The 65,957-nt window shown below is 64.3% G+C and overlaps 2 protein-coding genes across 4 annotated transcripts; one reads left to right on the top strand and one right to left on the bottom strand.

Moving 5' to 3' along the window:
• Window positions 1-30,928: 30,928 nt before the first annotated feature.
• Window positions 30,929-32,832, bottom strand: ASCL2 (achaete-scute family bHLH transcription factor 2). Its single transcript, XM_037047806.1, has 2 exons — window positions 31,915-32,832; window positions 30,929-31,345 (listed from the first exon to the last, which is right to left on the bottom strand). Exon 1 carries the CDS (start codon window positions 32,514-32,516, stop codon window positions 31,932-31,934), a length of 585 nt encoding a protein of 194 aa, XP_036903701.1. The 5' UTR covers window positions 32,517-32,832; the 3' UTR covers window positions 30,929-31,345; window positions 31,915-31,931.
• A 14,440-nt stretch (window positions 32,833-47,272) lies between these two features.
• Window positions 47,273-62,154, top strand: TSPAN32 (tetraspanin 32). Of its 3 annotated transcripts, none has more exons than XM_037047803.1 (9): window positions 47,273-47,375; window positions 48,011-48,125; window positions 48,889-48,986; window positions 52,371-52,445; window positions 57,703-57,804; window positions 58,156-58,242; window positions 59,285-59,368; window positions 59,609-59,656; window positions 60,130-62,154. In XM_037047803.1, the coding sequence occupies exons 1-9, from the start codon at window positions 47,310-47,312 to the stop codon at window positions 60,334-60,336; spliced, it is 882 nt and encodes a 293-aa protein (XP_036903698.1). In that variant the 5' UTR covers window positions 47,273-47,309; the 3' UTR covers window positions 60,337-62,154. The 3 variants fall into 3 exon arrangements, with proteins under 3 accessions (XP_036903698.1, XP_036903699.1, XP_036903700.1); XM_037047804.1 differs by having other exon boundaries at window positions 59,565-59,656; XM_037047805.1 differs by lacking the exon at window positions 48,889-48,986 and having other exon boundaries at window positions 59,565-59,656.
• Window positions 62,155-65,957: the final 3,803 nt, after the last annotated feature.

The raw sequence follows: 65,957 nt of genomic DNA, 5'->3' as shown, positions 1-65,957 counted from the left end.
CCCACTCAAGACAGCAGCGAGTGGGTCGTGAGGAGGAGCCCTTCCCACGTGAGGGGCCCCGGCCAAGGCGGCAGCCATGCCGGACGAGACAAAGTGGACGTGTTTGGGGCCTCAACGGGTCCGCGTTTCGTAGTAAGGCAGGAGGCAGACGGGCCTGGCCGCGGGTGTTGGCCTGACCGTCTCTGTGAGTGGGGACAGCAGATCCGTGAGTGCCCCCCACCAGGGAGGGCCCCTTGTTGGGTCCAGTGTGACATCTCAGGGTGTGTGGGACCTGTACCCCCTGGGCAGCCCACTCCAGCTTGGCACCCGACCCCATTCTCCACAGCCCCAGCAACATGAGGCCCCAGCCCAGGCCGGGGCTCCCCTCAGCGGCCCCCATTCCCCACCCAGAGGAGGTGGTTTTATCCTGGGGAGGAGAGGGCGGCCCCGGGGCCCGGGAGCTGTGGCCAGCAGTCAGCAGGGCAGCTGCCCCGCCTCCGGTGCACATGCCCCACCCGCTCCCAGGTAAGACCTCTTCTGGCTGAGGTGTCCCTGCCCGGGAGGCCTGTCCCCTGCTCCCACTGGACTAGGGCCCCTCCCTGCTGCAACGGGAAGGCACCCTGCTACCCGAAGGCAGGGGAGGGGGCCCTGCCAAGCCCCCAGGGCCTGGGCCACTTCTTCAGGGGAGCAGCCTCTGGGGCCCCCCAAGGCCAAGCACCAGGGACCTCAGGACCAGGCAGTTCTGCAAGGAGGTGCCTATGGCTGCTGGCCTGCTGGCCGTCCCCTCCTGCCTTCCTCTGCATGCCCAGCAGGGACAGCAGGCCTCCAGCTCCTGCCGATGCCAGTCACTGCCCAAGCCCTCTGAGGACAAGCCAGGGCCGGGGCTCATGGTGGCCCCACAGCAGGGGGGAGGGACAGCAGTCAGGCTCGGCCAGGCATGGGTGGGGGACCCGATGCCGCTTGGGGCAGAAGGCCCTGCTTGGCCAACCCCGATGGGCCCCGGTGTCCCTGCCTGTACGGGGCCCTGACACCAACCCGGGGGGCTGTGGTGGGGGTCACCAGGCCCCGGCACCAGACTTGCAGGGCCCAGCGTCCCCGCCCCAGGTGGCCAGCCTGCCACTGCGGGCACACTGCGCTCTCTCCAGGGTGCACGTCCCAGTCACAGCCTCAGGCACCTGGAAGCCACTCTGTTCCTTCTGCCTCCCCAGCACAGCGGCCCTGGTTTCTGTCATCCTGACAGGTGACACCCGCTCCTCCACCAGGAGTCAGCCACGTGGGGGTGGGGGGAGTGGGAGCCGGGAGGAAGGGCGCAGTGAGAGGACAGGGTGCGGACTGGGGGTCAGGGGCTGGGAGGACCTGGGGGGGCATCAGGAAGTGGGGGGGCTCCAGCCAGGCCAGCCCTCGGGGCAGAGGCACAGCAGGCCTGGGGGCGCCTGGCACACAGCGGCACAGGGCAGGGCTGAGCCCTGGGCCCAGAGGCCCTGCTCCCCTGGCTGCCTCACACGGGGAGGGCGCCGGGAGTGGTGGGACCAGAGCTCCGAGTCCCCCACCTCAGCTTTCTGCCCAGTGCCCACGCGGGGCCACAGTGGGCGTGCGCCCACCTCACTGCAGGCCCCCCCCCCCAGGGCCCCCAGGGCCAGTGCTCCTCCCCTGGACAAACGACCGGCCCAGCCCAGTGCGTCGTCCAGAGCCTGGCCACCGAGCCTGGGGCCCCGAGACCCAGCGGCGCTCTGGTGGCACACTGCCATTTGTGGCCTGCGTGTGAGTGTGTGCACGTGTGTGCACACAAGGGCTGTACGTGGGTGTGCACGTGTGAGTGCACGTGAGTGAGTGCACGGGTGTGTGACGCAGCCTGCCCTGGGGCGGGGAAGGGGGTCCTGGCCCCCACCATGACGTCGTCACCATCATGGTGGGGCCAGGCCGTGGGTGGGGAGGCCAGGCCGTGGGTGGGGAGGGGACAGAGGCCCATCTTGACTGGAGCTGGTTGGCAGCCCTCCCTGCGCACCCTCCAGTGGGCAGAGGGGTCTGGGTGGAGTGGGTGGGGGGGTGCGGGGTTTCTCTGGGCTCTGCAGGGGTGTGGCACCCACACTGGGAATGGCCATGGGTGGGGCGGGCTCCTTGGACCTTCCCGGCACCCCCACTGCCTGGCCCCTGCTGACCCCCCGCCCCTCAGCCACATCCACGCCCCACTGCCCACCCTGTTACCACCTGCTCCATTCTCCCCCAACACCCTGCCCAGCTCCCAGGGTCTCCCAGGGCAGCGGCAGGCCAGTTGTCTCTGCCAGCTCCCAGACAGTCCCCCAGCCTCCTGGCCCCAGATGCTTTCGGGTGCTCCCTGAGGGTGGGCGCCCCCACGTGGCCATCAGTAGCATCACCTCCTCCCAGCCTGTCCTTTCAGGGGGTCAGCCCTCCTCCCAGGAGGGGTCCAGCAGGTGGCTGCTGGCCCCACAAACCCTGCAGAGCCATCTGTGGGGAGGTGACAGGGTCCCTGAGGGACCCAGGGATGGCCTGTATCTGGGTGAACTTTGGGAAAAGCCATGGGTCCCCATTTCCCAGCTCCCACGGCTAGAAGCAGGGTCTGCCATCCTCTGGGTCCCCAAGACCCTGACGTTGGCAGCCAGTGGGTGGGGTCTTCCAGGGTGGGGTCGTCCAGGGCGGGGCCAGCAGCTCGAGTCAGAGTGCCAGAGGCCTCACCTCAGCCCCAGACATGCAGAGGAAGCAAGGGACCAGGAGGCCTCTCAACCAGGAGAAGGGACATGTGGTGGGTGGAAGTCACCTGCTCTCATGCATGGTCCCCTCACCCTCCCCATCTGCACAGCCTACCACGGTCACCACAGCCCAGCAGTGGCCACTTACGGCTCCTGGCCAAAGGCAGGCCCTGGGGGCCAGCGTCCTCCACTCAGACTCTGGGCTCAGGCTTGGCCCCAAGCAAGGCCACCCCCAGCCCCAAGCCCGGGAGCTTCATCGGGCACATTTTCGGGGTGCCACAGAGGGCCGGGGGTTCTGTTGCCATTGCCTTCCTGGGACAGGTGAGGAAACAGGACCCAGAGGGGCAGGAAGTGGGGACGGGCCCATTGGGGGGCTCTCAGGGGGAGGTGTGCCCCCCCCCCCGGCCNCGGGGGAGGTGGGCCCCCCCCCCCCCCGCCCTGGGTAGTGAATCAGACCTCACATTCAGGTGGGCCACACCTCGGAGGCGGGGCTGGGCCTGGCGCTGGTCTGCGTTCTGGTGGTGGGGCTGCGTCTGGTCTCGTGGAATGGACAGTGGGCCGCCTGCGTCCTGCTGCGGCCCAGTGGCTCCGGGGTGCGGCTACCTGCTCTGGATGTGAGGCGCTCTGCCCGGCGGGGGGCGTGTCAGCATCCCTGTCTCTCCAAGTTTCTGTGCCACAGGAGAGGAGGGAGGAATCTGATCAAAGGCTGCAGACAGGACCGCAGAGCCGCCCTGCAGTGTAGCCAGGTGGCCACACGGTGGGGCCCTCGCCCCGCTCTGGAGCTGGTGTGGACCAGACCACTCAAAAGACCGGTTGGCTTTTCCAGGTGATGGAGAGAAATGGGGGGTCAGAGGTCAAGGGATGCTGGAGAGGGGTGGTTGGGACCCAGTGGCGGGTCTCCATTGGGATGCTCTCAGGGAGCCCAGGCTGGCCCCCAGGGCCAAGACAAGTACAATGGACTGTGACATTTGGGGAGCAAGGTGGTGGTGCCCAGAGCCCCCTCCGCAGTCTGTGGGACTGGCCGAGGGCAGGCCCTTCCACAGAACAGCATTCCTTGCGCCCACAGTGCAGGCACGGAGCAGAGTGGGCCCTCCAGGGGGTCTCACCGCTCACCCCAAGGCAGCGCAGCACCTTGTCTGCTCCCGGCGCCCCACCCCCTGGGGGCCTGTTCACACCCCCCCTCTCTCCCATCCTGCACACACCTGACCACCCTTGGTGCATGCCCAGTGCCAGCCTGGGCCCTCTGCCGGTCCTCCTGCGCCTGCTCTGGCGCCAGCAGCACCCACACAGTGAGCACGACGCCCTCCGTGCAGGACAAACTCAGCATCACAGTTGAGTGACAGCCCAGACTGTCCCACCCTTGGGGACGGTGAGCACAGACGTCAGTGCTCTGGATCAGCATGGGCAGCCCACTGTGGAGAGAGCCTTCGCTCCTCCCACCAGGGCCTCCGGGCCTGGCTCTGCACCCCGCTGTGGTGGGCCTGGGAGACCTGGGGTCCCGGCCTGCCGGGAGTTCATCGTCCAGTAAGAAACAAGTTGCATCTCAACTCATGTCCTACTGCTCATAAAAGTGACCAGTTTTAATGAGCAGATAGATGGGAGAATAGATGGATGAAAAGATGGAAAGAGGGAGGGAGGGAAATGGAGAGGTGGATGGATGGATGGATGGTGGGTGGATGGATGGATGGATGGTGGGTGGATGGTGGGTGGATGGATGGATGGATGGTGGGTGGATGGATGGATGGATGGATGGAGGGTGGATGGTGGGTGGATGGTGGATGGACAGATGATGGTTGGATGCTGGATGCTGGATGGATGGATGGATGGATGTGGGTGGATGGATGGACAGATGGATGGACAGATGTGGGTGGATGGTGGGTGGATACATAGATGGAGAAACTGAGAAGGTAGACTGTTCCCGTCTCCAAACTCCCTTTAAATCTTCACCCCTGGAACCCCCTCTGTGCTCCAGGAGGTGCTTGGGTGGATTCTTTTATGAACATGGGGCCAATTTGTTGAAACCCAAACTCTTCCCAAAACTCAGACCAGTGAGCCGTCAACACAGCCCCCAAAGTCCTGGTGACCTAGGTCCTCACAGCCCAGCGTGGACGCTGACCAGCTGCTGTCTGTGTAACCTTCCAAGTCCTCCACTGAACAACCTCACACCCAGTTAGGAACAAACGGATAGATTGAGGGGTCACAGCCAGACAGACAGATGCACACACCTGCATGAGGGACCCCCCCCCCCGCCGGCACTGAGCCTCAAGGTCCCCTCGGAATGCTAAGAGCTACCTGCTGGTCCATGCTCCTGTCTTCCAGGCCCAGCTGAAAGGGCACCCCCTCCAGGACCCTCTCTGAAACAGAGGGGCTGCCCTGACTGGTGCATTCAAGAGCCCCCTGCACCTTGGGTCGAACCATTCTCCAGGGTCCAATTCTGTCCTGAGCAGGGAGCAGGGCCTGAGAACGCCATGTGGGGGCGGGGTGAGGCTGAGGGCAGACGCCTTCCCCTGGACCTGCATTCTCCTGACAGCCCTGAACAAAGGCCCCTCCTGCCCCCCCCCTGCAGAGCTCCTGGGGGGTGGAGCGTGGCCCTGGGCACAGTGGAGAGGGCAGGGGCCGAGCCTGCCCACCGGACTGTGCCTGCAGGCTCCCTGGGGGAAAAGCTCCTCTATCCTGGTCCTGCACCCAAACCCACGCCCACTGGGGTGCCCAGCACCGGGCAGGTGTAAGGAGGCGAGGGGCCACGGTGGGGGAGCCCAGCTTCCAGGCTGGGGACATCCTCTCAGCTTCTGCCCGAGTCCCCCACAGCATCCCCCACTCGGGAGCTCAGCAATCCGGAGTCATAACCTGCCAATCCTGTTTGGAAGGGAAGGGCGGCCAGATTCTCGCAGAGCACGCGGCTCGGGCGTTGGCCAGAAGGGAGTTGAAGCGTGCAGACGGCAGGCCCACGTGACCGCGTGGCAGCCCCGTGGCGTGCACGTGGGGCCGAGTGCATGGGGGTGTGGCCTCCCCGTGCAGCTCTCACACAGCGCCCCTGGTGGGCGCTCCAGGTCCGCAGGGCGACCCCGAGCTGGGCCTCACTGACGGAGGGGGGGCTCCCCAGGGGGCCGAGGCAGAGGGCACCCGGGCCACTCAGCAGTTTCCACATTGAGCTTCAGGTGCCCACCTAAGAGCTGTATGTGTTCGGCATCTCCCGAGGCCCTGCCCCCCGGAGGGGTCTAGGGGTCCCAGGAAGTGGAGGTGGGGGCCAGAGGGCACAGTCCTCAGACCGAGCGACCCCAGCAGCGCGGGGTGGGCGGGGCCATCACTCTGCAGGCCCCGCCCAGTGCGGCCGTCTCCCCCTGGCTCCAGGGCCGGTGGTCAGCCTCACAGTGTCTGTGGAGGCCCGTGGGGCACTTCGCGCGCCTCTGCTGGCCGTCGGCGGCCCAGGAGGGCATCGGAGCCCTCGTCCGTCCCAGGAGCAGCCACGGGGAAGGCCTCCTGCAGGCTCCCCTGGACCGGTGGCAGGAGCTCCAGGAAAGCCCGCTCGCCCTGGCCGGCCGCCTGCCTGAGCAGCAGTGCCCCCTGCTGGCCGGGAGGTCTCTGTGGCCCCGAACCACGCAGAGGCCACCTGCCTTTCTGACTTCGATTTTATAGCAAAATGAAGAGATAAGTCAGCTTTGATTCTGGCTCGGTTTTATGAGCTTGTGCTTTTACTCCCTCTCTCCTTCGGAGAACAATCGGGTTTACGGCTGGGCTCCCCATCCCTCCGTCGGCTGCAGGTGGGGTGTTGGCAGCCGCTCTGATCCGACCGGCTCCGGCCCCTCCCGCACCTGCCGCGGGGTGGGCTGGAGCCTCGGGGATTGCACGGCGGGGGGCAAGGAATGAGGGGAGCGCGGGGGACTGGCGCCGCCTCCTCCCTCCCCCCCCTCCCCTCCCACCAAGGGTGTGCGGCACGTGGGGGCTGAGAATGGACTCCGCCAAAGCTCGGCCTCCACCCGGCCCCCCAGAGACCCTTGGAGTGACAAACCTCTGACCCAGGACTGGGGCCCCATGCCTCCCCCCAAACCTGGGTGGATCGGATGCCTCTGGTTCTGCCATGTGGGGCCACAGGGCTGAGCCCCAGTTCAAAGAGGCCGAAGGAAGCCTGGGCCCCACCCCTGCCGGTCTGGGACATCAAAGGATGCGCTGAGGGTGGCGGCTGCTGGGACAAGCACAGAGCCGTCGGGGACTCCATCTCCAGAGGGAGTGCCCGGGCGCACCAGGAGGCCCCCTATGGTGACCCTAGGCCACCCCCACCCCTCCCTGGGACCTAAGGGCCTTCTCCCAACTGGTGGCACCTGCAGCCAAGGTGGGGGGAGGGGTGGGCCTTGGGGGCCTGGGATGCACCCCACACCAGGCTTGATGGAGGTCCAGTGGCTTCTGGACACTCAAGGCACTCACAGCTCCACGATGACAGTGCCGGGGACCCCACGGCCCAGGTCCCACCCCCAGGGCCAGCTCAGGTGCCTCCCTGGGCCCTGCAGGTGCCTGAGGGTCAGAGTGGCCCATCGCAGGGTCAGGGGAGGGGCTTCAGTGAGCCCTGAATGCCCACTCAGGACACGCCACCTGAAGGTGGCCTGGGACATCTGCTGGCACGCCATGGGACAGAGTCGGGGGGCCTGCACCCCAGGATGCTACAGGGTTCCAGCACCTGAGGGCAGGGGCCCTGCGTGGGGTGTCCCCACAGGTGTGCCTGCAGGTCTTCCTACCTCCACAGGTGAGGTGGGGCTGGCCCTGGCTGCCTGGGTTCTGGGACAGGGTGACAGATCTGGCATTCGGGGCAGGGATGCCCCGACCTGGGCTGTCCTCAGGCTAGTGGTTCCCAGAGAAGCCGCATTCTGCCTGCTGTCTCTCATCCCCTCTGCTGCCCCCTCTGCCCTCAGCAGGTGCAGTCTGACAGGTGACCCCTCTCCCCAGGGGGCCCCTGGAGTCAGGGCTGGGCTGGTCGTGCCATTAGGACATGCGGCTCTGGCCGGACAGGCCCCAGACCGGCATCACAGAGAGAGAGGGCAAGAGGGGGACTCACGGCGTCAGCCCCCTTCACGGCGGAGGAGACTGGAGACTGAGGCAGCTGGCAGCCAGGCTTCACTGGAAGCCTCTAGGGTCTGCCGGGCAACGGGGTCAGGCCCAGTGACCAGGCTGGGCCTCGTGTGAGGAACAGTCCAGCCGAGGGGCCGCTGGGATAAGGGACCCACACTGGACACAGTTCACTGGCCCAAAGTCTCTTTCTCAAATCTATTGTCTGGAGTCAGGTTTCTCTTACCACGGCCGTTGGCCAGGGTGGTCACGGCGCAGTGGCCGCATCTCCCCAGTTACTGACTTGGCTGTCCCTCTCGGTGGGCGAGCCCCCCAAGGGAGCCCTTGCTGGGAAGACCTGGGCCACGGGGACGCCGGGCTGCAGGGAGCCCATGTGGTCCAGCCCCCGACACCTGAAGCTGCAGAGCAGAGGAAGGAAGGGCTTTGACTTGGAGGTGGCACCCACCATCTTATGGGTGCCTTCTGGCCTCGGTGCTGCGCTGAGTGACTGGGTCCTCAAACCCTGAGCAGCAAGAAGGCACGTTTTGGGGTGAGATCCCGCTTTCCTCTCGGGAGAGGGTGTGCAGAGTCCTGGTGCAAATAACCTTGGTGTTTGAGGCAAGGAGGTGCCGAATGACTGTCCGTCACTCACGCCCTCCTTTCCCCTCGAAACTGCTGGCAGGCAGGCCCTGCCATCACCCCCATTTTCCAGGCCGCAAAACAGGCTGGCTGGGGCATGACCTCTGCAGGGTCATGAGCTGGCAAGCGGGCAGTCAGCACGCCAGATCAGAACGCACCATCGGTCGTCACTGCTGCCCCCACGGTGACTTCTGACAGAGGGTGGTGGCCACATCACCTCCCCCAGCTCCGGCTGTGGGCTCCCCGGGGCCTGCAGGTTTCCCCTGTGGGGTCGATGGTGGCAGAGTGCACTCGTTGCAAGCCTTCCTCGCCTGCAGGCCCGCAGCTGGGGCTGGCTTTGGCTGCCGACTGGCACCCAGACGTGGCTCCGCGTCCTCTGGGCTTCTCCCAGCATGGCGGCGGGGCCCGGGGCCGACAGCGGTCCGCAGATCAAGCACGTGTCCATCTGTGTGTCGAGCGCCTGCCTCGGCCCCAGCCCTGCTCTCGGTGTGGAGACAGTGCCAGGAGCCGGAACGGGCCCTCCGATCCCCGTCACCGGCTGGTGGGGAAGTCAGACAGGAGTGACCGGCACATTTGGAGGGGCCGGGGGCCAGCACCCAGGCAAGCCCGCCGGGCAGGGCACTGCAGGTCTGACAAGACGCTCTCGGTGGACATCCCTGAGAGGCTGTGGGGAGAGTATCTGCATAGAGTGTCTCCCTGCCGAGCGAGGGGCACGTGCAAAGGCCCTGTGGCAGGAATGGCTGGAATGTCCCGTGGCGTTGAAGGATCAGCGGGAAGTCTGGCCGCTGGGGGAGTAAGAGGAGGAGGGCTGGAAGAGCAGGTTGGGGGTGGGGGGCACAGCCGGACCACCGAGGGGAGAGGGATGAGGGTGACCACCTCCCACGGGCAGGAAAGGAAGGCCAGGGTGGCAGCTGGGCTCTGGACCCCCGATCAGTGGCCCTCAGAACAGCCAGCGGGTGGTTAAAATCCAGCCCCGTCCCGACTGAGGGGCCGTGGCCCAGCCCGGCTGTGCCAGCTGATGCTCCCACAGCCTCCCCGGGACCGGCGGCCCTGTGAGCACGGGGCCTGGGGAGCCAGGAAGGTGAGGGGCAGGGGACGGGTCCTCCCAGACTGGAGGGTTTGGAAAGTCAGGGGGAGGGGTTGGGGCTGGGGCCTGGCCTGCAGGTGATCCTGTAGCCCGGCTCCAAGGAGGGGTGGCCGAGGGGGGGAGCCCAGTCGTGAGCTGGTTGCCAGCAGAAATGGGGTCACTCCTCTGCCTGCGAGCTGGCAGCTGCCCACACCTCTCCCCGAGCCAGGCCGGCCCCACATTCCAGAAATAACCGTCCTGGGGCTGCCCACTCGGCGGCAGAGGCCAGACCGCTGCAGGTCTCAGCCTGTCTGCTTGGCGCGGCCTGGCCCTTTGTCCTCCCAGGAAGGAAGTCAGCAGGTCCCCACGGGCAGCAGAGGGGCGGCGGGCCAGACCCTGACAACCCCAGAGGGAGAGGGGCCAGGAGCTGGAGAGAGGCTGATGGGACGACTGAGGGCTGGGACCGGGCCAGTTCCCACTTGGGCCCAGGGTGACCAAGACATGGTAGCTGAGGGGAGGCAGGCTGCTGGCCCCACGTGGCTCCATGTGACCCCCGGTCTGGCCTCCCCTCCCCCATCTGCTGGGGCCTGCAGGCCCCATCTGGCCTTCTCCCTCAGCCCCCTCCCCTCTGTCCCTGGGAGAGATGCTGACAGTCAAGTCCTGCCCTCCCAGTGGGCGGGCTCCGGCCTCTGAGATTACACACTCCCTGGAGCCGGGCACTCACTACCTCCAGAGGCTGCCCTGACTGGCAACATCCTGCAGACAGAGCCCAAGCCAGTGACATCCTGCCAGTGTCCCCAGCACGGCAGGGACAGCCCTGTGGAGACCCAAGGACAGGGCCGCTCCCTCAGACTGACCTACTCTGCCCAGCCTGGCGGCCTGTCCCCAGCACGGCAGGGGGAGGGTCCTGAGTCCAATCAAGGGCCTCCTGCACCTGGAGCAGAGTAGCTAATGTCCAGGCAGGTGCCAGGGGTGCACGGGCCTGGCCCCCACAGCGGCCCCTCCAGCAGGGCAGCAGCCTGCAACCCAGGCACCTGCAGGCAACCTGCCCTGGGCTGCCCCCCCCACACCGGGCTCTCTGCTCACGCAGGTGTCTGGCCCCTGGGGACCCCATGGACGTGTCCCAGGCTGACCCTACTTGGGGTCGTAGCCTCTAAGGGCCACAGGAGCCGCCTCCCATATCCCCATCCTGGAGTGACTGACCCCTGCGATTGTGGGTGGGACTCACTGGCTTCTGACCAATAGAACGCAGCAGAGGCGAGGGCATCACTTCCAAGATGAGATCACCAAAGGGCTGCAGTTGTGTTCCTGGACCCCGGCTGCCTCCTGCCTTACTCTCTGCTGTGTGTGCGGGGGGGGGGGGGGGGCCGGGGTAGGGGGTGGGGACAGAGTTCGTGTCCGGGCGGCCTGGGGCCCTCAGGGGTCAGAGAGAGCGGGCAGCCCAGGGTCCCAGGCCCTGCGCAGGCGGCTGTGGTCTCCCCGGAAACCAATGGAGGCACGGAAATCCTGCTTCTCCATTCCCAGTGAGGGGGTGACTGGTCACCCGGGGTGAGCTGCCCGTGCCGCCCCCATTGCAAGCATGCACACCCTCGCACACACGGGCACACTTGCGTTCCGAACGCACACCGCCCCGGGCTCCTCGCAGAGTCAGCGGTCCCGGTGTGGCCGACTGCCTACTCCAGAGGTGTTTTCGACCCGTCCCCACTGGACTTGGGAGGCCAGGGAAGGCTTCCTGGAGGAGGAGGAGGAGGGAGGCCCAGGTGGGAGGGGAGTTGGGCTGGGCTGGTGCTCTGGGCGAGCTGTGGTCCCAGAGGGCTCTCCAGCCGACCTGGCGAGGATGCTCCTGGGGGGCGGGGGTCACAGGGCCAGACAGGTGGGCCCCTCGCGCAGATTCTGAGATGACCCCTGAGAAGGGACCGAACGGCACGCCCGTGGCGGGGTGCAGGTGCAGGAGCCTGCTGGTGGCCTGGGCTGGGGCCTGGGGGCGTGTCTGGGGGAGGGCCGGGCTCAGGGACAGGTGAGCCAGTGCCCCCCTGGGCCCCGGATGGCAGGAGTAAGAGCAGGGGCAGCGTCCCGGACTCGAGCTGCTGCCCTGCAGTGCATGTACTGCAGAGCCAGGCTGCCTGCCCCAGGCCTGCTTCCTGTCACAGCCTGGGCCTCTGCCACTGTCCCCGGCCCTGCCCGCGTGGGCTCCGCTGGCCACTCTGCCTATTGGACTTGTCCCTGCACGTCCCTCATGCTCCTTGGAAAGACGGTGGGTCCATGTCCAGTTGTCACATGCAGGCGAAGGAGCCGGCCCCACTCAGGTGGGGATGGTCTGTGGGCCCGCCAGGTCAGTGTGGCCACCTGAGAAGCAGGTGGGATGTGGCAGCCACCCACAGGCACAGAGGGTGCCAACTGTGCCCCCTCCAAAGGTGCCTGCCCTGGACGCCCCAGCCACACTGGGCTGTAGCTGAGACCACTGGTCCCCTGACCCCGGACCCTGGATGCCCACTTTGGGGACAGAGCCCCAGTAGCAGGCACCTGACAGGCGATGGAGTCCGCATTTTGTTTAAAGGGACCTCCTGGGTGAGATGGAAAGCCTGCCATACGGGAACTTGGGTGGGAAGCCAGCGGCTCTGAGGGCCCGTTCGCCCTGCAGCCTGCACCCGCCAGGCAGGCCTCAGGGATGGGCAGGGTGACGTCCTCAGGACCCATGCTGGGGACCCCAGCAGCCCAGCCTGGAAAGACAACAGGCCCTGATGGACAGGCCGCTGGCTGGGAAGGCCGGCTGGCCTGGGGGGGTTTATGGCCGCCTCGGTGAGCCCCCTGCCCCGGCAGCTGGCCCGGCCTCTGCACCTGTCTTCTTGTTTGCACAAATCCCTTCCCTAATAGACTGAGTCACCAAGCTTTGATGGCTGTGCCAGGGCCCCACGAGGCCCCCCTGGTCACAGCAAACAAACACACCATTGTCTGCAGCCCCACCGCCGTCCTGTTAATGGGTAAACCTGAGGCCTGTGTGGGGAGCCGCTGGCATGGCCCGGGCACCCCCCATCCCACCAGGGTGCTGCTGCCCTGCCCCGGGGCCCCGAGTGGGCAAAGAGCACCCAGCTCCTCCCAGCACTGGAACCAGCCTCCAGAAGCCTGCAGCTGGGACAGAGGCCCGGGGGACACTGATAGAGTGGGACAGCCACACCGCAGCCCCCGGTGGGGCGGGCGGACCCAGACACCCGGGCCCCCGGAGACACATCAGCAGCCCTCACCGGCTGTGGGCAAGAGGGCAAAATGGTGTGAACCGGGGCAGGTCCTCAAAGCGACGTGCCCACTCATGCCAGGAGCCGGCAGCTCTGCTGCCGCCGAGTCTGGACCAGACGCTCGCTCACGCCTGTCCGCAGCAGCGTGGCTCACGCCAGCCAGGGGTGCGCCGTGCCGCACTGTGAGGCGGCACGCCCAGTGAAGGGCGCCACACGAGTGGCTGTACATACGGAAACTGTCCCGAAGAGACAGGCCCACAGACTGGGTCAGGCTGGTGGTTCGGGGCTGGGAGAGGGTCCCATAGGCTTGGCGACGGAAATGCTTTGCACTAGACAGAGTCGGCGGCCGTACAGCCTTGTGAACGGACTGAACACCGCCGAACTGTGCACTTTGCCACAGCTAATTTCATGTGAATTTTACCTCCGTTAAAAACAGAAACAAAAACCTACTGAGAGAGACGCACGGGCAGAAGGTCCCGGCACGTGGGAAACTCTGAGAGGCACAGACTCGACCCAAACCCCCGCTCTGCCCATGTGGCTGTGAGTCTGGGGGCCCCCACCCATCAGCAGGGCCCCTCACTGTTGGGAGCAGTGAGCCACTGGGTGGCGAGCGCGCACACGCGGGGTCAGCTGTGGCCCCTGGAGGCCCCCCCTGCCACCCGAGGGCACACACATGCCCACCTCCCCAGGCTCCTTCGTGTGCACTCACTCACCCTGTCCCGCTGACCACTGAGACCTGCCTCTCGCCAGCCTCCAGGTGGCTTCCTTGGACGTAGGAGTGAGCAGGCAGAGCCAACTCCTGCTGGCACGCAGGTCTGGGGGAGACAGTCAAGGTCGGGTAACCAAGCACCCACAGCCCAGACGGGCGTGAAGGCAGGGAGTGGGGCAGTGGGGACCTTTGGGCACATCCTCCCAGGGACAGAGCTGCCACCCCACCCTCCCCTCCCGACCCCTGACCAGCCTACGGACCCCTGCTGGGTGCCAGGCTGGGGGCTGCCCCACCCCGCTGTGACCCCCAGTGTTTTCCTCTGTGAAATGGGGAGCGTGGGGTGATCTGCTCCTGTCCCTGCCACTTGCTCATCTCACTGCCAGTGGAAACAAAGTGGTTTGTCCGAGGTCACCCCAGTCTTGAAGGCCCAGACCAAGCTCCTGGGTCTGCACGGGACACCACACAGTGACCCTGCACCCGGTGCCACCCCTCCTGCTGTGCAGAGACGCCGTCAGCAGCGCCCGACACTTGGGGGCGCCCCATCCTCCGGCACACCTGGCACCAGGTCACCGCTGCGCCTCCTGCAGGGTCTGGCTCTGACCTCTCTGCCCGTTTGCTGCCCCACCTCCGCTGGCTTGAGGGTCACGCTCTCTCTCCAAGGTTCTTCCTGTGCTTCCTCGACCCTCACCTGAACCCACCTCCCCTTCCCGCCTCTTCACTTCCCTCCCCGCCTCCATCTCCTCGCTCGGCCCCCAGCCTGTACCCTCAGCTCCCACTGTCCTCCATCTGAGCCCCCCACCTGAATAACCCCCCCACAATGGCATTGCTGGGGTCAGGACTTCATATCCGGCGTCACAGCCCCAGAAGCCCCCTCACCATCCCACAAATCTGTGCACACGCCTCTGCTGTGTCCCCCGTGTGGCCCCATCGGACCTGCAGAGCTCTGCCCACCGCCCGGCTGACTCGTGGACAGGAGCCGCCTCACCATGTCCAACCCACCCCTGTCCCCAGCTGTCCCATCTGAGAGCCCACCCTGGACAGGACCCCACTTCCCTCCTAATGACTCAGGTCCCCCCAACAGGACCCAAGTCCATGGGATTTTATTTTATTTTTCTGCCAACAGCCTTTATTTTTTAGAGCAGATTCAGGTTTGCAGAGAACTGAGTGGGAAGACAGCACTCCCCGCTCCCTCATCGCCGAAGCCTGCCCGTCACCGACACCTTGCAGGTGAGGGCGAGGGCCAGCCGGGGCTCCACACAGGCACCTGTGCGAGCCTGCGTGGGACCTGGCTGGGCTCTGCTCGCACCCGGGCCCCACGGGCCCCGCTGGTGACACCCCTGGAAGTGCAGCCCCCGGGTGGCAGGCTCCCCCAGGGCTGGGGGATTGTGAGCTGCACCCCCCGACCCCTAACCAGCAGAGACACCGCACAGACGTGTGTGTGGTGACGCCCACCCGCACCCACAGGGACCCGTCCTCCCAGGGTGCTGGCTCCACAGGCGCACACACACGGCCCTGGCAGGGCACACGTACCCACAGCCACCGCCACACCCACAGGGACCCAACCCTCCCGCCCCAGCCGGCGGCGACACCACACAGGCACAGGTCCCGAGCCCGGCCTTGTCCGCCCGGCAGGCAGGTTCAGACACACACGTGCCCTTCAGAGCCCCGGGCAGAGCGTTTTCGGGGAGTGCAGCCTGCCAGGGCGGGAGGCCCCAGGACGCCTGCCCCGCCCCGCTCGCCCGGCCTACCTCGGCCCGCTTACCCGGGACCCTGCCTCTGACACTTGGAAGCCCGCCCCCCTGCTGGGGCACCCGGCCCCTGCAGCCAGCACCCCGCTGCAGAGGTTGGCTGCAGGCTGCTCACCGCTGCCCACTCCAGGGAACTCTTTCAGGCAGAGAGGAGGCCAAGCCCACCTCCAGGTCAGCCCCATCCAAGGAGGGGCCCCCGCTCAACCCAAGAGCAGAAAAGTCCAGCGCTGTCCCCAGAGCGATCGCTCTGTGCTGCCACCCAAGCCCCAGGGTCCCCACGAGGCCTTCTCCTTGCTTATTTTCTCGGTCCTTCCCCTTCTCCTGGGGCACCCCTCCCACTGCCGGGGACAGGCCAGGGGAGGCGCTGGGCAGCTCTGCGGCCCAGCCGGGGCTGAGTGAGCACGGGGACTGCCACTGGCAGGGGTTCTGGGAGCTGGAGTGGGGTGTGTGCTCTGCTCCACTGGGGACGGTGCCACACCCCAGCCCCGGACAGCAGCGGGGCATGGAGCCGGAGGGCAGGGGAAGGGGCAGAGGCTCGGGCCGAGGGCAGGCCCAGGGCTGGGTCGTGGGGCCCTGAGCTGCAGAGGAGGCAGGACCGTCAGCCGGGGAGAGCAGCTGACGGAGAATGCGGACCCCAAGACCCTTGCACCTGAGGCCCCCGGGCCTTCTGGAAAGTGCCCCCTTTGGAAGGTAGAGGCCACACCTGTGCAAAGACCACAGGGGGCCTAATCCAGGCAGGTGCCTTACCAACCCACACCTGTCCTCCCTGTGGTCTGCCCACCTCCCTGCCTGAGGCTAGGGTCGCTCTCCGCATGGGCCAGGGGAAGGGCTGGCCTGGACCTGGTGGCGAGAGGCTGCACACCCAGGGAGCTGCAGGGCAGCCATCGGGGCCCCCAGGGCCTGGGGTGGGGTCCAGGATGGCAGCGGGGCTGAAGTGGACAGGGGAGAGCTGGCAGGGGCAAGCCCTGTCCTGAGACATGGGAAGGGGACCCGGGGGCCGTTTCTAGTCCACTGCTGAGACGGCCCTCGGGAGTGGCCTCGGCCCGGCAGTAACGGAGGCAGAGGCCAGAGCCGTGTGGCAGACGGCACAGGAGGAAAAAGGTCTGGAGACACTGGTGTCCCCCCCCACCCCGTGGGTGTGGTGGCCGAGAGGGGGACCAGACTTCCGGAGGCCCCAGCATGCTCCACTTGCCGGGACAATCAGAGGGGCTCGGTGGTGGCCAGGACCTGCAGGCTGGGGTGGGGGCTGGGGTGGGGGTACTTCTCCAGCGAAGGGCAGAGATCCTGGGAGCGGCACAGGGCAGGGGACAGCGTGGGCCTGCAAGGGGACATGCCAGCGTATGAACCGTGTCCCCCTAAATTCCGTGATGGAGCCCTGCGCCCAGCACCTCAGAGCAGGGCTGCGTTTGGAGACGCCGTCTTCACAGAGGTGGCGGAGGGAGAAGGAGGTCGACAGGGGGGTCTCCATCCAGTGCAACCGGGGGCCTTACAAGGGGAGCAGGGTGGACCCTGGCGCGGCGGCCCGGGGAGCTGGGGCACTGTCCACTGCACCAGAAGGTGCCCAGTTCAGTCTCGGGTCAGGACGTGTGGAGGGGGCGGCCGGCATCTCTCTCTCACACCGATGTCTCTCTCTCCCCCCCCACCCCACTTCTCGCTCTCAAACCTGTAAGGACATCCTTGGGTAAGGATTTTGAAAAATTCTATTTGAAAAAAGCGGAGATCAGGGCACAAGCACACACAGAGGGACACCGTGTGAGGACACAGGGAGGGGACGGCCGTCTGCGGCCCCGGAGAGAGGCCTCGGGGGCAACCGGCCCTGTGACGCCTGGACGGACCGTCACTGCTGACTCACATAGGCAGCAAAGCTGACATGGCCTCAGGGGCCTGACCCCCAGGGACCTGTGAGGACCCTGATGGCGTGAGGCACTTTCAGGGGCAGCTGGCTGTGCGGGCCATCGCCTAACGTGTATAAATAAGAGACGAGACCGCACAACCTGAGGCCAAGGTCATCCTCATCAATGCAGAGCTGTGACCCCTGGCCAGTGCCCAGACTTGACCCCCTTCTCAGGCCCGGACCCATCAACCCCAAGAGAAGCTGGGTCCCTGGGAGAAAGGACCCTGCAACTCGATCCCACGCTGCCCACAGTGCGTGTCCCTCTGTCCTCCCCGGCAAGGGGCCTCCAGCCATGGAGTCGGGCAAGGGTGACTGGGGACACCCAGACTTTCTCAGGGCTGTTGCATTGGGGCAGGGAAGGTCTGAGGTTGCATTGACACAGGGACCTAAAATGCCATCCTGGGCCCCTCTTAGAGAAGGATCACTGGGGGTCAGGGAATAAATGAGAAAAACTGAAAGAAAAATCAGATGGAAACGCCAGGGGGAAAAAATGCCGTCTGGAGCCAGGAGGGAGTTCCGAGGGCTCGCCGGGAAACTCAGAGCAGGAGGGAGCCCGCGAACCCGAAGACAGGCCACTAGGAGGCTTCCGGACAGCAGTGCCCGGAGGGAAAGTCATGAAGAGAGAGGGGCCCAGGGCAGAGCACCGGCCTCTGACGCCCTCCCAGAGGCGCACCTGGAATCTCCAGGCCACGGTGCAGACGGAGGACGCCCCGAGGAAGAACCCGGGGATGTGTTTGGTGGGAGGGTCACACAATCACCGAGAGACAACAAACCACGCACCCCAGGAGCTCAGAGGACACCAGACGCGATAAACACCCTAGAAGACAACACACGGCACGCCACAATCACACCGCCGAGAACCCGAGACAGAGAAGCCAAAAAGCCAGGAGCCGTCGAGACCCAGAGGTCTGCCTACGGGGCAAACAGATCAGGAGGGGACAGGGAGTCCTTAGCGGACACGACCACGGCTGGCAGTCCACTGCCGGCAGAGCCCTGCACCAGGAGGCCACTGAAACCAGTGAAGGGCGCCGGGGCCCCGTGGGGAGCCTGGCTCTGATGGAGACACGGAGAGCGACGCAGTAAATACAAAACCCGCCTCTTCTTTGTTTCCACAGCGCTCGGAGACAGCGACCATCCTGAGAAAAAACGGCGAGTGAGGACTGCGTGTTTGTAGCGGGACGTGAGGTGGGACTGATGACTGCAATTTCTTAGGAGACACACACAGCCGTGTGCTGTGATCTGTGTGGGCCACTTCATTAATTAAAATTGCATACTGTGAAGCTCGGAACAACCAGCAGTGTTTTTAAAAAGCAACTTATCACCCTGGGAGGTGAGGCTCAGTGGACTGGGCACAGGTTTGCAAACCGAAGGGTTGCCCGGGTTCGATTCCCAGTCAGGGCACATGCCTGGGCTGCAGGCCAGGTCCCCAGTAGGGGGCGCGCGAGAGGCAAGCACACACTGATGTTTCTCTCCCTCTCTTTCTCCTTCCCTTCCCTGTCTCTAAAAGTAAATGAAATAAATTCATTTTTTAAAAGTGACTTATCAGGCCACAGTGAAGATACAATAAAATAGTAAAAACTACTCCATCCAAAAAGAGGCAGGAAAGAGGGGGAGGAAAGCCAGTAACAGGTGGAACAAACAGAAAGAGCTGGCAACATTGTAACGATGCAAACACACACGATGACGTTACATTTAAGCAGACTCAAACCCACCCCCTCACCCCCCACCCCCCACCCCTGGCCATGAAGAGAGAGGGGTTATCAGACTGAGTGAGGAAAGCCGGCCCAACCAGCTGCTGCCTGTAAGAACCCGCTTTAAAGAGAAAGACTGAAATGGGCGTGAGGTGAGTGGGTGGAGAAAGCACACGGCTCTCTGGCCCAGACAAAGCCAACTGCAGGGACCTGGCTGAACAGGAGTTCAGGGGTTCAGCCCCTGGATGAACAGGGGCTCCCGCAAAGATAAGGGGGTGGGTCATCTAAGGGGAAAAGGCAACCCTGAATGTGCAGGCGCCCGACAGCAGAGGTTCCCACACAGAAAGCAAAACCTGATCCGACATAATTTACCATCCGCTCAGGATGTTTTTTAAAAAACTTCTTGGCCAATGAGGAACAAAACAGAACTTCGATAATTTAATGGAAGACATTTAAAAAATCTGCTAAGCAGTGAGAGGCTGAACGCAGCCCCTCGGCTGGTCAGGGAGGCGCGGACAATCCTTTGCTCTCCCCCCCAGGGCCCGGCGTCCTACTGGAAGGCCTGGCCAGGGGTCCAGGTGCCAAGGGGGACAGCGTGCAGCCTGGGAAGGAAGACGCACAAGCTACTGTTATTCACAGTGTCAGGGGTACTCATGTCGACCCCACCCCCTGCCCCCCAAACCGCTACAGAAAACTCCTAGAACTAAGAAGAGAAGTTCGCGAGATCTGGTATAATGTCAACATGCAAAAGTAATTATACTTCCATGTTGACTGTGTGCGAACAGTCAGAACCCTACATTTTCAAAAATGGACCCACTCACGATTGCAGCCCAAAATGAAACACTCAGGAATAAGCATATACGAAAAATATATACCAAAGTGTGTGGACTCTGTACACCGGAAACTAAAACCCCAATGAAAGAAATCCAAGGCCGAAACAAAGGGAGAGATGCCCCTGCCCCTGGTGGGATGGGTGGGGTGTGGACTCTCCTCAACTGACCAGCAGGCTCGCCCATCCGAGTGCTGCCCCGGCCGACTGTCTGCTCCACGCCAAGGAGCTGATTCTACACTCAATGTGTCGGTGAACCAGAATGGTTAGAACCGTCTGGGGAAAGAACACGGGGGAGGACTCACACGCCTCGTTCACCGTATTCTGCTAAACGCCTCCTATGTGCTGCCTGATTTTACCAAAACCGACAGCGACCAAGCCCCTGTGTCTCTGTGACCCTATGTCTCTGTGACTGTGTGTCACCGTGACCCTGTGTCACCATGACCCTATGTCTCTGTGACCGTGTGTCACCGTGATCCTATGTTACCATGATCCGGTGTCTCTGTGACCATGTGTCAGCGTGATCATGTGACCGTGTGTCACCATGATCACATGATTGACCCTGTGTCTCTGTGACTGTGTGTCTCTGTGACCGTGTGTCACCATGATCGCGTGTCACTGTGACTGTGTGTCACCGTGACCCTGTATCACCATGACCCTATGTCTCTGTGACCATGTGTCACCGTGATCCTATGTCTCTGTGACCCTGTGTCTCTGTGACCATGTGTCAGCATGATCCTGTGTCACCATGACCCTGTGTCACCATGATCGCCTGTCACCATGACCTGGTGTCTCTGTGACCATGTGTCTCTTTGACCATGTGTCAGCATGATCATGTGTCACTGTCACCGTGTGTCACCGTGATCCTGCATCTCTGTGACCGTATGTCAACGTGATCACATGTCACCGTGACCCTGTGTCTCTGTGACCGTGTGTCAGCATAATCGCCTGTCACTGTGACCTTGTGTCACTGTGATCCTGTGTCACCATGACCCTGTGTCGCCATGACCGCCTGTCACCATGACCCAGTGTCTCTGTGACCATGTGTCTCTGTGACCATGTGTCAGCGTGATCATGTGACCATGTGTCACCATAATCACATGATCACCATGACCCTGTGTCTCTGTGACCGTGTGTCTCTTTGACCGTGTGTCAGCATGATCATGTGTCACTGTGACCCTGTGTCTCTGTGACCCTGTGTCACCATGATCGCGTGTCACTGTGACTGTGTGTCTCTGTGACCCTGTGTCTCTGTGACCATGAGTCAGCATGATCCTGTGTCACCATGACCCTGTGTCTCTGTGACCATGTGTCTCTTTGACCGTGTGTCAGCATGATCGTGTGTCACTGTCACCGTGTGTCAGTATGATCCTGCATCTCTGTGACCGTGTGTCACCATGATCGCATGTCACTGTGACCGTGTGTCACCGTGATCCTGCATCTTTGTGACCATGTGTCACCGTGATCCTGTGTCACCATGATTGCCTGTCACCATGACCCGGTGTCTCTGTGACCATGTGTCTCTTTGACCGTGTGTCAGCATGATCACATGTCACCGTGACCCTGTGTCTCTGTGACGGTGTGTCACCATGACCCTGTGTCACCATGGTCGCCTGTCACCATGACCCAGTGTCTCTGTGACCCTGTGTCTCTGTGACCATGTGTCAGCATGATCCTGTGTCACCATGACCCTGTGTCACTATGATCGCCTGTCACCATGACCCTGTGTCTCTGTGACCGTGAGTCAGCATGATCCTGTGTCACCATGACCCTGTGTCTCTGTGACCAGGTGTCTCTTTGACCGTGTGTCAGCATGATTGCCTGTCACTGTGACCATGTGTCAGCGTGATCCTGTGTCTCTGTGACCCTGTGTCTCTGTGACTGTGTGTCACCGTGACCCTGTGTCACCATGATCGTGTGTCACTCGTGATTGCGTGATCGCATGTCATGGCTCCGTGACTGTGAGCCATGGTGACTGTGTGTCACCATGGCCCCGTGTCTATGTCTATGCAGGTGTGTATATACTTACAGGAATGTGACTCATGTGGCTGTACCTGTGTGTGTGCATGAGTGTGACATATGTGGAGGTATGAATCTGTATGTCTCTGTGTTGGCAAGACTGTGTATGTATGTGTGTCTATATGTGTGCATAGGAGGGTGGCCTGTGTGACGTGTATGTGTAGGAGGGGCGGCTTTAGCTGCCTGACTCTTCCTGAACTCCGACTGTGTGACCTTTCCTGAGCAAAGGGCCGGAGGCTGAGGGAGGGGAGGCATGGGGGCCGCAAGGCTGGGTGGGGGCTGGCTGGGTGGGGGCTGGCTGGGTGGGGACTGGCTGGGTGGGGGGAGGTTGCACGCCTTCAGATGAAGTGAAGCAGAAAGGGCGCTGGAATCCACCCCCGGCGGCGGCGGCGGCGGCAGTGGCTGCACCCAGGCCCTGCCCAGAACAGGTTGGACCTGAAGGAGCTCTTAGAAGGGAAGCGGGGAGCCAGAGCCGTGGGGTGCGGGCCCAGGCCTGGCTGAGGCCTTGGCCTGCTTGGGCTCATGTTGGGTCCCCTCCCCCTGGGGTCCCCTTCCCCTGGGGCCCTGCATGGCATGTGGGCCTGCTCTTGGGCTTGAAAGTCCTCCATCCTGTGGGGTTCCCCGTTCCCCACCCCCACCTCCAGGAAGTCCTCCCAGCAGCCCCAGCCCCTCCAGCCCACAGGCTCTGGGCTGTCCTGTAGCTGAGCTTTGACCACCCTCAAGCAGGTCACCTCCAAGCACCCACAAGGGTTTCAGAGGGGCTGGGCACCCAGGTCTCCCAGAGGAGGGCTCTCTGAGACCCTTACCCAATGCCTCATTTCAACATTCCCACAGCTAGGGATGGAAGACCGGGGTGGGGGCGCTGACTGCGGTCAGAGGGTCCTCGCCCTGAGCACAGCTCCACTCGGGGGTCAGAGGGCCCGCCTGTCCCCCGGCCACACCTCCTAGCTGTCTGACCTCAGACAAATGGTCTGTTTTCTCTTTTGTTTTACCTAAAGTCGGTGCATCTATTCATTTTAATGACGTTCTCCCTGGTTCCAAAAGGAATGTGAGTTGCAGAAGCAGAAACGGCCCTTCCAGAACATTGGGGTCCCTGACAGCCCACCAGAGGCGGGAATGCCCACTGGAGGGGTGCCACGCCCCTTCTACACCCGCACGCTGGCTGCTCCCTTGGCCCCACAGCGCCTCAGTGTCTCTCCACCCGCTCAGCTCACAGGGCCCCTCGGACCCAGCTGGACCCAAACGTGTACCCGCTGTTCTTGACAGAGGCCAGCACAGGAAGAAGGTTGGGGGCTGGGGAGCCCGCCAAGCAGGGACAGTGTGAGTGGGGATCAAGGCGCAGGGTGTACTAGCGTGTCCTCTTGTTCACACACCCCAGACTCAAGAATTTTAGGTGAATTCTACCCCGAATGCATGACAGTGTCCCTGAGACCCGCAGACCCTCCAGAGGTGCCCAGAAGGCCCAGGAGGACAGGGACCCAGGCTGAGCACAGGGTGGCTGCAGACTTCCACAGCAGCCACCCCCTCCCCGCCCAGCAGCCCCTGGGTGGAGAACTGGGGCTCCGGGGCTCCAAGATGAGTCCTCAAAGCCCAGGCTGCACCCCGTCCTGCTGGCGCAGTAGGGAAGGAGTAGGCTGTGGTAGGGGGCGTGCAGGGCTGGGCCAGCGGCACCCCAGGCAGGCAGGGGACTGCCCCCCGCACTCCCGTGGGGTGTGGGGGGCATCCATCTCATTTGTCTGCGCCTCAGCTGGACCCTCCCGCCTGCGTGCTGTGGCTGCAGCCCCTCGGCCCCTCCTGCCCGGCTCTCCAGGGGCCTGCAGGCCCCATCCCTCCCTGCTCCCCAGGCGAAGTGGCCCAACCAATGGGGTTGAGCCCCCAGGGGACAATCAGCTTTTCTCGTCAGACTGAGGTCATAACTCTGAGCCCTAAGGGGCTGGATGTCTACTGCCCCTTCCACCTCTGACTCCCCCGTCAGCTACCAACCCCCGCCCCTCCCGAGGCTCCTGCTCACCGCACCCTCGCCCCAAGGAGGAAGGCCGGCCAGGGACCCTCACTGGGCCCAGGGGTGCGGTCCACAGGATTTGGCGCCTCTTGTGCCTGCTTCCTTGGTCAGCCCCTCCTTTCTCCCTGTCTCCCCAGAGGGAGCTGGAAGGAGGCTTTGCCAAGCCTGCCCCCTGAGACCCGCATGGCACAGCTCCGGTAGCTTCCTGGAGGGGGCATCCAGAGAGGCCACGCTACGATCATGTTGGCACGAAGGCAGGAGAGTGAAGGCGGTGTGGGGCAGAGTCAGCCCCCTGCAGATGACGGAGTGGGTGTCAGGAACCGTGGCAGGCGGCCCTGCCCTGCCCTGCCCGGCTCGCCCGCCCCAGCCCGCCCTCCAGGGTGCAGGGAGCCCCGATCCACTGAATTCTCTACCCTGATGCTCTCCTGGCCCAGCCCGAAAGGCTCAGCCGGACGGCCTACAGGCCAACGAGCGAGGTCACGTCGGGCTGAGGGGCACTCAGGGGGGAGGGGGTGACTACCGGGGGCAGCCAGCCACAGGAAGGGCCCCCCACCCCACCAACCCGCCCTGGCAGCCCCTCCCTGGAAATGGTGCTCGACCCCGACCAGCCCTGGGGATACATCTGACACCCTGAGCCTCAGTCTCCAGCCTGTACCATGGGCACCATTGCCCAGAGGGACTGAGCCCTCTGGGACCACCCACGAGCAGTCAGGGCAACGGCCACAGCAGCCTGGCGACTGGAGGGGGCCTCGGGTGGGGGGGCAGTCAGCCACAGCTCCCTGCACGCACACTCTGTGCCCCACAGAGACCCACAGGGAAGAGGCCTGGTGGGGCTGGGGGGCTCCACAGGGCAGTGGGGGGCAGGGCCCCAGGGGCTCCTGAAGGCCTTGCCAGGTGGGGCAGGCAGGACCTGGTCTTGGCGAAGAGGGGGTGAGCCTGGCACAGCTCAGGCCTCCCCAAACCTCGCGTGCGAGAGCCGGGCTCTGTCTGCTGCGCCCCTTTTCAACCGGCCCGTCTGCCCACAAAAGACATTCAAATGAGAGACAAATATTTGAGCTGGAGGGGAGGCCCGGCCCAGCCTCCTCAGGCCCCAGGGAGCCACTCCCAGGCCCTCATTTGGGTGTTAATTGGATTTCACTTAGAGATTTGCATGCTTATCAGTGCAGGCAGTGACCAGGCTCTGAGGACCGGGACAGAACCCCAGGGCTTGTAGGCAAATGCCCGGTGGGGGGTGGGAGTAGCACCTCTTCTCCCATATGAGACAGGTGACCATGGGACAGGTGACCGGAGCTGGAGGGAGGCCACTCCCGCAGGGCCTGGGCCACGTGGGGACTCAGGGACAGGCCTGCCCAGGACTACCCAGAGCCCGAGGGGACAAGCCCCAGTGGGTCCTTCGAGCAGAGATCTGATGTCAGCCCCTCCATGACACGGGCTCCGGGCCCCCTGCCAAGGGGCCCACTGTCCCCTGGACAGTTCGGACTGTCCTGTCACAAGAGGTTGCAGATGGTCCCTAAAGAGGACAGGAGACTGTGCCCCTCTCTGTGGGCTCCTTGGGGTCCGAGGAGGGGAGGTGCTTTGTCCAGGCCACCCAGGGGACCCTGGCCTCTGTGTCCTCGGCTCACCTCCCTGCGGCCAGTGGCGGTGTCTCTCTGAGCCGCCACCCCCGACGAGAGAGGCCCAGGAGGTTGAGGAGGCTGCTACCACAGAGACGGTGACGACAGTGGGGTCCTTCGGGGAACGGAGGGCAGTGGCCCCCAGGGCTGGATTCCTGGAAAGCCCTTAGCTGTGGGTTGAGCTGTGTCCCTGATTCATACGGTGGAGTCCCAACCCCAGCACCTCCCAGTGTGTCCGTGTGGGGACGGGGTCCATGCAGGGGCCATCAGGGGCCCGACCCTGTGTGACCAACCGGTGACCTTACACTAAGGTCCAGGCGCCCAGGCGCCCAGGGAGGAGACGCCCAGGGAGGAGACATGGAGCCCCGGGCTGGGGGCAGTGGGTGCCTGCTGCTTGGGCCCCCAGCTCCGGCGTTTGTCAGGGACACCCCCCCCACCCCGTCCCACCACCAGGGCTCCGAGACCTCGCTGCCAGGCTGCCAGGCTGCCTTGGTGCATGGGCTGTGGGTTCTCCTGGCTCACTGCGGGCAGAGGGTTTTGCTGATGGCAGGCGGGCAAGCCGGACCTGGCTCCAGCCCCGCTGTCCCCTGAGTGTGTGTCCCAGGGGTCTGGCCTGCCCTGGGCCTGGCGAGCCAACCGGGCACGTCTCTCCCTTTTTCTGGTGTGTGGCCTTCGTCAGGGGCTGCTGGGCAGGAGGAGCTGACAGGGTGACCCCCCCACCCCCCGCAGGCCCCTTCCTGCCTCTGGGAAGCTGGAAGCTCAGAGCTCTGGTGACAAAGGCCTAGCTCACGGTGTCCGGGGCCGGGGAAGCAGCCTCAGCAGGGGGCGACGCTGGAGGCCAGGCTGGCTGGCTGATGGCAGTGTCGTGTGGCATTCAGGGCCCCCAACCCCCTGCTGACTGGCCTGCCCCATCAATCACAGCGGCAGCTGGGCCTTGGGGTTGCGGGGGTGCCAGGCAGGAGCCTTGGGGGCCCTGGGAGGTCGGCGGGGGTCGGGCTGCAGCTCACAGACATTCCCGTGCCCGTCCCACTCTGTCCTTCTCCTCCGGCCCCGGCCCAGGAGAAGCCTGGGGAGCAGGCAGGGACCCTGACCCCCATCTGCATCCAGAGCTGGGCCCCTGGTGGCCTGAGTGGTCGTCCTCGCCTCCCGGTCCCTTAGGGCTGACAGCGCCTCACCTCTGCTCCCAGCAGAAAACGAGCAATAACAGGCCCTCCAGGCAGGTGTGGAGCCCCCGGAGGCGTGACAGGGAGCGTGATGAGGCTTTGGCCTGGCCAGTCTGCTCTGGACCCTGCGCATCTCTGGTGCCACAGCCTCGGGCCGTCCCCGAGGCTCCAGGGGCCTGGATGTGGGGGCAGGAGCTCTCACGGGGGCCGGACTCCTGGGGACCTGTCCCTCTATCATCCCTCCCCAATCGCTCAGGACGGCATTACTCAGGCCCTGAGGGGTCACCAACCCCCGGCTTCTGTGGAGTAAACACTGAGCACCTGGCCCACCCCACCCACCACAGCCCCACAGAGTCACGCCCCAACCCTACCTCTGGGCAAGGTGCCAGGAGCCCTGCTTGCCAGCTCCCCCTCACTCTCCAGGCCCCCAACCCCCGTCTCCATCCCTCCCCCGCGGTACCTATGGAGAGGGGCAGTGGGACCGGGAGGCAGGCCCAGTGTGGAGCCAGCGCAATCCCCGACACGTGCCCATCCCCTCAGCCACCTTGGCGCCCTCCATGGCCGAGCGGTGTGCCTGCTGCCGTTCTGGGTCCCTTTGGTGGAGCGGAGGTCGCAGCTGACCGCCTCCCGTCCTGGGAGACTGCCGGCACGAGCCACCCATGTTGGGGACGAGCAACAACCCGGGAAAGGGACATACGGGGGGCCACCAGCTGACGGGCCTTGGTGCGGGCAGGATGTTCCCGTCAGGAGTGGCGTGAAGGTAGCCACGCCAGCTGTGCGCACGCCGTTCGGTGACAACAGAGCACGGGGCCAGTGGAGCCGAGAGGCGCGGGACCCGGCACGGAAGGTGGATGCTTGCAGGTGCGCACTGAAGGCAGACCCGCTCGGGGTCGACGTGGGAGCCGAAATCTACACCACTGTTCCCGTCCACTCTTCCTCACGTGGAAACTGAAGGTTTAAAACACTGTAAGCCACAGCGTAGACCACGGAAAAAGGGAAGAACTCCCCCCCCCATTCGTGAACCGGGGTGCTCCTTGTTCATTGGCCCGGGACCCAGAGAGTGCGAATCTGGGCAAGGAGAAGGGCCGTGTGGACGTGCTCCCCCGCCCCGCCCCGCAGTCCTGTGGGCTGCAGCGCCCCTCCCCCACGAGAGACTGAAGCCGGGATGAGCAGTCCCAGGAGCCCGCGAGAGGGCCTCCACAGGGGCAGGGCGGGTCCCCAGGTGGCCCTGGAGCTGACCTGGGACAGACGACTGCCCCCCACGGCACGGCCTGGATCGAAGGCCCGGGCTGCCCCACTCAGCCCACAGCCATGTCCCGGGACCTGGCACACCCATCCAGGGCCGGAGCGTCCACCTGACTCACAGACGGTGCTGGGGGTTGGATCCCTGTCCCGCCCCAGCAGAGCGTGGACGCCGGGAGTGTGGGGGTCCCCTCCTGCCCACCGGTGCACCCTGAGTGCCGGTACCAAGGCGCCCAGAACGGCGTAGAATGCGATGGGCCGGCGGAGGCCAGCCCCGGTGGGCGGGGCCCTGTGCTTGTGCTGGCCTCCGGAGGGGCAGCCCTGCGTCCTCACGGTCCCCGAGTGGACGGACAATAGGGACTTGTCCGTGTCCTGACATGTTCGGGACAGAGGGTCGGGGCATGCTCCGTCTGCAGGGTGCTTTGGGGGTCCCACAGCGTCCAGACAAGAGCGGAGCACCCCAAACGGCCCCCAGGGCTCTGCTCATCGGGGCTGTGCCGCCCCCCCATCAGTCTCACTCTGTGCGGTCCCTGTCATAGTGACCCCAGCCCCCCAGCCTCACACCAAGGCCGAAAGCACCACTTCCCCATCCCATGGATTGGGGTTCCCCAGTGTCCCCGACCTACCACCACCCTCCAGCACCTTCCACTTGGAATCGGCTTCTAGTGGGAACAAGGCGTGGGCCACCTGGGCCAGGCGGGGCTCTGTCCCTGCAAGCAGGTCTGGGAGGCCGGCTGGCTCAGGTGCCCTCCCCTGACAGCCCCAGGCAGCCCCACTCCCTGGAAGGGAACTTTGGAGGGACTTAGGAANTCCACAGGGTGCTTTGGGGGTCCCACAGCGTCCAGACAAGAGCGGAGCACCCCAAACGGCCCCCAGGGCTCTGCTCATCGGGGCTGTGCCGCCCCCCCATCAGTCTCACTCTGTGCGGTCCCTGTCATAGTGACCCCAGCCCCCCAGCCTCACACCAAGGCCGAAAGCACCACTTCCCCATCCCGTGGATTGGGGTTCCCCAGTGTCCCCGACCTACCACCACCCTCCAGCACCTTCCACTTGGAATCGGCTTCTAGTGGGGACAAGGCCTGGGCCACCTGGGCCAGGCGGGGCTCTGTCCCTGCAAGCAGGTCTGGGAGGCCGGCTGGCTCAGGTGCCCTCCCCTGACAGCCCCAGGCAGCCCCGCTCCCTGGAAGGGAACTTTGGAGGGACTTAGGAACGCAGGATCTGTGACCTCAGGCCCTTCATCTCTGGGAGCCAACGTTCTGATTCTGTAATTGGGGCGGGGGGCGGGACGCTGCGGGGGATGCTCCAACAAGGGTGGCGGGCAAGCCGCGGTCCCAGGTGACAGGACCGGTGTCCTGGCTGGTCACCAAGCACAGGTCACCCCTCTCAAAAAGCACCCTCACTCGGACAACTAGTGACCTGCCATGGGGCCACGCCACACCCTCCGAAGTGCAGGGACCCAAATCGAGCAGGTGCCTGATGGCGTGTCTGCTCCTGAACCCCACCCTGACTCACAGAGGGAGGACGCAGGGACAGGAAGGCGGCATCTAACACGTGGAAGGGAGGTGCCATCCACAACCCCCAGGACCCGGGAAAAGCCACAGAACAAGCAACCTGTTTGTTCAGCCCAGAAATGCTTACGGCCGAGAGGCTTCGGCACAGGGCCCTGGACCCATCCTGGGTCCGTAAACACCGGGACACCCGGAGGCCCGTGCCACTGGCTGGGCGTTTGACGGAATGAAGGGACAGGTGTCCGTCTCCGGGAGAGCTGTGTCAGGGTTTCCTTTGAGGACTCACGGGTGTGTGATACAGTGTCTGGGATCTGCTTCAACACCGTGTGCGGGAGGGGTGCCGCCGCTCGGGGTGGGGGGAGCTCCTCAGAGGGTCCCCGGCCCGGCAGGCCCACCAGTGGCCAGCCGTCAGACTGACGCTGGGACGCTGCTTCTGGTTTGGACCCCGTGTTCCCGCTAGACCGTGGGCCCCAGGAGGGCAGGGTTCCGGCAGACCCAGTCCCTGCCGCAGGAAAGGTTCCAGAATGTCTGCAAGTCTGGAATTCTGTGTGATAAGCAATGTCTCGCCCGCAGGGGGCATAGTCCTTCCCTTCCCCAAAGCCAGGTTCACTCCCACCCTGCCCACCTCCACCTCTTCCTGGGCTCCAGGTAAGGGGTTGCAGGAGAGCCCGGGTCCTGAGGCTGGGTGAGGTCCCTGGGAGAAGGGTGGGGGGGCCTTATGTGGATCATGCCCCCCTCTGTCCCCTCCACCCTGCAGCCCCCGTGCCCCGGCCGGTCTTCTGACCCCAGCCAGGGCCTCACCAGACCCAGGACCCTGTCGCCATGGTTATCCAGAAGGCATCCGCTCTTTGCCAGCCTCCCAGGGTTGCTACAGCTTTGAACCAACCACTCCCTGCTGAAGGGGTGCCTGGGGATCCCCACCAGCCGTGCCCCCACCCCTGCAATAAAAGGCAGCTTTGGGTGCAGCCTGGGCTTCAAAGCTGCCGAGTCCCAGGTCAAAGGTAGAGCTGAGCAATGTCTCCGAGGGCCCTCTGAGGGGGGGTTCTAGGGGTGGGGGCCCGCCTGTCCCTCTCCAGGGTGCACTCCTGCCCAGGGCGGCCGGGGCCTTGCTGCCACCACCCTGGTCCCGGGGGCCGGCACCACACACGCAGACTGGGGCTCCAGGGAGAGCAGCAGGGAGCCTGGGACAGGGTGCCCATCCCTTCTCCTAAGTTCCACTACACCCTGCAGGCTGGTTCTGCTGCTACCCCCACATGTAGGCTGATCCACTTGCCCAGGGTCACCCAACGGGTGGCAGGACTCACCGCTCTGAACCCAGGGCAGCCCAGCCCGGGGCCCCAGACCCCCGAGTTGGTCGGCGGCCCCCAGGCCTCAACTTCCCACCCGTAAAGGGGCCCTGCCTGAACCACCTGCCAGCCCACTAACACCTACAGGAAGCCTCCGGCCTCACAAGGTGCCCTGCTTTCTTCCACACCAGCTGGGGTCCAGACCTCACACCTCCCCTCCCACCCTATGGGGGCCAGGGAAGCCTGGGGAGAAGTGACCCCAGGGCCAGGCCCCCAGGGGCCAGAGTCTGGGCCACCACCCTCCCACCCGTGCCCAGCCCTCCCCTGGGAGACGGGGCGGGGGGACCTGAGGGTCTGGAGAGGGCAGCCCCCCAACACTGCTGAGACACAGCCTTGGGTTACTTAGAGTCCACCTTCCCTCAGAGGGTTTCCAACCCAGGCCTCTCCCCAGCGGCTGAGCTGCCCTGCATCAACCCGGGCCTGCCTGGGGCGCCCTGCCCAGCACCCAATCCCTCAGGAGCTGTGGCGTCCAGACCTTGGCCAGGTAGAAAAACTCCAGGGCGTGGGGGTGAGGAGGGATAGACCATCTTTATTGTGTTCCAAGTTACGGAGTCTTTGCGTGAAAATGTGCTGTCAGCTCGCCAGCGACCCGGTGAGTGCACGGTCAGCGTGGGAAAGCCGATGCTCGGTGTCCTCAAAACCTCGTCCCCCTTCGGAAAACCTCCAGTGTGAGCGTGGGCGCTCGGCCCGGCGCAGGGGGACGCCGGCGGTCAGCGTCCGAGGTCCTTGCCACCCAGGCAAGGCGGGCGGGCGGTGCAACTGGCACGTGGTCAAGCTGGACCACTCGGGGAGCGTCATCCTTCGGGGTCCAGGCCTGCTGGCGGCTTGGCTCGCCAGGCGGTGGGGACGGAGGCGCAAGCTGCCCACCGTGCAGGTCCCCAGGGGATGGGCGCACTCGCCCTCGGCATCTAGGGCTCAGCTGCCGGAGGCAAGAGAGACAAGAACTCAGGTTAGTGCGGGATCCGGCCCTGCCTCCACCTCCCACACGCGAAGGCGGCAGTTTCGTTTGTTTGGTTGGTTTTGGAGCTCCACTCCGTGGGTGCCTCGGCGTCGGTCTGCGGCCCCAGCCAGGGCGGGGGGCGGGGCAGCGCTCCCGCCGCAGTGAGTCAGGGCCGCAGCGCCGACTCATCTCTGCCACCCGTCCCAGGCCCGCGATTTGCAATGCAAACTCACCCCGCCTCCCAGCACCCTAATCTGCCCCGGGATCCGCTTGCACTCCGGGCCTCACCCGCCCGAGGGCCGCGCCCCCCGCCGCCCCATGTCCTCCCTCCCCCTTCCGCGGTGCAGCAGCGAGAGGAAGTTTTGCAATCCCGGACAAACAACGCTGGTCTTGCTCAGGCTTGAAAAAGCTGAGGGAAAATGAAGCGTGAGCGAAATCGAAGCTACCCCCGGGCCGGGCCCTCGACTCCGCCGGCTGTCCTGTCTGCTCCAGCGCTCCAGGCCGCCCTGGCCTTTGACCCCCACTCTTCCCCGCCGCCCGGCGTTTACCTCGCGGAGCGGGGCGCTCAGTAGCCTCCTAACCAGCTGGAGAAGTCGAGCAGCTCCCGCTCCCCGGGGCTCAGCGCGGCATCGCAGCCGCTGTCGTCTGACGAGTAGGCGGAGCGCGGGGAGCCGGGCTCCGAGCTGCCCCCGCGGCCAGGGGACGACGAAGAGGCGCAGGAGGGCGAAGCGGCGTCCCCGGGAGTCCCGGGCGACCCGCGGGGCGCTGGGGGGCGCGCGGTGGGCGCCAGCAGACCCCCAGCCAGTGCGGCGCGCACGGAGTCGTGCTCGGCCAGCAGGCGCTGCAGCGCGCCGATGTACTCCACCGCCGAACGCAGTGTCTCCACCTTGCTCAGCTTCTTGCTGGCGCCGCCGTGCGGCACGTGCTGCCGCAGCGCCTGGAACCCCAAGTTTACCAACTTCACGCGGTTGCGCTCGCGCTCGTTGCGCCGCGCCACGGCCGCCGCACCGCCCCCAGTCTCCTCCGCACACGGCCGCCGCCGCCGGCTACAGCGCAACAGCTCTGGGGACGCGGGTGGCCGCCGAGCGGCGCAGCCGCCGGAGGCGCCAGGCGCGGGGGGCTCGGGTCCCGGTAGCGCGCCGCTGTCCATCGCATCCGCATGCACTCGCCCGGAGCCTCCTTGGAGCCCGGCACACCGCAGGGAGGTGCAGGCTGAAGAACGGGGGACAGTGGGTCGACGGGAACGCCACAAGGGGGCCTGTGGCACTTGCGTCCCAGGTCTTCTGAAGTCCGGGACAGCGAGCCGCAACAGGCCTAGAAGTTGGGCTGTGCGCGCGGTGGAGCGTGGGGCGCTCGTGTCTAGCGCGTGCAGTCGGACGCTCCCCAGGTCTTCTAGACTCAGCGCAGACAAGCCGGTTTTTAAATGTATAGATAACCCTCCTCCGCGCGGCCGCCGCCTCCTTTCTCACGCCCTCCTTCCCTCGCCTCGCCCTCCCGCCACGCTTCGCCCTCCCCCTTGCTAACTCAACTTGCAAAGACCAAGCCGACAGCGCGCCCCCAACCCCATCCCCGGGGAACAGTGCGCAGGTCCATGGTGCGCCCCCTCTTCAGGTGCAGTCCGTAGGTCCCCTGTGGACCCCCGGTCACGGTAGGCGCTCAGTGCGGGCCCCCAAGACGCGTTATGCAAGTCCCGTGAGCAACGCCCCCCGCCCACCTCCAGGCGCTGTCAGCAGGTCGTCGGTGGGACTCCCGCCCCCGCCCCGCCCCATTGCAGTCCGCAGGTCTGCGACAGTCCGGTACCCCCACCCTCGCGCGCAGGCTGTTAGTCCCCAGAGCTCAGAGCTGCCAGCCGCCCGCACGCGCAGCGCGCGCGGTGGAGTGGAGGGCGTGGCCGCTGGGCCTGCACAGCTGTACGCAAGGCGTGCGAGACCCCCGGAGGCCGCACGCGCGGAGCCCGGGGTGTCCGCAACCCAGCCCCCTGCGGTCCACAGGCGGAGGCCTGAGTCTCAGCCAATCCCGGCCGCCCGTTCGCCCAGCAGCTGCGGGCGGGGCCCCACGCCCGGCCCCCAGGAGGAAGCGCGTACGCTCGGCGCGTGGCTCCGGGGAGCGCCTCTAACAAAGCTTGGCTGCCTCTCCACCCCTCCCGGTCCCTCCCCCCGCGATCCAGGGTTCGGGTGCGCGATGGCGGCGCACCCCCAAGCACACCTGTTCCCCCGCCAGCTGCCCACCTGTGTGATTCCTCCACCCTGAATGGGAGCGGGCGATGCTCGCTCATTCCGCCCTTCGGGTAGGGCGGAACCTGAGGAGTACTTGGGACCCGGTGCGTTGAGGTTGGGTGGGGCGAGGGGAGGTTGGGGTTCAGGTGCCTGGAGTGCCTTCTCCTCAACCTCTAACGCACACTCCCTGCCTGTGGCTTCCGTGGGCCTTGGGCCTGGGGAAGCCCTGGAGCATAGGGCCCCTAATCCTAACACTAACCCAGGGCAGTGGTCCACCGTCCCACACCCCCTCAGCTCCCTTGGGGTCCTGTATTCCTCCCAAATCTTTCCGCGTTCCAGGTCTCATTTGCCAGGGCCGCACACCTGCAGGGCCTACGAGCTCGTGACCCTCTCCTTTTTATAGCGTGGCGTCATCCTGGTGGCTGAGGCCACCCAACCCCAGCTGGGGCCCCCTCTTCTGCTCCCCTAAGGGCTTGGAGGAAGGATGCCAGGCCGCCACCTTTTACCAGCTCAGGCTGACTCCCTGGGGAAGTGGGACAAGAGAGTTTCCCTCTACGGATGGAGGGGAAATGTTGGGGTTGGGGCAGACATAGCCGAGCTGGTTTTTCCACTAGGGTCACCAGACTCACCTGAGTCAGGACCTCTGTGAGTGGAGTGACGGAGCAGACCCCTCCCCCACCGCCCTGGTGCCCCACCGCCTGGGGCAGGGCAGCTGGGGAGCATTTGCTGCCAGCCTGGTGCCACTGGCTCCTGCCTGCCGGTCTCCCTGCAGGGCCCCCAGGCTGGTTGCCAGGCCCTGGGGCTGCCTTCGGAGCAGCCTGGGGGGTAGCACCTGCCCGGAATGGGTGGGCCTGGGGCTGCACTCTCTTAGCAGAACACTGACTCAGAGACCGAGGGGTGTGTCCAAAGTGACAGTCACACCTCTGGCCAGAACAGTGATCCAAATAGAAATGGATGCCAGGACTCAGACTCCAGATGGCTTGGCCTTCTTCCCCTCCAGGACAGGGGCTCTGGCTCCCCTTGACCTCTCCCCATCGGAGGCCCTAGGCCCTGCCCTGCAGGCCCCTGGGCACACCTCAGCCAGGGGTGGAGCTGCCTGTCCTCCTTCCCCTGCCCCAGCCCAGGTGGCAGGAGAATCCCTGAGTCCTGCCAACAGGGACTGAGGGTCCTGGCTGGGCATCTGCTGGGCCTCTGGGACCCGAGACCCTCCTGTCTTCTGCCACGAAGCAGGCCACCCCAGCTCTGACGATGGCTTGTCATTTCCCAGGGTTCTGTGGGTGGTGGGTGGTGTCTCTCTGCCGCCGAATTCAGCTGGGAGCCAGGTGGAAGACTGGCCCTCCCCGGGTCCTCACCCTGCACGCAGCAGCCGCGTCCCAGCAGGAGAGCACAGGGGCCGACCCTCTCTGAGGTGAGGAGACAGTCTAGCGGTGGCCGTGCCGATGGCCACACAGCCCTGTGAGTGTAGTGACAAGCGTGTGGCTGTGCACTTTAAATGGGTGAAGTGCACGGTGCGAGTGGACGGCCTCTTAACAAAGCCGATCGAAAAATTCCAAGTATGCCACCTTGTCAGGCTCTGCCGCAGGCCCGCTGCCTGCGTGCGCCCTGGCACCCTCCTGGGGCGGCTCTCCCACCCGGCCTCTGCCCCCCCCCGAGTCTCCTTCCTGAACTGTCACTTGGCGCGCCCACCATCTCCTCGGAGTTAATCTGACCCCCCTTTCCTGGGGCCGTCAGTGATGCAGTCATGCAGTTCCATCCGTCCCTCCGTGTCTGGCTTACGTAGTCAGCACACTGGCCTCGAGGTTCCTCCACATGGCAGCAGGGGCCCTTACAGCGCGTCTGACTGTGGACCAGCCCCGGTGGCCTGTGGCCAGTGGTGATGGTATTGGACAGTGCAGGTCTGGATGGAGGGAGTGTCGCAGCCCGCCGTGATGCCCCTCTCGGGGCCTGGCTGACCCTGGTGCGGTGGCCCTTCGCAGGGCCGGCCTGCAGCTGGAGGTCACGAAGGTCTGGGCTGTGAGCTCACCCCTCACCCCCGCACCCCAGCCTGCTCTACCCACTGTCAGGCGCAGGGCGGCCGTCTCCAGCCGTCACCGCGCAGGGCAGGCCCCAGGCGCACAGGGACAGCCCCGGCGCCTCAGAGCCCGACACATTACCCAAATTAGCCGGCTCTACACCTGCTCGCCCGCTTCTCTTGGAAACCACAAGAAAGGCCCACATTCCCTCTCCCTCTGCCTTCTGCGCCACCCCGGTGTCCTCAGGTGGCCCTGGGTGGCATCACCTGTCCTGGCCTCGGGGACTGTAACAGGCCATCTCTTCAGTGGCAGCCGTGTCCTGAGCTCCTGGCCCTGCCGTAGGTGAGTCATAATAAAACGCGCATTTGAAATGCCCCTAGCCTCAGGTGACAGACAAGTAAACTGAGGCCAAAGAGAGGCAGTTGCTTCCTGAAGGCTGGCCCCCGGCAGGAGGGAGGAGAGGACCAGCTGGGTTCCATCGATTCCTCACGTGGCTCCAGCCTGGGTCTCTCTCTAGGCTGGGTCCGACAGGGGCTCCCAGGGCTGTGACCCTGTGACCTGGCCAAACCTGCTGTGGAAATGCCTCCCCGCCCCCCCCCGCCCCCTCTCAGAAGAGGCCACCCCTCCAGGGGGTCCACCCCACACTCCCAGGGGCACGTGAGGCCGTGAAGAAGGTGGCCACCCTCTCTGACCCGATGCGCAGGGGCAAGAGTGGCCCCCTGAGTAACTGGGGTGGAGAAGGAAGCCAACAGCTGGTGGGAGCTTCCAGGAACATGCCCGAGACCACGGCCCCTCGTGGGGACCGGCCCCTCTGACAGCCTTAGAGCTCGGGCTTCTTGCAAACCAGCCAAAGGAGGAAAGAAGGCTGGGAAAGGGACCTTTCCGGGCAGAGACGGGTCCCAAGGATAGAGAAGGTGAGTTCGTGACCTTTAAGGGGTCGGTGAAGAGGCTCTGGCCGCCCCAATGCTAGACCCGCAGGAGAGAGAGACCTGCAAGTACGGGGAGGGCCGCACGCCCGCCTTCCTGCCCTGGCACAGGAGAGGACCTGCGTGCGAGCGGAGGCCTTAGAACACAGACAGCAGTCACCGTGTCTCGCTGGGCACGACACGCACCCAGGTGTCTGTGCACGTGACACGCGGGGTCATTACACCCATGGCGTGTAATTGCTGTACCCATGTACAATGCGCACCCTTACTTTTCCCTCATGGGTTTGGACAAAAAGTGCCCATTACACAAGGAGCCATGTGGCACATAACGGTATCGTCCAACTCAGCCCGACGTGGAGAGAAAGTTCCCCCCGGTACCGGGAAAGGGCACACTGTCTTTAAATGCACGTGAAACGGTTACCGAATTAAACCACCCGATGAGCCCAAACAGTCCTTGAAAACTGCAACAGGAGCCAAGCTATGCAAAGTGTATTCTCTGGCCGTCACGGACCTGGGTTACACTAGCAAAGAAAGATATCCAAGAAATCTCCAAATGCTTGAAAAATGTTTTTAAAAGATCAAAATAACCCCTGATTCAAATTTGAGACCACTCACCGAGGAGAGAGGAAAACCCAGTGTTTCCAGATGGGGGGAGGCGGTACGTCAAGGGAAGTTTAAAGCGCCGGGCACATGAAACAGCTCAAGCCACCAGCTCCAGCCTCCTTGTAACAGGATCGGAGAAACAAGAGCAAGTTAAACCCGACGTAAGCAGGAGAAACACAGACGCGAGAACAGGGGCAGGATCAGTACCACGGGAAGCAGGAAACGATCAGCAGCAGTCGGCGAAGTTGAAACCGGGCAGGGAAGCCCGTGGAATCCAGCAGGTTTTCCTGAAGAAAAGGGAAGACGGTAATTACCCACGTCCGGGACGAGGGGGGCAACAGGACAGATCCCGCAGGGAGTGAAGACCAGCGAGAGACTACCAGGGACGGTGTGCCAACGGCGTCATCAGCGCAGACGAAATAGACTCCTTAACACACTCCGATGGCCAGGACTCACTCAAGAAGAAACGGGACCCGAGGCATCCGGTGTCTCTTCAGCAAACTAAATGTGTGGCTGAAAGCCTTCTGACCAGGAAGACCACAGGCCTGGGGGGTGTACCTGGGGAGCCCTTCCAAACAGCCACGGGGGCGGTGAAACCGCTTCTGCATAGGCTCACTCAGAACCGTCGGAAGGGCGGGAGTGCCTCCCAGCCGGATGGCTTTCCTGTGAAATCAGGAACGAGGCAGGGATGTCTCTTCTCGCAACTTCTCCTTAACATCGTCCTGCGGGTTCCAGCCGGGGCAATGAGGCAAGAAGCAAGGGGGAGGGCCCAGACCGGGCAGAAAGAGGAAACGGTCCGTATTCCCGGAAACGGGGCCCTGTTCGAAGGGAACTGGACCAAACTGAGAAACACATGAAAAGGGGGTCAGCGAGGTTGCGAGACACAAGAGGAAGACAAAAACAAACGAAACAAAAACAAACAAACAAAAAACCCCTGCAGAAAACAGTGGGAAAGTGAACTTTAAAATACCATGTACAGCAGCATCCAAAATGTCAACACTGCGTTATGAACAATGGCAGAAGGCGTTCGGACCTGGAAGGTACCAAGCACGGGGGAGAGAAACTAGAGACGACAGTAAATGCGGAGAGAGACCCTGTTCACCACCCCCGAATTGGCCCCCAGGTGCCACACAGCCCCCAGCAAATCCACGGCAGACCCCGCGTGCACGCAGGGGACCCGAGACACACGCCCCCATGCCCTCCATCATGCACACACACACGCGTTCCCAGCCCTCAAGTGCCGAGCTGTGTCCCACCCCAGAAACGCCTGGGAGCGCACAGGACACCTGCCGCGAACTCAGCGGGGATGTGTCGCCTCTCACGGCTCTGCCCGGAAGGGCTCTCACCACCCAATTCACACTTTTAAGCACGGAACCTGAGCGTGCAAGGGTCTGCCTCCAACCCCGGCTCCCCCCACTGCCGTTGGTCTCACTGTGTTCCATGACACCCCTGTGCCCTTGGGTTTTTTCCTAAGACTTTATTTATTTTCAGAGAGAGGGGAAGAGAGGAAGAAAGAGAGGGAGAGAAACATCAGTGTGTGGTTGCCTCTCATGCTTCTCCTATTGGGGACCTGACCCGCAACCCAGACCCGTGCCCTGAGTGGGATTCGTACCAGCGACCCTTGGTTCTCGATCCACTGAGCCGCACCAGCCAGGGCCGGTTTTGCTTTTTCCATTGGCTTCGTCAAGAGTCTTAACGTTGGACAGGGCAGGTCCCTGTCTGTCGTCCTTTTGTCCAGAGCGGACCCACCTGCACGTGGGCACTGCCACTGCAAGGTCGCTGTCACAGTGAGGGTACCCTGCGTGTCCAGCTCCTGGCCGTGATGGTGACAGGTGGCCCTGGATGCCCCTCTTCAGGGGGCTTTGACATCTTGTCCTTTGAGGCTGGTTGTTTACCTCGATCAGCATCCACCAGGGTCCTCTTTTGCCCTCCGGTGTTTTCCACGGAGAGGCCCGGCCACACCCGGGGCCGGGGTGAGTTCCCAGACACGCCCGGTTTTGTCGCTGGGATGAGGGGTGTCCGTGGTGTCGTGGCAGCCTCTCGTGGTGGTGGCAGGCGCGAGGCAGCTCCGTTGCTTGGCTGAGTGCCGCGTCCGTGCGGCAGCCTCCAGGCTCCATGGCGTCTGCGGGCCGAGGACTTTGTTGGGGCGGACGCGGGGGTTCTGGTGGCAGGTATTCTAACTGCGTGGAGGCTCCGTGTATCTGGAAGTTATGCCCCCCCGAAACAATAGGGTGCTGTCTAGGACCCTCCTCCCCGTGCAAAGTTCCTTCTCTCCCACTTTCAGAATTCAGCTCTTCCTCTCGCATTTAGCATTGCCCTGGAGAAGAAAAATGTGAATCTTGTTCTTTCAGCCAGTCGGAGGGCTACTCGGGATGTTCTGGAACTTCGTGTTTTTGAGTGTCACCTCGATGCCTCTCATCTCCCCCTCGTAGGTCCGGTTGGCCCTTGAGGACCCTCACGCCCATCTCTCTAGTGTAGGGCACTGTTTTACTACCTTTGCAAACGTGGGCCCCCTCATCCAGCTGGCCGGTTGATGCGCCCCCGCGCCCCCTCTCGGCACCCCCACCCCCATGTGCTCTGCCTCTCTGCGCCTCCTGAACCTGCAGGTCTGCCCTCTGGTGGCCCGTCCCAGTGAGGCGTCCACGCACCGCGGGCCGCTCCTTCTGTGCCGAACTGCCGCGCTCCCGGCCCTGACACCTCCCTGGGCCCCTGGCTGGGCCTCCGCAGCCCCGCTCTTACTGCTGAGGCCGCCTCCCTGTCTCTGAGAGTCTGTTGGGGTGCCTCGGACCCCTCGCCCCCCTGTCCCCGTGATTCTGCCTCTGACGCGCACCATCGTCAGGCTGTGGTTCCCTTCTCCAGTCGGCACCCAGGGTCCGAGTCCTCCCAGAGGTGCCCTGACTGCGTCTGGTCCTGGGCGTGGGGTGGACCCGAGCCCGACCTTGTTGGGGTTGGTCAGAGCCAGGGGAGGGTCTCAGCTTCCCTCCCTTTTGTTTTATTTCATAAAACATGCTGTTGGTTTCCTTCCTGTGAGACAGCGAGGGTCCCGAAGAGAAAGAGGCTAGGGGGTGGGGGCGGAGGCCTTGACACCTGGAGGTGTCAAGACTAAGGAGGCTGCTGGCAGGCCCAGGATGGGCCAGGGACCGGGCACGGGGAGGCACCAGTGGGTCAGGGGATGGTTCCAGAAAGCAGGGAACAGCTCTGTATGTACGCAGAGGACAGCAGGAGCCAGGTGTCTGGTGGTCGAAGGGACCGGTGCCGGCAACGAGACAGGAGACACCTGGAACCCGCCCTGTGATGCTGGACTGGAGTCCAGGGGTGGCCGTGACCTCATGGCTTCTGATGTAGAGAGCCTGACAGAGATGCAGCTATGGGTGAGACAGACAGACTGACAGGCAGAGTTCTCAGCTGAACAGCCAGAGGAGTTGGTGCCCGAACAGCCCTGAGTACACCTCGTGCCCAGGTCCTGGCTTCTACTAAGGGCAGCCAGAGCTCCAAGGAGCCGCAGCTGGTTCCCAGAGGAGGAGGGGGATGGCAAGACGAACCTGGAGCACCCTGATGCTCAGAAAGCAAGCGGGCTGCTCGAAAAGTGATGCGCATTTCTCAAAACGACACCCAAACCAGCTTGAAGGGGCTCCTTGTCGGCCACATCTGGAACATTAGCATCAAAAGAAGGAGACAGCGGCAGAGCACAGCCCGTCGGACGGCGTTTATTCACTCACTCCTTACAGAGCAGGTGGGGCTCTCTGGCGGTGGACTATGCCACCTGACCGCTGTGGACGGGTCGGGCCCCTCGTCCGGGAGGGCCTGCTCCGAGACCCCGGGGGGGTGCTGCAGCCCACGGGCAGAACCGAACCCTGTTCACACTGTGCTTTCCCCTGGATGTGCACACCGGCGACGAAGCCTGAGTTGCACAGAGAGAGGCCAAGGCGACAACCAAGGGCGACCACCAAGCAGGAGCAGCCCCCCTGTGACAATGGGCCACAGTACGAGGTACCTGGGTATGGCCCTCCTTGGGATATCTCACCTCCCCGGGCTCACCTCGCATCTCGTGCTGAGGTGGGACGCTGAGGCATTCCCGTGCAGGGCCGAGGTGCGGCGACCGCCGGGGGCGCTGAGGCGGCGCCAGGCCAGGCCGACCTCCTGACAATTCCCAGCCGCACCAGGAATGCTAGGCATCCCGGATCCTGCGCTCTAGGGCTCTGGCCTCAGGCGGTTTTCCAGCAAAGTGGGTTTGCAGCGAAGACCTGCAGTAACATCTACGGGAACCCAGGAGCCCAGAGGCTCAAAGGAAAGACGCCTTTCACGGACTGGGCTGGGGGTGTGGGGGGGCTGCTGGGAATGGCGCCTTGGGGGGAGGTGGGGGTCAGCCGAGTTACCTCCGCTGAGCTGTGGCTGGGCCAGGAGGAGAAGAAGGGCCCCTGGAGCACAAGCTCGGGAACACGGGGCCCACTGATCCGATAAGCAAGGCGGCCACCAGGTGACTAACAGGGAGGGACCCTGTACGGGGCGATGAGTCAGGTCCCAGGCTGGACGGGGAGGGGGCAGGAGATCTCATCAGGCTGCTCGGAAGGACAAGCAACTGACAACCCCCGGATTGTTAGTTTCTGCACTTTTGCGCTTAATGGTTTGGGGGCACGGTTGGCCGCGGCTAGCTGAAGCCTCGGAAGGCAAAACGGTGGCTTAGGGGGTGTCAGTGACCCCCCATTTAAGTGCGATCACCAGCTGATGCTGCCCAAGTGAACGCAGTTTTGAGGGGCAGCAGGGTAGTTACACAGTCTCCGAGTTCCTCCCCACAAAACACAAACTACAAAGGGCAAATGCTGACCCCCCTCGGAGGACCGACCCTGCCAGGCACAGCGTTAACCCAGGGTCCCGAGTCCACCCCCAGGGCGCCCTCTCTGGGTCCAAGCTCCCCACCGCCCCCCGCCACGAGCACCTAGAAAGCACGGCCCGTGCAGAACATTCGTGTCGGACCTCGGACGACAGGTAGTGATGAGCATGAGGGGCCTGAATCGGACCCGGCAGCCCCCTGAGTGTTTCCAGGCTCAGCCCCGGGGCCTCCCGAGGCTTTGGAAGTAGAGCCCAGAGTTGCGGAGATGGGGTGAGTTAGAATCCGCAGGGCAGATCCCTGGGCCGAGGGCGGGGGAGAGATGGAGATGGAACAAGCTAGACATCGTGCTCCATGGAAGGAGCCAGACATGGACAAACACAGCATGGTCCCATGCACAGAGGGCCTCTCGGTTTGTCAGCTCCCGGGGGACAGGAGCCAGGACAGCAGCGTCCCCACATCTAGTGATGTTCACGCGCACGGGAATTGGTGAGGTCGCCGCAGCAGCCAGAGCAAGAAGGGAAAGGGGGGCTGCCTCTATCCCTGGGGGACCCCAATATCTCAGCAAGGGGCAGAGTGGGAGGAGTCCTCAGCAGTCTGAAAAATGGCACCCAAGTCAGTGCCGCAGACACCGGGAGAGACGGTTCCCCGGACACTGAGAGCCTCTCAGGTGGAGGCAGAGGCAAGGACAGGTGTCCCGCTGGACCCCGGAGCCCGGAGGCGTTGGGGAGACCGCGGCCAGGGGGACAGCCGCGGCCATCACAGCAGCAGGGCCCGCCGTCAGCTGGGCCTGGGGCTGCCCAGTGAGCCGGCCAGAGGGGCCCTGTGGGGCCAAGCAGCACCCCGGCCACAAAAGGTGCTGCGGCTTTATTCACACCTTCAAGGCTGGCACCCGGCACCTGGCCCGCCCCACCAGGAGCTGTGCAAGGGAGCGTGATTCTGGGAAACACTTCCAACCGTTGCCTAAGCGGAGGGGAGGGAGTCCACCAGGGGTCGCCCTCCGCCCCTAGGCGTTCATGGGCATCTCTCTCCCTCTTTTCTTTTTTTTAAACAAAAAGAACGGCTTTATTGAGACAACTCACATACCACGGAATTCACCCTCCTAGAGTGCTCAGGTCACCCTGGCCAGGTGGTTCAGTGGGTCGCAGCATCGTCCCACGCACTGAGGGGTTGTGGGTTCGATCCCCAGTCAGGACCCGTCCAGGAGGCAGCCGAGGAATGTTCCTCTCTTACGTCAATGTCCCTCCCCCTCTCTCCCTTCCTCTCTCTCTGCAATCAATAATCATTCTCACATGAAGACTAGACATACACGTGTGAAGCCCTCAGGTCAGTGGCCTGAGGTGCATTCGCAGCCACACGACTGCCACCACTGTCTAATTCCAGAACATTTTCAGTGTCCCCAAGGGAGACCCACACCTTCCGGACGCTTCCAGAGATGGAGTCGGACGCCGCCCCAGGCGCACCTTCGCCTCCTGTACTTAACTTCCAAAGAAAGATGAGGCCCAGCCAAGCACCACCTGGCGGCCCTTCCCTCCCAGTCCCGCTCCCTGGGCGGCGAGGACCGAGACAGAGGGTGGACGGGTGGGACCCCACTGACAATGGTGCGGGGGCACTGGAGGGGAGAGGAAAGTCAAGGACTATGGTCACACCGGATACCTTCACCACAAAGTAAGGGAGGATGCGGACAATGCTACCCCGACGTCACGGTGGATCACGCGGGGCAGGTGTCTGCGCGCACCTTCCTCCAGAACCGGCGGCGGCAGAGCCAGTCCAGCGAGGCAAGCGCCGGGCGGTGCGGCTGGGCCCCGTGCGGGAACGCACAGGTCTTCACTCCTGCGGGGTCGGTGGTGGCCCGGGCCCAGAAAGGGAGGGGCACACAGGCAAAGCTCAGGGCTCAAGGCACCCCGGGACACCGTGGTGCTGACCTGTGGCCTTCTTGGGAGGGAGGTGCGGGGTCTCGGCCCTGCCCTCGGGGTTAGGAGCAGGAGTCACCCTGGCGCCAGCCCTCAGGCCCTGGCTTATCTGTGCAGGGAAGCAGGGCTACCTGGGGGCGAGCTTTGGAGGGTGGAGGCTGCCCCCTCCTGGACCAGGGAGGTAGCTTCTCAGTGACAAGGAGGGTCTGAAGCGGTGCTGGCTCCCCTACCCCACCACCCCCACCACCCCACCCCACCCCAACCGCCACCCCGCCTGGATTCCCCAGGCAGCAGGCAGAGATCAGGCAGGAGCGAGTGAGCAAGCTGAGAGCTGCGTGAATAAGAACCGCGTGAAAATGAGTGGGTGGGTGAGGAAACAGGTGGGCAGGTGGGTAACTGAGCAGGTGGGCAGCTGAGCAGGTGAGCATGTGGGCAGGTGGGCAGCTGAGAGGGTGGGCAGCTCACCAGGTGGGCAGGTGACATTACTGGATGTGCAGACGACCCTGGGGGAGCAGGCAATGGGGTGGGGGCAGGCGAGCTCAGAGCCAAGAGCTCCCGTGAGCAGCGGGGCGGGGCCGGCTCACGGCGCCTGCTCCCCTCCACGCCGTGAGACTGGGGTGGTGGGTGGTGCTGGCTTTTCAAATACAATGTATGTGGGACCGACTTCGGGTGACAGAAAAGTTGCGAAGAGAACATAGTGGGTTCTCAGTGCCGCACACCCCGGTCCCCCCACTGATGTCTGACGTGGGTGTGGCCACTCGTCACAGCAAGTTGGTACGCTTGGACCTGTCATGCTCACCATGGCCATACCCTGCTTGGTGTTCTTACTTCTACTTTTTCACCCAGGACCCATCCAGGCCCCCATGTCACCCTTAGCCTCCCAGCCCCGAGGCTGCTCTGGGCGGGGACAGCTCCTCAGACCCTCCTCATTGTGGAGACTTGGACGGAGTGGGGGAGGGCTGGCCAGTGGTTGCAGGCTGTCCTCTGCTGGGGTCTGTGTCTCGGCAGCCTGGGGGTGTGCGTGTGGGGAGGACCCCGCCACATCACCTCGGGGCACGTGCTCTCCGCGTGGCATGTCCCCGGGAGGCTGGCCGCCATTGCCTGGCTGAGGCATGCTGTTGGGTGTCATTTGTCTGTCCTGCACCCCCAGTGGAGGAGGTGGCTGTGCACAGCCCTGCTCAGGGGGATGGACGGTGGCTCCCTGCCCTAACGGAGGTGCCGCATGCAGCACCTGGGATTCTCCTGCACAGGTAACTGGGGGTTGCAGTCCAACGTGGCAGTTTTACTGCTCGTTGGCTCCGGCTCTGGCCACTGGGAGGGCAGGCAGCAAACAGTCTTCAATGAGCTGATTAGGCATCAACTGAGGAAGAGAGAGAGGGGGGCGAAGAGGTCCCTGAGTGGTAAATAACATGCTACACACATGTGGGTGCACATATGCACACCCAGATGTGCACACCCAGACACACCCCGTGTGTGCATGTGCACATGTGTACACACTCGGACAGGCATGTGATTGTGAGCACACATCGGCACACAAATGCCAGCACGGGCACGTGTGCAGACGCAGACGACACACTTGCACCGACGCCCAAACTCATACACACTTGCACGTGTGCACTCGCACAAAGGCACATGTATGTGTGCACACTGTGCATGCACACACATGTGTGCACACTCACATGAGCACAGGCACACATGCACATGCAAACACAATTGCACCGACGCCCGAATGCATGTGTGCGCACATGGGCACACATGTGCATACACTCAGATGCGCACGTGCATGTATACGCTGCACACACGTGCACGCTGGTGTGGGCGCACAAGCACACACAGGCATGTTGCACGTGTGCACACAAGGATGTGTGCACTTCCCAGGTGCACATTTCAAAGCCCCAAGTCTCTGTGGCAATGCAGGCAGGAGGCAGCCAGTCCCCCTGGGCCCACCCCTCGGGGCTGCAGCTGCTGTGTAGGGTCCCTCCTCAGCCCCACAGGTTGCCCCGGGGTTGGGTGACTGCCTCGGGGGTCCAGAGGGGAGGGGTGAGTGGCCCAGGGCTAGGGAAGGCCAGGGGCTTTCTCAGGTGCCACTTCCTCAGGTGGCTGGAAAGGGAGCGCATGGCTCACGGGAGCAGGGACGTGATGGGGCCTGACGTCTGCAACAAGCCGCCCCCAGCAGCCGGCGGGCACTGGGAAACGGGGCTGTGGTCCATCCCTGGGAGAGCCTTCTCCCAGCATTTGCCCACGGAGGGCTTTGGTGACACTCTTCGGGAGGGACTGGGCACACAGAAGGTGCTCAGCAGGGGCAGGCCAGGGACCCAGGCCTGGCTCCCACTCCAAACGTGTTTCTCCAAACTCTCCACAGAGGCGCCCGGCGAGCTGGCCACATGCAGTATGACCATGTGACTTCTCTCCTGCACCGGAGAAGAGAGGCTGACAGAGCTCGAGTGGCTGGTCTCTGGGAGAGGGTGTGAGGCTGCCCAGCCCCACAGCCCACACCCTCAAGCACCCCCCGAGTCACACCTGCACTTCACAGGCCAGTGGCATTGGGGATCCCCCTGTGTCCCCACAGGACCAGAACCCCCCACATTACAAGACATGGAACGGAAGCAACTCCAGCAGGACAGGTGTCATTCCCAGGTGGCCCCACCCCGTCGGCAGTGGCCCCAAAGGTGCAAACTGGCCAGGACTGGACCCAGACAGCTGGTTCACCCCCGGGGTGGGCTGCCTGGGGCCCACGCTGGCCTCCAGTGCCCCACTCAGCAGGGCCTGCGTGCGCTTGAGTCGGCAGCCCTGCCCCTCCCTTGGGTTCCGTCGGAGGCCCAGTGTGGGTGTGAGTGAGCCCCCTCCCCGTGCCCGCAAGACGGCTCGGCTCCAAATTACTCATTTGTGCCGCTGAAGCATCGAAAATCAAGTTACCTTTTCAAAAATTTAGTTGTCACAGAACATTTCTAGTGGTGTTACGTAAGACATGCTTCAAGGCAGGTTCCGATTAGACCTGCCTCCCAGATTCCTCCCAGGATTAAGGCCTGGGCAGGACTCACCAGGGGGCTAGCCTCTGCTTGCACACTCCCAAGACAGGGAGCTCACCCCCTACCCAACTGCCTCCTGCTTCTCGCCCACCTCCTCCCCAGGTGTCTTCTGCAGCCACACGGGGAACAAGAAGGCACCCTTCTGGGACAGGCCTCACATACCTGTAAGTGTCCTGGTGTCTTAGGTTAGGGCTGGGGTAGCAGGGGTGGCAGAAGCTGGCCTGGCCGCCCCTCCCCCTCCTGCCTGCCTTTCTTCCTGGGCACCCAGCCGCTCAGTTCTCAGGGTGTGTTGACAGGCAGTTGGGCGGACGCAGTCTACCTCCTGGGCGGGCAGCTGCAGTCTGAGGCCCCCGCCCAGCTGGAAACCACAGTGGGAGGGGAAGGGAGTGGAGGAAAGCAGAGGAAGGGAGATCACTATGGGCCCCTGGAGTCGAGTCAGGGTGGCCAAATGCCAGATGCTGGTCACCAGCTTCTTCGTCCTGGTAATGGGCAGGTTGGGTGGGAAGGGGTGGGGGTAGGGTGCCAGGGGAGAGGGGCAGCAGCACGTGACTGACTGGGCCTCTAGCCCAGCAGTTCCCTGCCACACACCAGCCCTGCTATCCCCATTCTGCCCCATGGACACTCATCCGAGGTCCCTGGCGACAGGTGCCCCAGAGCCCCTGTAGGGGCAATGGCCCGCATGCGGAACAGCAGGCCTGGGGGAGGCCCCAGGGGGCTGGTGAAGGAGATCGGCGCAGCGATGCCTGAGGGGGCGCTGGGTGCTCTCGAAGGGGTGGGGGACGTGGCTGCGGGTTGGGCCCACTCCCTGCTCGGCAGACCGGTCCACAGTCCCTGGCTCCTGGAGACACTGGACAGTGGGGGTGTCTTTGGGGGTGGGGCACCGTGAGCACATTTATGTGTGTGTGAGTGGTAGGGTGTTTGTGTACGAGTGTCAGGGTGTCTGCGTGTGTGTTGGGGGGGTATCTGGGACAAAGGCCCCCCTGGGACCACCCTGCAGACACACCCGAAGCACGGGCCTGTCTTGGGTGGGACCCGGAAGCTGGAGGGAAGCTGCAGGGGCACCCCTGGGGCGGGGCACGCGCCAGCCCTGCCCCGAACTCCGGCTCTGCCCCAACAGCTGCTGGGTCTCCTCCTGGCCACCGTGGCGGCACTCAGCTACTTCGGAGCCCACTTTGCTGTCATCAGGCAGGTGTCTCCAGAGGGGTCCCCCTCCGAGGCCCTGCACCGCTGGGGTAAGTGAGGCCCTGGGTGGCCACTGTCCGGGGTGGGGAGTGCCCCCAGGGGAGGCATACAGGCATAGGCCCCGAGTCAGGGGCAGAGGGTCCCGCTGCACAGAGCCTGGGGTCTGCAACCCCTGCCTAGGAACCCGAGGACAGTGTGATGGGTGGCATCCAGACTCTGGGCTCTGTGTCCTGGAGGGGGTGTTCCCACAGAGAGGGGCTCGGCCCCCGGGAGTCCCGGAGCAGCTCAGAGGGACCACGGTGTCCCTTCAGGGGCTTGAATCTCAGGTGAAAGCACCAAGGGGGGTGGACGTGGGGAAACTGAGCCCCCTGGGTTGGGCGGTGGTCCCAGCCCCAAGCCTTGTGGCCCCTGGGCCCCATTTTTTAACCTTGACATGCACCCCGGCCTCCCTGGAGCAGGAAGCCTGGGTCTGGACTGATAAGATTATAGCCCCACTCGGCCAGCTGTCACTAGGGCATGGGAGGGGTTGGGATGTGGCTTTGAAGACAGCCCCAGCCAGTAGGCAGGAAGCAGAGGTGGGGGGCAGCGCCCGTGCCCTCTCTTGGGTCCCTCTGAGTGTGGGAGGGGGAGGCAGGGTAGGGGGCGTGGGGAGATGGGGGGCACAACCTGTCCCGATGGGGAGACGGGGTCCATTCATAGCTCCCAAAAGTCCAGCACACACCCCCTACTTGGGGCGGATTCCAGACCCAGGCTCCGCACCGGGGACCCCTGGCCTGGGCACCGCTAACCCTCCTCCTCTTCGGCCCCACGCAGCCTTCTTCACAGGGGTCAGCCTGGCAGGGCTCCTTTGCCTGGGGGCTGTGCTGAGTGCTGCCGCCGCTGTGCGGGAGGCCGGACGTCTCATGGCCGCGGTGAGTCCTCACGCCTCCCGCTGCCCCAGCCCCGGGTCTGCACGCTGGACTGGCGGGGCTACAAATCGTCCCCTTCCGTGTCCAGACAGAAAACGGGAACAGAGGGATGTGGGCCAGCCAGGGCCCCGCCCCCAGGCCCTGCGTCGCTGCGTCATCCTCCATCCTCCGCACCCTCGCATCCTTGGAGGGAGAGGGAGAGATCGGGACCCTTTCTTCCCAAAGGCCCAGGGGGGCTGGGGGCCTGTTACCCTGGAGGCCCGCAGATTTCCCGTGAATTTCATTTCCTGGTACTGGCGGAGGGAGAGGCAGGGAAAGGCCCCTCTGCCCACCATCCCCAGCCCCTAGGTCTGGGCGCCCGGGCAGACTACAGCCCACGCCCTCCTGAGCTCCATGCTGCCCCTTGCAGCTACTGGAGGGGGTCCCGCATGCCCCTGACGGTCCCACAGCAATGGCCTCGTGTTGTCCCCATACCTGCCCCTCCACACGGGCCTCTAGGGCCCCTGCAACTTGTCCTGTTGCTGCCCCTGCCAGCCCTGCCCCCTCACCTAAACTGGGGCCTGGGCTCTCACCTGCACCCCCAGCTACCCCCTGGCCCAGCCTTGGCCCTTGAGATGCGCGGAGTCTGGCCCCGATCCCTCCGTTCCAGCTCGGAGGCCCCTCTTTGGTGCCCCCAGCCCCGGGGCCAGAGACCTGCAAAAGCCCTTGTGCCGCATGGGGAAGGGTCCTACTTCTCCCGGTGGCCGCTGAGCCCCAGGATGGCCAGGGTTCTCGGCCCAGCCTGTGTCACCCAATATTTGTGGAGTGTCTCCTGGTTGTAACTGGCCCCAGGGGCAGGGATAGGGCCACCTCCAGGAACAGCGGTCCCAGGCCAGCCACCCCTCGGTGTGCCCCTGGGCTTGGGCAGCTCAGTACCAATGGGGACCCGCAGGGGCACAGGGCAGCCGGGTGTCGCTCTGCTGTGGCTACGGCCTGCGCCCAGGGCAGCGATTTCCAGCCCGCTGCCGCACAGGGGCACGCCGCCAGAATCTCACAGACAGGCAGGGGCCCGGACCTCCCGTGCCCTGGTTTGTCAAATAATATACAGTGGGAATAAATCACAAGTATACCTATTTTTATTGTCAGATTGACAAAAACATATATTGGGGCTGAATTTTAGTCGTTATTGTGTGCTGCGAGATGAAAAAGGTTGAAAATCGCTGGCCTGGGTGGTGGAGGGAGGGAAGCCGAAGGCGCAGAGGACTGTCCCCACCAGGGGAGAGCCCGCAGCTGTGGGGCCTGACAAGGGAGAGGACATTAGGACAGGGAGCCAGCGGGGCCTGGCCAGGGGTGCCGGTGAGGCCAGCGCCCTGGGCGTGGGGGTGGGGGGGGAGCTGCAGCGTCGGCCGCCAGGGGGCGCCGTGGTGCTGGCTAAAGGCGGCAAACGAGGTCGCCTCTTCCCTGTGACCCCGGCTTGGTCTCGCGAGCTCAGGCCTGCTCTTGGCCCAGCCAGGCACGAGGGCCGCCCCCCAGCAACCCCTGACCCCTGCCCAGCCCTGCGCCCTGACCTGGGGGTGGGAGGCAACCTGGCTCCCAGACACCTGCAGGCCGAGCAGCCTGCGTGCACGTGCTGTGTCTGGCACGTCTGCCTGCGTGTGCGTGCGTGCGTGAGCGCCTGGGAAGGGGCTGGAGGTGGCTCCGGGTGGGACGGGCGCAAGATGCTCCCCCCTTCCCGCCCCCACCCTCTCCGGCCTCTAGAACAGGAAATGAGAGCACAGCGCTTGCCAGGGTGGCCCAAGGAGGCCGTTGCAACTTATTTACGTATTTTTGTTTGGAATGAGGACAGGGAAGAGGGCTGGGGTTGGACCTGGCTCCACCAGCGGCCGGTGCCCAGTGGGCAGAGGCCTGGGGGCATGGGTGGGTCCGTCCTCCCCCGGGGTCGCCCTCTACAGGGTGGTGGGTGGGCCAGCGGGCAGAGGCAGGGGGCCATGCTCTCTCCTAGGAGTGGAACGGTTTCTGGAGCATGCAGGTCTCCTGGGCTGGCTCAGGGCCCCAGCCTGGGAGGCAGCCTTGAGCGATGGCTTCCAGATGGGAAGGTGGCCCTCAGCCAGCTGGGGGGGAGGAGGGGGAGGGGGAAGGCCAGAGAGGAAGGAGGAGGCACCTTCAAGGACGTCCTGAGACTTAGGCCCGCAGACTCCCAGGCAGGCAGCAGGACAGGGAAGGCGGGCAGCCCTGTACAACAGAGCAGAGCCGGCCCCTACGCCCACACCGAGCTTGGGGGCTGCTGGGTGGTCCATTGTCTCACAGAGCCACCCCCCTCCACACACACACGGACTATTTCTTCATCCCTGCCTGGCCTGGCCAGTGTCTGTGTGTCTGTCTGCACCAGCAGGCACCTCTCTATGTCACCCTGGGCGTGCTCGAAGCCTGTCCCAGGCTATGAGCAGCCCCGGAAGGGGGGAGAATGGGGTGACACACTCAGAGCACCCTCACCGAGGTGGGGAGCATGCTCCGTACCGTTGCTGTGGGCCTGGGGACACCCCACAGACCCTGGCATGTGGAGTCAGTGGCCAGACTGGCCATGCAGAGCTGGGCTCCAAGGAGGTGGTGACCTTTTGACACTGCCTGCCAAGATCGCCGGAGCGTTAGTACCTTTTTCAGGGGAGGGGCCCACCACACTCAGTCGCTTCTGCAAGCTCAGAGCCCCCACCCAGAGAGAGGGTGCAAGGAGGGGCTGGGGATGGGACTCTCCAGGGACTGTCTGGCGCCTCCAGCAGGGGTCCAGGCTGTGCATGAGTGAGGGGACCAGCACCCTTGGACCACTGGGAGGAGCAGGGTGTGAGGGAAGGAGGGAGCTCGCTGCTGGGGGTGCGGTGGTCACACCATCTGGGTGTGTCTCCCCTGGCCTGAGCCCTCCCAGCCAGAACCTGGGCCCCTGGGGTGGAGGGCTGTGACTGCCCGGGAGCCCAGCTGTAGAGGTTTCAAAAAACAAAACAAAACAAAACACCCAAGCCAGCTGCCCCTGCTCAGTGTGCCTAGGGCCACCTGAACGGGACAGGTTTTCCCAAACCCTGATCCAGGCCCGCAGAGGGCTCTCCCTGGCCCCTCCCAGGTCAGAGTCCCTGCCAACAGCAGTCCCAGTGAGCAGGAGGGTCTCCTTGCTGGGGACTCCTCCGCCTCTGGGGTGAGCAGTTGGCACAGCCAGGAACAGGCCCTGGGAAGGAAAACCAGCAATGGCGGAAAGCTTCCCCAAAGGGGTCAGAAGGAAGGGTGGAAACTCGTGTGCCCGCCGCCCCAGGTCTCTGCCTGGGCAGTGGGGAGCTGGGCCGGGACTCCTCGGCCTAGAGGGAGCCCGGCGGGCCCCGCTAGGCCGCTTGGCAGTGGGATGACCAGCCCTTCTTTCCCCAGGGCTTCCTGTGCTTCGCGCTGGTGTTCTGCGCCCTGGTGCAGGTGGCCTTCTGGAGGCTCCGCAACCCCACCCAGGTGAGCGCCCCCGCCCTGTCACGCAGCGGAGGGTCCCAGGATGGTGATGAGAAAGTCAGTCCACGCTTCCTCCAACCCCCGGTCACTAGAGAAGAGATGGGTGGGTGTTTCAGGACCATGACAGGGACATGGTCTGCCTGGGGTGGGGTGGGGACACAGGCACCAGCGGACAGGGGGCAGCAGGTGTAGGAGGAGGGAGGGGAAGCTGGTAGAGGCCTCAGACCACCCCAGCCGTGTGCTCCCCCCCCCCCCCCGCCCCGCCTTGTTCCTGCCTCCTCCTGGAGGGGAAACGGCTCGGGGGGTGGGGCTTAGGGGGCGGCGGCAGGTGGAGGGGGTCCCTGCCTGCCTGAGGGATGGATTTGGGGCAATCAGTATTTTCGGAGATTCACTACGAGGGTCTGCACTGCTGACGGGGCGTGGCCAGGCAGGGAGAGATGCCTTGTGGGGGGCTGCCAGGAGGACCGGGGGGGAAAGGGTGTCCAGGACGCACCCACAGGGCCCGACCTGCCTGGTGACGGGGCCTACAGGTGGGCAAGGGTGAGGTACCCTGCTGGTTCCATTCTGAATGTGGGCTCCTTCCCAGGGACGGTGGGACTGGGGGAGGCTGGGATGATGATGCCCAGGGCGGTGGGGGGCGTGAGTCCCCGCGGCAGGGGTCCGTCCATCCATCCACTCAGCCAACGCCTTCTGGGGGCTCGCCATGTCAGCAGGGTGCCCAGGGAGGCTCAGGGCCGAGCAGGTTACCTCCCAAGTGAGGGAGTGAGGGAGGGAGGCCCTGGCCCCCAGAGAGCGAGAGTGAGCAGGGCTAGACGCCTGTAGGCCGTGGGTCTGCCGTGGGCGCTCACACCAGGGAGCAGCTTGGGACAGACAGCCCTGGGGCTCTGGCGGATGGCCCTCCGGGAATTCTGTCCGGCCCAAGGAGCACCCGAGAGCCCGCCCTGGAGCTAGGGCTGGCACCTTCATAAGTGAAGCTGACCCCTGCCAGCCCAGGGCACTGAGCGAGATGGGCCGGTGCCAACATCTCAACATTTGCCCCCAGGCCCTGTGTCTAGAGCTCCTGACAGGTCAGGCTTCTCCCCAAGCCTCTCCCCACCGCCAGGTCACAGCGTCTGTCCCCAAAGGGGCCTCCCACTGGGGACTGTGTCTACTTTCAGAGCTCGGCCCAGTGCCAGGTACTGCCTAGCCCTGCAGCCCAGTTGCCCACGGGTCAAGAGGCCACAGCTGGGAGAGGGGGCAGGGGGCAGGCCCCCCCCCGGGTGGTACCCCCCAGTGGATGGACCCTGATGACAGAGCCTGTGCCCCACCCTTTGGCTGTGAGAGCCCAGACCCAGGCGAGACACCCCACCCCCCATCCCCCGGCAGCCCAAGGAGCCCCTGGGCCGGTGCGTGGGGCTGAGAGAGAGAGAGGAGAGCCCGGGCCGTGGGCCCTGTCTGCCCTGGCTTCCTGTGGCCCTCAGCTGTCCCCTTTCCTCCTACTGGACCCGTTTCCCCATGCGCTCAGTAAGGCCCGGCCCAGCAACACCAAGACCACCCAGCCAAAGTGAACTTGGTTCTTGTGCAGGCCCCCTTGCAGATGGTGGGTGACGAGCAATGCTTTCTTCCCTGTGCGTCAGGAGCCCCGCAGTCCCGGCCCCTGTATATTAGAGTGTCTGGCTGATCATGCCCCCCCCCTCCCAAAAGAAGAGGCTCACAGAGGGCAGCCGGCCAGGAGAGCAGGCTGGCTCTCAGGCTGAGTCCGTGCTGTGTGCTTCAGGTGTGTGACCACCCTCTCTGGTCTTTGCTCCTCACCCTCAGACGTGGGCCTTTCTCCCTCCTGTGCTTCCTGGTGTGGGTGAGGCTGAACGGCCAGACCACTCAGAGTGTGGGTCACCCCTCGGTCTGCACGTGGGGAGACGCCTGCCGAGAGGGGGACGAGGTCACCCTGATGGAGCCGGGCAGGAGGGGTCCCCACCATCCAGGCCTCTATCCCCAAGTCACTGTTGCCCCAAACTGCCCACCACTCCCTGTATCATTTGGGGTCAACCGCCTGTGACCAGATCAGTAAGAGAACATTCCTCTGGATTTGGGGGAACTCGAAGCCCCCCAAAGGCGGCCTCAGCTCTCAGCAGGGCAGGCATTTCTGCCTCCCATTCCCCAACCCACCCCACCACCCCAGCAGCTATCTGGGCCACACTACATGGGTGGTCCCTGTCAAGACAGCTCCCAGGGTGCCCTGGGGCCCCATCTGGCTCTCCTTGGGTGCTATAGACCCTCCATCCTTTCTTCTCTGACCCTGTGTGTTTACAGCTCCAGCCCAGGATTCGACAGGCTGCAGGGGACAGGGACATGGGCCACGGCCAGCTGGGGCTCCGCTCAGGGCAGGGCAGGGGTGCTGGCTGATGGCTCCCAGCTGTGCCTCTTCTCCGCCACTGCCCCCCCAATCGTCCAGGTCTGGTCCATCCTCCAACTAACCCTCAGGGGTCATTTCCTGGGGCCTTGCTTGACCCCAGGCCCCCATCTGCCCCCCAGGTGGCCTATATGTGTCCAGGCCCATGTGGGCACAAGGCGGCCTGGGTGAAGGAATCTGGGGTCAGCCTCTCCGTCCAGCGCTCTTGGGTGCTAGTCCGCCTCACGGGGCCTCTCTCCTCCGAGTCGTGGGGGCTGTGGTGTGATGGGGCAAACCAGTGCGTGCAGAGGGCTCTGTGGGGCCCACTGGCACCCCAAGCCAGGCCGGCCCTCCATCCTCTGTGGTGCGGGCTATGCAGAGCTGTCCCAGGCTCTCCCAAGGCAGTGGCTGGGGCCCGGCCCTGGGCCCAGGCCCAGGCTCAGGCCCAGGCCCAGCCCCAGCCCCAGCCCCAGCCCCAGCCCCATCCCCATCCTGTGCCCATCACCCCGGTCATGGGCGGGGCCTTGGCCTCCCGGCACCCCAGGCCAGATCCCAGCCAGGCCCCTTTGCTCCAGGCCCCGTGAGCACAGAAGCTCCTGGGGGTCCAGAGCCTGAGCCGGCAGGCCCCAACCCCCATTTCCCTCACCCCATGCCCCTCCCCAGGGATACCATGAGCCGTCCTAAATCAGGGTTGTGATGGCTCCCCCAGGACCCCCCTTAGAGATGGGAAACCAGAGGACAGAGGGGGGCAGGGACCGTCATGTCTGCGCGCCACTGGGAAGGCAGGCTGCTGCCCCGGCGGGGTGGGGGAGGGGCCCTGGCAGGCGCCCCAGAGCTGGCGAGGGCCAGCAGTGTGGGGACTGGGTGGCCGTGAGATGAATGCAGAGCGAGAAGACAATTAATTATGCGCTGGCCACAGCCCGGGAGCCACCGTCACCGCCCGCCTGTCCCCAGACGGGGCCATGGAGATGAATCACCGGGCTCTGCTTAATAATTCATTCTCGGATTAAGTGCACGGGTGCTGGACGGTCTCTGTCCTCACAGCTCCCCCCACCCCAGGCTGCTCCCCTCCCCGATTGTCCAGCCACCATGCAGGCTCAAGTCAGAGGTGGCTGTGGGTCCATGGGGCTGGTCTGCAGAGCAACACCAGCCCCCACAGGCCGCCCGGGAGCCACCTACGAGGGTTCAGCAGACACTGGGGGAAGGGGCACAGCCCAGAGTCACCAGCCTGGCTCAGGGCCTGGAAGCGGGGGCCATGGACTCCCTGAGCACCTGGTCTGTGTGTGTCTCAGATGTATCATCTAAGGAGAGATGTTCGAAGCCAGGGGCACCCTTGCAGCTCTGGAAGATGGGCTTGAAGGGCACGGCACCCTGGGATCAGGCCCTGGCCCCTCCAGGGCCCTGGCGCACCCCCAGTTAGGGAGAACACTGCCCCCTACTCCTCCAGCAGGCCTTGGGCAGGAGGCGTAGCTTGGCCAAGTCTGCTCTGTCACCCTGCTTCTGGGGCTGTGGGGCCGGGGACAAAGCTGCAGCTCAGTCACAGTGAGGGCCATCCCTCCCGACAATATTACAGTAGTGACCATGCCTTGAAGGCGCCATCCCAAGTAGGGGAGGGCCTGGGAGCGGGGTGCGGATAGAACCAGAGGGGGCATCCCAGCTGGCCTCCGAACCCCAGGCCAGCTCCACCAGGGCCCCTGTTGGTACCCCCATTTTCCTGGAGGAGACTGGCTCCCAGCCTGGGCACCCCCTCTCCCCCTGACCAGCAGTGGGAAGGGAACTGCTGGCCGGGTCTGGGGTGACTGGCAGGTGACGTGTCACAGGCAGTTAATGAACGCCAGGAGCGGGGTTCAGGACAGAAACCCGTCTGGTTCCCATTGGTGTGCGGGGGCTTTGGAGGAGGCCGGTTGGGTGGGACAGCCCCCACTGCCTGCTGGCCGGCTGCCCCGAGTCCTCTGGGGTGCGGGTGCAGCGCCTCTCCTTCCTTTCCGAGGGGCAAGCGGGAGTGGCCAGAACAGGCCTGGGTCCTCCACTCACCCCCAGCCCATCAAGCACGGGCTGTGTGTCCCAGCGGTCAGCGTGGCACAGGGGTCAGCGTGGCATGGGGTCGGAGGGCGGTGATGGAAGGCTTGGGGCCTCTAAGGGGAAAGAGGCATCAGCGGGCAGGACACTTCATGGAGGCCTCGCCTGTGCATGGAGACCAGCAGCTCCTGGGCAATCCTGGAAGCCTTCCTGAAGGAAGCGAAGTTCCAGTTTGTCTTTGAAAAAATAACTTGAAGAGGAGGGCATTCTGTTTTGGGGGGAGCATGAGGAAAGACATAAAAGGGGTGCTTAGGTGGGCGGAGACTATGAGGTCTGGGTGATGTTGGGGTGCAGAGTGAAGGTAGAGCCCAGCCAGGGGTTCGATGCCCTGCTCCATCATCTGTCCCAGGGGCCTTGCTGGCCCCGAGGCAGCTCTGGGTGCTCACAGCTCCCTCAGCCAAGGACCTCCTCGGCTGCTGGGGCTTTCCGGAGCGCACCACGTGGTTCTGGGGAAACCCCCAGAGCATCACTGAGGAGCTGAGATCCGACACTCACCCGGCCTCGTCTGCCCACTGTCTGTGTCTGGAGATGGAAGCAGGCGGACACTCCCCTCGGCCAGCCCTCTGTGCTCCTGGGGACCAGAGCTTCCATCTCTAGCTTATCCTGCAGGACCACTGGGGGGCAGGGGTGGCATTCGCAGCCAGTCGAAGTCTGGGGAACCACTGTGACCGGCCACCCAGGAGAACCAGCTCTGCCCTCAGGGGGGTGGGGGGAGCTCCACCAGGGAAGGAGCTGCACACCCTTCAGACAGCCGTCAGCAGCGTGGCCGGGGCCGACCTCGAGGAGAGCTTCACGGAGACCCTCCCGGCACAGGTGGAGGATGCCGCATTGGACACCTACGACCTGGCCTACGACCGGGCAGTGAGGAGCTCGCCTGGCGCCCAGCGACAGGAGCTGCTGGCCATCCAGGACACGGTGAGCATGGTGGGGACCCCCCACTGGCAGCTCTGGGCTGGCCGGTCTCCCACTACAGTCCCCTCAGCAAGCCCTTGAGGCCAGCCTGGCCCTGCCCCAGCAGGGGTGTTCGGTCCGCCTGCAGGTGGGCAAACGGCATCAGCGAGGACCTGCCAGGTGCCGCCGGGCCCTCCTTCTCCAGAGAAGCCCACTGGGCAGGCAGGGCTCCCACAGTCTGATTTCTTGGGGTGCCCAGCTCTGCTGGAGCCTTGCGCCAGTGTTCCCTTCTGTCGGACGGGTCCCCAACACTGGTCCCCAACCCTGGGGACCCCAGGGTTCAGGGAGCCAAGGCCCCTCTGTCTGCCCTTGCAGTTTCTGTGCTGTGGGAAGGGCTCCCCGTCCAGCCTGCTGGGCGGTGCGGAGGTGGACCTGTGTCCAGGAGAGGAGGCCACCTCACAGGTGAGGGGCAGGGGCACCACGGGGCTGGGGAAGGCCGCAGGTGGTGAGGGGCAGCAGGGAGGGGTGGCCGGGCTAATGAGCCCACTGCGACGCAGGTCAGGCCCCATCCTCCGTCCACTGCTTCCCTTCAGCTCTGTCTGTGGGCTCCCCAAGGTCAGGTGTGGTGCGGAGCACTGAGACCCTGCCCTCGGAAGCCTCCAGAAGAGCCAGGCCTGGGTGGCCAGGGTGGAGGGTTGCAGAGCAAAGGCAGTCAGCTGTGTGGGGAGGGGGATCAGTGTCCTGCGGGCCTCAGAAGGAGCCGGCCGCAGGGTCATTCCAAAGAGGAAGGTTGCCCGCTGCAGGGGTGGCCGGTGCCAGTGTGGCCGCCCGAGGCTCCAGTCACAGTGACACCAGAGGCAGGAAGCCCCTTCTTCCTGGAGGCCCAGAGAGGGACTTGGCAGCCCCTTCCTGCTGGCCAGCCTCCCTGCACCACGGCCTGCCCGGCTCCCCTCCCCCGCAGTCCGGGAAACAAACCACCCCTATCTCTTGGGCTCCTGGCTGCCCTCCGAGAGACAGACAGGAGGATGCACCTGGCAGAGGCCCAGGGAGGGATGCGGCCGCACAGCACCTTGGGCCCCAGTGGGACTGCCCGCTGGGGATGGGCGAGGGCAGGGGAGGGCCCAGTGTGCCGGGGAGGGGGTGAGAGAGGGACGGCTGGTCCGAGCCAGCCTGGGAGAGGCCTCAGGTCCCATCTGGGCCCAGGGTGAGGGCCTCCTGGGCAGGGATTCGGTGTGGGGCAGTCTCTGCAGAACGGCCCTGGGCCTGGGGGCAGGGACGGTGTCCTGATCAGCGGTTGGCCCAGAGTTGCCTTCTGGGAGAAGAGGGGCCACCCGGAGGGCTGACTTGGGGCCCTTCCCCCGAGGGGCTGCCCGGCTACACTGCAGGACTGGCCGGGCTCTGGGGCTGTTTCCCGGCCAGAACAAAGCGAGTGCTGGCTGGCCTCGGTGGGCTCCGAGGGTCCCTGGGGGGCAGGGCGGGAGCCATGGCGCTGTCCTCTGTCCAGGACTGCCTGCAGGGCATTCGAAGCTTCCTGAGGACACACGAACACATCGTCTCCATCCTGGCCAGCGTAGGCCTCGCCTCCACGGTACCTTCCCCGTCACCCCTTCCGCCACCCTCGCTGGGAGGGCCCAGCTGCCCCCAGGGAAGTGGCCTGGGGTGTTGGGCCCTCCCAACTCCCTTCCCTAGGAGACAGCCGGGTACCCTACGGCCTGGGTCGCTTTTTGGGGAGGTGGAGAGCCCCACCGGGAGCCAGTGGTGCAGGTACCCCCACCCCCGCCCAGGTGTACGCAATGTTGCTGAGCTCCTTCCTGTGGTTCGCCATCAGCTCCGGCCGCAGCTTGGACCACAAGGGGACCTACGCCCTGAGCCCCCGGTAGGCCCGCCCGCCCCTTCGCAGAGTGGGGCCCCAGAAGCCAGGCCAGGCCAATACCCTGGAAGACCCCTGGCCACACAGAGGGCGGGGGAGGCTGCACCGTGCCAGACCTGCATGTCGTCACCCTCCACTGGCACAGGGACCCCTGCTGGTCCCCAGCCCCTACCAAGACCTGACCTCACAGGGGCTGTGTCCACCTGCACCAAGAGATGGAGGCTCCTGGGGTCCCCATACTACAGCCCCAGTGATCTTGGGGACCCCCTAGGCTCTCCGTACCCAGAGAGCAGGGGGCCCCGGGCCCGGCCACTGAGCAGTCCCCACCCCAGTGCTCACAGCTGTCCCTGCCTGCCACTTCCCCTGCTCCCCCTCCACCCTGTCACTCCTTCTGGCCAGCTGCACCCCCTGCACCCGGTCCAGGCACCCGCCCCGCCCCCCATATCCTAGAACAGCCTCCTCGTGCCTCTGTCTCTCAGGGCCCGTGGCCAGCAGCCCTGGGAGCCCAGCTTCTTCAGACGCTCCCAGGGGGTGCCCACCCTTCATCAGCTCGACGACCTGGGCCCCAGATCGGGCAGCCCCCGGCTGCTCCAGGACCACTGATGCTGTATGGACCCCCTGCCCGCCACCTGTCTGCCCACAGAGGCACAGATGCCCCTGCCTCGGGGCCTCTGTGCCCCTCTTGAGAACGAGCAGGGTCCTCCACATTGTGCTGGGGTGGGGAAGGGGGGCCCCGCCAGAGAAGCGGCCCCATGCCCGCCGACAGGGCTGGGGTCCCACACAGGCCCCCTGGAACAGTCTGGGAGCTGGGTCAGAGCAGGGGAGCCTGGGGGTCTCCGCAGGGAGGCTCGGGTCTCATGGGGCCCCACTCACCTGCCCCACCTCGTCTCCAAGGCAGGGGTGGCGTGGGGAGTCCTGTGTGGAGAACTTCTCTGACTTCCCTTGACCCCCGGCTGGAGAGTGGGCTCAGTCCTTGAGGGCTTGATCCTGTGACCAGATGAGACTGCCCAGGGGACTCCTATGTCTGAAGGAAAAATCCCATCACATGTCCAGGAAGGCTGTGAGAACTGGCCCCACTGGACAGCCTCGCCGCCTGTCTGGGGAACCTCGACTGTCCCCAGTAGGGGCAGGGCCTGCGTCCTGTGCTCAGACCCCACAGCCCTGAGGCAGACAGCACTGCCCTTCGCCCTGGCAAGGCCACGGCCCAGCACCACTAGCGAGGGAGAGAGGGTGGCGGGGCCCGCACAGCTCCACAGAGGGGACCAGGCCTGGCCCGCCATGGCCATCCAAGGGGGACCTCCCTCCGGGGATGTGCAGCCAAGGAAGTGACAGGCACTCGCCACCATCCCCTGCTGTGTCCCCGTCCCGCCCCCGTGTCCCCCACGCACGCACCTCCCAAAGTACGGGTGCCCACCTGTCTGTCCTCCCTTGCGGTCCTTGTCCCCAAAGGAAGGCCCCCCAGTGTCTCCAGGGCCCTGGGTTTGGTGACGACGGACGGCTGCATTCCTGCCCCTGCCCTGCAGTTCTGTCCTTGTCATCTCCTTACCCTGCCCCTCATGAGATAAATTGTAAGTAGGTACCAGCAGGACAGTGGGGGGAAGAGGGAGGAAGGAGATGCAAGGTTGGTGAAATTCTGGAAGACGGAGAGGCCGAGCAGGAGGAGAAATTTTGCCGGAAGCCGGTAGACTGCTCCTCCGGCTGCTGGCCTGAGACTGGTGCCCACGGGGAGCCGCTGCCTCTGCGCCCACCGCATGCTCCCAGCCCGCCGGAGCCCCGCTCCTAGGGAGGGGCCCACTCCTCGTTTTGGGGGGGGGAACTGAGGAAGGGAGCCTGTCACCATGGCCCTGGTCTTCCACCAGCGTTCACGACTGGATGGGGCAGGGTGGGGAAAGGCCTCGGGGACCCCAATCCCACTCACTGAGTAGTAACACCCCATTTCCTCTGGATTGGACCGCCCCAGTCGTCACCATGACCGCTGATGGTCGCTTAGCCCAGTGGCAGACCGGGGGGCACCCGCCGCTACCAACTCGAGGACACTGTGACTGCGTTCTCCGGTCAGAGCATTCCTCTGTCGGTTACTGAGCTCTCCCAGCCGGGGGACTAGGGGCCAGCGGGGCCCTGGGCACACTTTTGGGAAAGGCTCATCAGCTGAGCGCCTGGGAGGTGTGGCCCCGCCTACCGTGCATTACCGGGGCGGGGGCCGGGGGGGCGGGGCAAGTGATGGTGCCATAGCCTGCATCCTGCAGGGCCCCGCCCCCCCAGACGGTGCTTCAAGGTCGGGGAGGCAGTTGAGGCTGACAGCGAAGACAATCATTAATGGGGGGCAGTCAGCCCTCCACCCCACGGGAGAGAGCTTACACACCCCAAACATCCAAGTCAGTGAAGTCACTGCTGAGCAGGAAAGGTGTCTCTTACTTCACAGGAAAAACTAAACAGCCCTTTTGGCCAACCCAATTAAAAAAAAAGCCCAGCTGCTGTGGCTCCGTGGCCTGTGGGCTGCAGGGTCGCAGGTTCCATTCCCAGACAGGGCATATGCCTGGGTTGCAGGCTGGGTCCTCGTGGGGGGGGGGGGGGAGTGGGGGGGCTGGAGAGGCAACTGCACGTGGATGTTTCTCTCCCTTTCTTTCTCCCTCCCTTCCCCTCTGTCTAAAAATAAATAAAATAATTTTTATCAAAAAGTAAATAAAGCAGATACACAGGCGCGCCCAGCCCAGCACTGCCTGCCTGCCTGCCTGTCAGTGCAACGCCTGCCCCACCTGCTCCAGCCGGGGCACCTGTCCCCACGGCCGCCACCCCACCGCTGCCCGATTGCAAGGCCCCAATGAGGACGGGGCTACGAAGGGCCCACCCCCTCCTCTCCCCCCTCGTTCCCACGGCCAGACAGAGGTGGCCGACCACAGCCGGCGGGGGCCCGGGGCTTGTCCCTCAGAGGAACCCAGAGCCGGGGACTCGGCGCTGCGCCCCGCGGGACCTGGAAGACAGCATGTGGCTGTGGTTTGGGGCTGCTAAGCTGCGTCCCTCGGCTGGCCTTTGGCGACAGAGCCTTCCCTGTGGTCGGCCAGGACGGATGGCAAGGCTCTCAATTTTATTTCGTCTTTCTTCTTTTTAAAATAGTCAATGTATTTCTTGCCCGAGAGAGAGAACGGGAGGGAGGAAGCGAGGGAGGGGAACCTCGGGTGAGAGAAACATTGATGAGTGGCCTCTCGCATGCACCTGACGGGGCAGCGGCCTGGGCGCCTGTCCTTTTCCTGGCTGGCTCCCAACCCACTGAGCCGCACCGGCCAGGGCAACACTTTCCTTTCGTACTGAGTCCATTTTATCAATGTTTCCTTTTCGTCTCGTGGCCTTGCTCACATTTTGTGGTCGAAAGCCTTTCCCCCCTTAACACTCTGATTGTGGAATAATTCTAGGTTCCAGGGGGTCACCGAGCACTGTGCAAGGAGCTTCCTGCCCCCTGCGCCTGGCCTCCAGGAAGACTTCTCGAGGAATTTGCTGTCTCAGCTTCCCTTCTGGGCCTCACAGATGCTAACAAAACCCTAAACTGACAAGAAAACGGGGAGAGGAGGGCAGCGGAGGGAGGTCCCAGCACAGAGGCAACCTCTAGACGGCCAGGAAATTTGACGCACTGGAAGGACCGTGCTAGGGACAGACCGGGTCTGCATGCAGCACCAACCAGACCCCGTGGGCCTAGGGAGCCCATCCGTCCTCGGACACTAGAGGGCCCCGCCCCCCCAGGCTGCCCCGCCCACCCCAGGTGGGAGGGGTTAAAAGGCAGGAAGGCGGGACTACAGTGGATCCCCAGCTGGGGTCCCCGGCCAGATCAGGCCTGGTGACCGAGGTGAAGATGGACAGGGGCATCTGTCCCTGAGCTCCAGCCCCCATGGGGGCCAAAGGCCTTCGGCACGAGTGGGCTCAGGGGTCAGAGGCCCAGGGGAGACTTCGGAACGCGAGGCCCCGGCCCCGACGAGTCGGGGAGAGCACAGAAATGTGAGGGCCCAGCAGTGGGAAAGGCGCACAGGCCACGTGACTGGGCTGGACCTGCGTCAGCCAGGGAAGCAGATTCCGACCCCACCCCCACCCCACAACAATCCTTTACAGGAAACTGTTGTTGATTAAACCTGATCGTTTTTCAGAAATCAGGCCCAGAAAAAAACAAACCCAAACCCCAACCTTTGACCTTTTCCCTGTAAAGTGATTTAGATAAAGAGCCGAAGGGAGATGGCACCCAGGGGACCATGGGTCACTGAGGGTCAGCGTGACAGGGGATGGCCCGGGACCGCCCTTCGGGCAAAGTCCTCCCGGGTCCCATTGTCAGAGATGGGCCAGCAAACATTTGTTGAACAAACATCAACTGCTTTTCTCTGCCTTTGAGGTGCCTCCTTGCTCTCTGAACCCCAACCACAGTGCACCCCCTCTCAGATCCGACGGCAGGCCAGCTCTGGCCTCGGGACCGGTCCTGAGGTCCCCGATTCCTACAGACAGCCCTGTACAAATGTAGGTAATAAATACGGTCATTTCCTCGTCATCGTCATGCCCCCCGTGGACCTGAGTGTTGGCCCAGCCAGGAGGACTCAGATGGGCAGGTGGGAAATGACTTCTCCTCCTGCGCTGTGAGAACAGAGGTTGCCCCCCACCTCCAGCCCTTAAACCCCAGGCAGGCGAACGCCCCTCCAGCAGGGGACATGCTGGCCATGGACCTAGAAGCTTGCCTGAGCCCCATGGTGCGGAGCAGAAGCCAGACAACTGGAGGGGACCAGATCCATGTGCCGTGGCCCAGCGTGGGGGCGGGGGTCCCCTCGGCTCATGGCCCAAACCTGTGCGTGACGACCACGGGTGGGAGAACGTCCACAGCAGGGGCAACCGTGCGTTCGCCAGCAGATAGTCATTGAAACCGCCCAGTCTGCAGGACCACAGGACCCTGAACCTGAAACACCCCTGAGGTCTTGGTTGATGTCACAGGGGCTCTGTGGGGACGCGGAGCCGGCTCCTGCAGGCTGTGGCCGGGGAACCGGTGGGGACTCTCCAGCAGGGAGCCCTTTGCCCCTGGACTGGCTCTGAAACCGTGGGCGGGGGCTGCCGGGCCTATTGTCACTTGGCCGGTGCCCACAAACAGCTCCCCACTTCCCCACGGACCACCAGAGAGCGGCTGGGCTCGGGCACGCAGCCCCGCGGTGGGCGGCAACCTGATGGGAAGGCCGCCACTCCATGGACGGGAGTGAGAAATTGTCACAGCTCAGCAGCCGACCTGCGCGCTGTCCCCGGCAATGAAGGGGGAACCGAACGTGGGGAAACCTCCCATGTTGGGGTGTCTCCTGACTCCTGGGTGGCAGCCAGCGGCCTGGCCATACGGTCCTCACGAGGGCGACGGAACCCCAGCCTATGCGAGGGTGCCTGCGTGGGGCCTGGCCCCGTGGAGGTCGCCACAGGAATTTAGGGGTGCACTCAAGCCCGGCACATCAGGGCCCATCAGGAGAACCCCCTTGAGGGCTTGGAAGGTGAGTGTCATCAACAAACTCATCACGGGAAGAAACGTCCAAACTGTAAGAATTTTCTTGACTTTATCTGAGCCCCACCTACGACCATTGCCAGGAAGCAAAACTTCAGCGGACTGGGGAGGCGCTCCGGAAAGCCCAGTTCACGGCGTTGCACTCGAAACCGAAAGGGGGTGTGGGGTACCCGGAATCCAAGGGCAGTAGATTAGGGAGGCGGGAGAAAGCAAGGCTGGGAAGCCTCCGGGATTGGATAGGAGGTAAACTGACTGACACATGCTTCCTTTACACAGGTGGGCAAAGGTGGGCACAGCCAGCAGTGAACTCGAAGATCGAGACAGTGAGGGGCTCTGTGGTCTCCCTCTGGCGCACTCCCCCTGCTCTGGGGGGCCCGGAAACGGGGTGATACCTGACCTTCCGGAGGTGAGTCGTCACAGGTGCACACCGACGACAGGTGGGCTCAGAGGAGGCCAAGGCCGTTGTGGGCGACGGTTCCCGCCCCCCACAGAGTTTCTTAACTTACTTTCTGGAGATGACTTTGGCCGTTCTGGGGCCTCTGTATTCACAGGATGTTTCGGACGATCTTGGGGAAAGCCAGCGGGGGTCGAGGGCAGGGTTGCAGGAAGCTGCGGGTAATTTGGGGAGCGCTGGCGTCTGGAGCGCGCCGAGTCTCCCTGTCTACATGGTCCGCTCCCAGGGCCGAGCTGAAGGCGTTTGGCGGTTCCCGGTGCACAAGCCTCACGCCTCTTTAGCTAAATCTGTTCCCAGGTGTTTCATTCTGTCCGCCGCCGTCACAGTGGGGTTGTCCTCTCCACGCC

This window comes from Sturnira hondurensis, unplaced genomic scaffold (genome assembly GCF_014824575.4).
Source record: "Sturnira hondurensis isolate 20B ecotype Veracruz unplaced genomic scaffold, ASM1482457v3 Scaffold0006383, whole genome shotgun sequence".
Lineage (NCBI taxonomy): Eukaryota > Metazoa > Chordata > Mammalia > Chiroptera > Phyllostomidae > Sturnira > Sturnira hondurensis.
Note: the sequence above shows the minus strand (reverse complement) of the source record. Positions and strands in the feature narration are given on the sequence as shown.

What these genes read in the sequence shown, in the direction of transcription:
- ASCL2 (XM_037047806.1), bottom strand. Translation starts at nt 32,516, where the DNA reads ATGGACAGCGGCGCGCTACCGGGACCCGAGCCCCCCGCGCCTGGCGCC.
- TSPAN32 (XM_037047803.1), top strand. Translation starts at nt 47,310, where the DNA reads ATGGGCCCCTGGAGTCGAGTCAGGGTGGCCAAATGCCAGATGCTGGTC. An exon ending in GGCTCCGCAACCCCACCCAG is followed by an intron (nt 52,446 to 57,702) that starts GTGAGCGCCCCC and finishes CTCCCGGCACAG; the next exon opens with GTGGAGGATGCCGCATTGGA. An exon ending in TGCTGGCCATCCAGGACACG is followed by an intron (nt 57,805 to 58,155) that starts GTGAGCATGGTG and finishes CTGCCCTTGCAG; the next exon opens with TTTCTGTGCTGTGGGAAGGG.